At 38.0% G+C, this 72,089-nt stretch overlaps 3 protein-coding genes across 10 annotated transcripts; 2 read left to right on the top strand and 1 right to left on the bottom strand.

Moving 5' to 3' along the window:
• Positions 1 to 18,647: 18,647 nt before the first annotated feature.
• Positions 18,648 to 33,588, top strand: LOC127957302 (arginine/serine-rich coiled-coil protein 2). Of its 8 annotated transcripts, none has more exons than XM_052555768.1 (11): positions 19,241 to 19,365; positions 21,607 to 21,767; positions 23,440 to 23,480; positions 23,772 to 23,851; positions 25,499 to 25,674; positions 25,788 to 25,940; positions 26,032 to 26,148; positions 28,878 to 28,957; positions 29,810 to 30,066; positions 30,517 to 30,606; positions 32,919 to 33,588. In XM_052555768.1, the coding sequence occupies exons 5-11, from the start codon at positions 25,562 to 25,564 to the stop codon at positions 33,105 to 33,107; spliced, it is 999 nt and encodes a 332-aa protein (XP_052411728.1). In that variant the 5' UTR covers positions 19,241 to 19,365; positions 21,607 to 21,767; positions 23,440 to 23,480; positions 23,772 to 23,851; positions 25,499 to 25,561; the 3' UTR covers positions 33,108 to 33,588. The 8 variants fall into 8 exon arrangements, with proteins under 8 accessions (XP_052411724.1, XP_052411723.1, XP_052411728.1 ...); XM_052555766.1 differs by having other exon boundaries at positions 25,477 to 25,674; XM_052555764.1 differs by lacking the exons at positions 21,607 to 21,767; positions 23,772 to 23,851 and adding an exon at positions 18,648 to 18,800 and having other exon boundaries at positions 19,242 to 19,365; positions 29,813 to 30,066.
• Positions 33,589 to 41,978: 8,390 nt separating this feature from the next.
• LOC127957087 (uncharacterized) lies at positions 41,979 to 44,420 on the bottom strand. Its single transcript, XM_052555459.1, has 4 exons — positions 44,078 to 44,420; positions 43,467 to 43,596; positions 43,244 to 43,377; positions 41,979 to 43,149 (listed from the first exon to the last, which is right to left on the bottom strand). Exons 1-4 carry the CDS (start codon positions 44,198 to 44,200, stop codon positions 42,367 to 42,369), a joined length of 1,170 nt encoding a protein of 389 aa, XP_052411419.1. The 5' UTR covers positions 44,201 to 44,420; the 3' UTR covers positions 41,979 to 42,366.
• A 10,554-nt stretch (positions 44,421 to 54,974) lies between these two features.
• LOC127958490 (zinc finger CCHC domain-containing protein 8-like) lies at positions 54,975 to 60,872 on the top strand. Its single transcript, XM_052557371.1, has 14 exons — positions 54,975 to 55,216; positions 55,572 to 55,612; positions 55,705 to 55,779; positions 55,899 to 56,004; positions 56,113 to 56,190; positions 56,276 to 56,379; positions 56,505 to 56,570; positions 56,773 to 56,833; positions 56,958 to 57,085; positions 57,624 to 57,760; positions 58,005 to 58,114; positions 58,784 to 58,870; positions 58,967 to 59,075; positions 59,611 to 60,872. Exons 1-14 carry the CDS (start codon positions 55,034 to 55,036, stop codon positions 60,462 to 60,464), a joined length of 2,139 nt encoding a protein of 712 aa, XP_052413331.1. The 5' UTR covers positions 54,975 to 55,033; the 3' UTR covers positions 60,465 to 60,872.
• Positions 60,873 to 72,089: the final 11,217 nt, after the last annotated feature.

The following is a 72,089-nucleotide window of genomic DNA, read 5'->3' as shown; positions in this document are numbered from 1 at the left end:
TAATTTTCACTTTTCAAAAAAATTTAATCATTTTTAATTTTCAATAAATGCCTCTCTGAGCTGATATGCATTTAGAAAATGGTGAGGAAATGTTTCAGAATGTATCGGGATGGTTGCATCAACAAATAAATCCACAGTCCCTGGGGTTTTGCACTTTTTTTTCAATCATTATTATGCATTGCTTACAAATATTAGCAGAACAGGAATCAGTTTAAAATATTTATCTAAGCAAAGAACAGCCACATGCTCCGCACCATCCTACCTCTGCTCCCTCTTACGAATTTATATCTCCTCCTGATAAAAATCTAATTCCATAATATTATCATTTACTGTTCTTCGGAGGTGGAATTATCTTCCTAAACCCTATCTAAATCCACTGGATCATCTGGATGAAATGAGATAGAGCTGTGTGTCATCAGCAATGGTAGGAGAAACCACTGGCCTGTAGGATGGGTCCCAGTGATGTAATGTATATAAAGAAGAGGAGGGGTCCAAGCACTGATCCCTGAGGAACCCCAGTGACCAGTCAATGTGCCTTAGATACCTCCCCACCCCAGGCCACCCTGAAAGACCTAGTGAGACAGGATACAAACCAGCAAAGTGGAATCCCTGTGATGCCCAGTGATGAGGATGGACAGGAGGTTCTGATGATTCACCATGTCAAAAGATATATCCAGCAAAATAAGAACTGATGATTTGGAATCAGCTTTCGCAATCCACAGGGCCTCAGTGTCTGACAGTAGTGCACTCTCAGTTGAATGGCCACTCCTGAAGTCTGAATGGTTGTGTATAATGATACCTGGTTAAAAACAACTTGTTCTAGTTTTTTTGCTATTAAAGGAAGGAGAAAGAGATGTCTGTAGCTATATGTAAGTGAAGTGTTTAATGTCGGTTTTTTGAGCAGTGGGGTTACCTGGGCCTGCTTAAATGCTGTGGGGAAAGTGACTGTGAGAAGAGATGTGTTTATGATGTGTGTGAGTTGTGGTAAATGTGTAGTTGAGATTGTTTGGAGAAGGTCTGAGGGGATTGGGTCTAGTGGGCATGTTATCTGATGGCTGTATAGGTGAAGTTTGGATACTTCTGTCTCAGTGAGGGGACAGAAGGACAAGGGGGAAGTTTAGGCGTGAATGTGGTTGGTTTGAGTTTACTGTATGTGTGTGTGTGGAGCTGAGAACTGACTACTGATTGTTCTGATTTTTTCTGTGAAGAATGTGTCAAATTCATCAGCTGTTATAGAAGTGGTGGAGGGGGACAGAGTGGGGAATCAAATGTTTTGAAGAGGTTATGTGTGTCTGTAGCACTGTTTATCTTGTTATGAAGATATATGAAGATTTGGTGGTATGGACTTGAGCAGAGAAAGATGAAAGCAAAGACTGATACATACTCAGGTCAGACAGATCTTTTGATTTGCATAATTTTCTCTCTGCGGCCATGAGTTTGCACCAATGCTCATAAAGAACAGTGGATAAGGGGTTAGAAGGAGTAGCCAGTGCTGGCCTGGAGGAGAGAGGACATTGTCTAGACAAGAAGTTAAAGTAGAGCATAAAGTGTCAGTTGCTGCATTAACGTCCAGAAATTAGGAAATGGGTAGGTGAGGGAATGTTGTCTGCACTCTGCAGTATAATTACGTGTGTAAATTAAGTCAAGTTGCCTGATTTGTGAGTGCTTGTAGTGGTAAGGTGTTTGAAATCAAATGAAGCTACAGTAGGAGTGAATGGAAGTCTGCAGCTTGTTTGTCCAGATGAATGTTAAAGTTGCCAAAGACTTAAAGTAGACTTCTATCCTCCACTGTTGGGGAAAGTTACTTTTAAAAGAAATGCATTACGATATTCTGGTACTCACTAAAAAAAAGAAACTAATTATGTAACTTCAGAACTTTTTATTTAAAGTAATGCGTTACGTTACTTTTGCATTACTTTTTAAATCTGGGCAGGATCTGCTTTTTGTTTTTAATATAAAAAGTTGTTCTTTCTTTTACAAATGTAAAAGCCCTTTCTCAACAAAAGTGAAATGAATATGCCTCAGGCTGAAGGAAATGTAAATTCATGTCTGCACAGTAGGGCTGTTCGATTACACAATTATTGGAATTGATCCAATTCCTGGTCCTGGAATCGATGGTAATCTGTTCCAAGAATCGATTCCTCACTGTTGTTTTCGATTCTTGTTTTTTTAAGATTAAAGGAACCTAATCTCACCATGATGACTGCAGAATAGGTAGTATAATGTATTATTCCTATAATATGAGAAAAAATATGACTATTTTAGACGATACGAAAATTGCCTGTGAAATTAGTCATAGCCCAGCTCAGCAGGGACATGCGTTTATTGCATTAATTAGATAAGACATGAAGTGTCTAAAATAAATGTGCACAGTTCAGCTGAATGATGAAGTTTACTTTGTATATTTTGCACAATATTAACAAACTGTACACTGAAACAAAATAACCAGAACATTAATGACTGATAGAGCTCATGGGAATAAGGACAGCAGACCAACCAGCTATTCTAGGAAGGTGCCCAGTTGCCCAGGAGGCCGTTAAATTACCACTACATGGATTTTTATAGGAGCTTTTACAGTAAAGTTCAATAAAGTTTATCGTGGACCCCAGTTTAAAAATGCTTTAACTTTTAGGTTATTCAGTTTAAGTTTGTTTTAGTACTTCAACCTGAAATAAATTTAAGTTATTATTATTATTATTTGTAATGTGTATTTTAAGTAATTAAATTTTTTATTAACTTAGTTTCAGTTAACAATGTTAACTATTCTCTGTGTAATGTATGAAACAGAGAATAAATTACTTGAAGCAATATGTAAATTTTTTAGTAAACACTGTATTGGTTTTAAAGTCAAAAACTAAAAAAATTGTCACTTTAAGAAAATTAATAATGCTTAATTGTATGCTGTATAATATCATTATTATTCAATGGAACACATTGCTAGTTTTGAATCCAATGGTAATTTATTTATGCTCCAAATTGGTAAAAGACATGTTTCATGTTCTCCATTACACAAGATCTTTGTTAATAGGGCAGTTTAAAACTTTCAAAGTGGAATTAAGACTATAAACCTTGATGACGTAACTGTGATTCAGAGCACCCTCTGTAAAAGACCTGTAATGAGAACGCTCTTATCCTGATATCTCTTATCATAATTTTTATTGCTGACATCATGTGAAATTGCAAAATGTGACAAAAACCAGACTTTGCCGAATATAAATTTTTAATCTAATAATGAAATCATACAGAAGAATACAAAGTCTTATGTCATCTTGGTGGTTTGCTGAGTGTGTTAATTAGTAAGATTTTAATTGCTTTGAGCTTCTGGTCGAATTCTGGTAGAATTATTTGGCCTCTTTTGGTTCTCATCAAAATTGGTACATTGTGATGAAGTGTTGCCACCATAGACTGTGGTTGCCAGCCACACTTGCAGCCAGGGCCGGTGCTGAGATTTTCGATGATGCTGGGCTGAGCATACATGAATATTCATGAATTTCCTGTTTCACGTTAAAGCGACTATACATTACATACTAAATATTAGTATATTGTCACTGAAACATAAACGATTTTCAAAAAGGTATGTTTTAGCATAGAATGACATTATGCTTAGATTATTGTTGTTTTTATTACTATTGTTAATATGCAAAATAATTTATAGACTGTGTCATGGTTAGTGATATAATGTATAAATAAAATGTATGATGATTATTCTGTGTCATTCCTAATCGTTTTATCAATCATTAAAAAAATGTTTTTAATAACAAAGTGAAAGCTGAATGCACACATGAACTGTAATATAAACATTCTTAATCTCTGTATTTTTTTATTTATTTACCCAAAAATTATCAATTTAGTACATAAAAGGCACTATATAGTTAAAAAAAATAAATAAATAAATGTAAAAATGTCTTATGTCTTATACTGCATTGTGGTGCACTTGAAAATAATTTTGACTCAAATGTGTATTGGTCAAGTTTTGAAATCCACAACCTTGCAGTACTTTAACAATGTTTTGCTTATTTTCTACAAACTTATAACAATTAAAATGTTTTGTAGTTTAATAACAAATGGCTAAATCAAACCATGCAGTAATTTGTATATTTTCATTTCAAAGATAAGAGTAGATTGCTTTTGCAGAATAATAACTGTGGTGGGGGGGCGTGGTTTAGCAAAGTTTGCAGCGGGAGAGAGGATCAGGAGACGAGCGGTAAGTGAGTGGTTTGGGCAGAAATTATTATCACCTGTTTCTTGTTCTAGTAATTGGCGTGGAGAGGGTATAAAACGTCAGGAGAGACGGAAGCAAGTGAGAGAGAGTGGGACTGCTGACGGGAGTCGAGACCGGAAACCGGAAGCCGGAAAGCGAAAGCACCGAGTGTATGCAGCAAAATAGAAGTCACCATATGGTGTTTGAAAACGTTTGTTTAATTTCTGTTAATAAATATACGTCAGCAGTCCAGCCGACCCCTTGTCCTCTTCCTTACCCATACGAACTCACAACACTGGTGCCGAAACCCGGGAAGGAAGACGGACCGACGCCGCCGCCATGCAAAAACCCGTCCTCCACGCCGCTTGCGGACATCATTTCTTCCCTCGCGGTCCTCCACCGCGAGCAACACCAGGCGCTGCTGGATCTGAGGACCGTCTTGTCCGGAATGTCAGTTGGTGAACCCACCGGCCGCCCCAAAAGCGCCACGCCCTCTCCCATTAATGCAGGCCCCCTTCGAAAGAATTGGTATGGACCTCATCGGGCCATTAGAGCGATCGGCACGAGGACATCGCTTTGCCTTAGTCATAGTTGATTATGCAACACGATATCCTGAAGCAGTGGCCCTCCGCAACATTTCCGCTAAAAGTGTTGCGGATGCCCTGTTTCGTCTTATCTCCCGGGTGGGGGTTCCAAAAGAAATCCTTACTGATCAAGGCACGGCGTTTATGTCACGTACGCTACGCGAACTATACGGATTGTTGGGCATTAAGTCGATTCGAACGAGCGTCTATCACCCACAAACGGATGGCCTGGTCAAACGATTTAATCGCACTCTTAAAGCAATGATCCGTAAGTTCGTTCAGAAAGACGCCAAAAATTGGGATAGGTGGCTAGAGCCCTTGTTATTCGCTGTGCAAGAGGTCCCTCAAGCCTCCATGGGGTTTTCCCCCTTCGAGCTTCTCTATGGATGCAAGCCCCGGGGGGTGCTGGACGTTCTGAGAGAAACTTGGGAGGAGGGGATCTCGATTATGAGGTAATACGGTCCGATAGGAACGGGGCGCATCAGGTTTACCATCTCAATCTCCTTAAAAAATGGAATGAGGCGGAATCAGTGATGTTGGCAACGGTGATTGGGGGGGAGGATGATCTCTGGCCAGAGGCGAATCTCAAACCACAATCCCTCGCCCTGGCTCCAGGTGGAGATCACCTCTCGCCGTGCCAACTCACTGATTTAACGAAGTTACAGGCAGATTTTGCCGATGTCTTTTCGCCCCTACCGGGCCGTACTAACCTAATTCAGCACCATATCGAGACCGAGCAGGGCGTGGTAGTTCGCAGCCGGCCGTATCACTTACCTGAGCACAAGAAAAAAGTAGTTCAGGCTGAATTAGGCGCTATGCTTGACATGGGGGTAATAGAAGAATCCAACAGTAACTGGGCGAGCCCGATAGTTTTAGTTCCGAAAACGGACGGCTCAGTCCGGTTCTGTGTGGATTATCGCAAGGGTGAATGCTGTGTCGAAGTTCGACGCGTATCAAATGCCGCGGGTTGGCGAGTTGCTTGATCGGTTAGGCACGGCTCGCTTTTATTCGACATTGGACTTAACAAAGGGTTATTGGCAGATCCCCTTGTCTCCATTATCCCGAGAAAAAACAGCTTTCACAATGCCGTTTGGTTTACACCAATTTGTTACCCTTCCCTTTGGCTTGTTCGGGGCGCCTGCAACCTTTCAGCGCCTCATGGATAGAATCTTGCGGCCCCATGCGGCATATGCGGCTGCCTACCTGGATGATATCATTATGTTCAGTAATGAATGGCAGCGGCATATGCAGCATCTGAGGGCTGTTCTGAGGTCGCTGAGAGGAGCTTGCCTCACGGCCAACCCAAAGAAGTGTGCGATTGGGCGAGTGGAAGTAAGGTATCTGGGCTTCCACTTGGGGCATGGACAATATCCCCAAATTGATAAGACAGCCGCTATTGCGACCTGCCCACGTCCCAAGACCAAAAAGGAGGTGAGGCAGTTCTTGGGGCTGGCGGGATATTATAGGCGGTTTATTCCTAATTATTCGGACCTCACCAGCCCCTTGACTGACCTCACTAAAAAGGAGGTGCCAGATACGGTCCAGTGTACGGAGCCGTGTCAGCAGGCTTTTACCCAGGTCAAGGCTGCTCTATGTGGCGGGCCGTTATGACACTCTCCTGACTTTTCTCTCCCTTTTCTGTTGCATACAGACGCGTCGGACAGGGGGCTGGGGGCGGTCCTGTCCCAGGAGATAGAGGGGGAGGAACGGCCGGTGCTGTACATTAGCCACAAGCTCTCAAAGAGAGAGGCTAAGTACAGCACCATTGAAAAAGAATGCCTGGCCATCAGGTGGGCTGTCCTCACCCTCCGCTATTATCTCCTGGGACGGGAGTTCACCCTCTGTTCGGACCACGCTCCGCTGCAGTGGCTCCACCGCATGAAGGATACCAACGCGTGGATCACTCATTGGTATCTAGCTCTTCAGCCTTTTAAATTCAAGGTGATCCACAGGCCGGGTGTTCAGATGGCGGTGGCTGACTTCCTCTCCAGGAATGGGGGGGGGGGGGGGGGCTGCAGGCCGGACGGCTCCCCGGCTTGAGTCGGGCGGTGGGGGTATGTGGCAGGGGGGCGTGGTTTAGCAAAGTTTGCAGCGGGAGAGAGGATCAGGAGACGAGTGGTAAGTGAGTGGTTTGGCCAGAAATTATTATCACCTGTTTCTTGTTCTAGTAATTGGCGTGGAGAGGGTATAAAACGCCAGGAGAGACGGAAGCAAGTGAGAGAGAGTGGGACTGCTGACAGGAGTCGAGACCGGAAACCGGTAGCCGGAAAGCGAAAGCACCGAGTGAATGCAGCAAAATAGAAGTCACCATATGGTGTTTAAAAAACGTTTGTTTAATTTCTGTTAATAAATATACGTCAGCAGTCCAGCCAACCCCTTGTCCTCTTCCTTACCCATACGAACTCACAACAATAACTTCAACTGATTCTGTGTTATAAGTTTTATTAACAGATGTGGTCAAGGCATTACATAAATGACATTTACTACACACCTGTATAAATATAAAATACATATTTAAAAAAAAAAAAAAGGTGAAAGCTGCACAAGGGTGTAACAACTTAACAATGTTTCGCTTATTTTCTACAAATTTATAACAATTAAAGTGTTTTGTAGTTTAATAACAAATGGCTAAATCAAACCATGCACTAATTTGTATATTTTCATTTCAAAGATAAGAGTAGATTGCTTTTGCAGAATAATAACTTCAACTGATTCTGTGTTATAAGTTTTATTAACAGATGTGGTGAAGGCATTACGTAAATGACATTTACTACACACCTGTATAAATATAAAATACATATCTTGAAAAAAAAAAAAGGTGAAAGCTACACAAGGGTGTAACAACTTTGTATATGTGTTTAGGGATAGGCCTATACTGATCAACAAAAGCAAGCACATGCTATAGGATTACTGTTGTAAGTAAATTATTAAATACATTTTTAAAATATATTCCTATATGAACAACAAATGGCAAACATATAGATTTAAACACCATGAACAAACTCAATGAAATCAGTCTAAATGTTGGGAGAAGAAACATGCTTCCAAATCAATGGGACCATATTGTTTATACCCACTGCAGAATAAGCCATTCAAGAATGACCCACGTTTTTAATATTAGTAGAATATCCACCAACATGATCTTTTTTACAAAACCCTTTATCCACGAAATATGTTTTATTAGGTTGTGCTTGGTTTGATTACCTTTGTTTATCTTGATTTCAAAAGTGTGGTTTTCAGGAACAAAACGTAGTAAAACTTTAAAAGTGGTTAAATAATACAACATTTGTATCAAATAGTAGGCTATACAAGTTTTTTTATTTTGCATATGATTTGTTTAACTATTACACGGATGAAGTACACACTCTGTTGGTCATCATCCACCATCCCCTGCATCAGATGAAAAACCAAAAGTTAATTCTGAGAACGTTTACCCATGTCTTCATGTATGTGTGCAATAGTGGCCTTAGCTTGAGAAAATGTAAGTCTGCCCCATTAGAAGAGCTTCTGCAAACTAGAAAAAAATAAAAAAATAAAAAACACGGCAGAAGTGAAATTATCCAACGGACAGATATTAATTACAAACAAACAGCTTCTCCACATGACCTGTAGGGTGTCGTGCACTTCCATTTGACACCTCTTTTAAGGAGAAAAAAAAAGTTAAATACTTGTTACTTCATAAGAGCCTTTATATCGTTCTTTATTTCTCACCTTACAGACTTCCATTACAGTAAGCAAGTTTGTGCCATTATATGCTACACAACTTCAAACGACATACTTATCAAATGACACTTTTAATAGCAAAACAGAGGAATATGAGAAAATATTTAACAGCTGTTGGCCCATTTACTTGTAGCTAGGCTACCTCTGGCAAATCAGTGGCTATAATCGTTGAGTTAACATTTAAAACAGGAAACAATTAATAACATTTTGTGCACAATCTAGATCTGTCGCTTTAACGCGAATCAGGAAACTCATGAATATTCATGTTTGCACCGCTCAGCTTCACCGAAAATCTCAGACATCGAATATTTCAGAACACCGGATTAACATAAGGGATAGGTGGGGCTGAAAACCCAGGGCCCAACGTGATTGGCTGTGGAGGGAAGGAAAATTAGACCTAGAAATTATTGGCCATTGGAAGAACCCAAAATTTCCCGGTGTGCCAATTGTGGTAGGCCTAACTCAACGGGCTGCGCATCATCATGAAATCTTATTCTTTACAAGTGTTTATAAGCATTACCCATTTAAACATTCAAAAGAGTTCAAAGCATTCAAAGACAAGACGCTGAAAAAAACTGAGTACTCGTTCAGTGCACATGCAGAGAGCCACGTCTCAATGACAGCAACATCGAACTGAGCTCTCCTTCTCCAGAATGAAAATACAATTTGCAGTTTAAACAAGCAAACAGAAAAAAAACGTGAAAGAGACCACTTAAGCTTTTGCATGCAGTGTTCTGTGCCCATGGTGCATGCAGCGAGAAGCGTCTCAAAGTGCTTGAACACCGAAATTTGCCGCTTTTTGCTCTTGTAATGACAAATACATACAAAATTATGTATAAATACCCGCCTTGGAGAGTATTGTTTATAGATTTCAGCTCTGCTTTCAACACCATCATCCTGGACACCCTTCAAAACAAATTCACACAGCTCTTTGTGCCCATTTCCATCTGTCAGTGGACCACCAGCTTTCTGACAGACAGGCAGCAGCTAGTGAAGCTGGGAAAACTCACATCTAACACCCGCACCATCAGCACTGGAGCTCCTCAGGGCTGCGTTCTCTCCCCACTGCTCTTCTCCTTCTACACAAATAACTGTACCTCTAAAGACCCCTCTGACAAGCTCCTGAAGATTACAGATGACACCATCATCGGCCTCCAATATGGAGACGAGTCTGCTTACACACAGGAGGTTGAGCAGCTGGCTGTCTGGTGCAGTCACAACAACCTGGAGCTGAACACACTTAAAACTGTGGAGATGATCATGAATTTCAGGAGGAACCCCCCTGCACTCCCCCCACTCACCATCATAGACAGCACTGTGGCTGCAGTGGAGTCATTCAAGTTCCTCGGCACCACCATATCTCAGGACCTGAAGTGGGACACTCACATAGACTCCATTGTGAAAAAGGCCCAGTAGAGGTTGTACTTCCTTTGTCAGTTAAAAAATTTCTAAACTTCAAATGTTCAGCAGAAAAGATCATTGGTGTGGACCTGTCCAGTTTTCAGGACTTGTACAACTCCAGAGTGAAGAAACGGGCAGGTAACATCATCAAAGACCCCTCTCACCCCGGACACAACTTGTTTGCACTTCTCCCCTCAGGCAGACACTACAGATCTCTGTGGTGCACTAGAACATCTAGGCATAAAAAAATTTGCCCATGCCATCTCCAGCTTAAACAGCTAACATATTATTCATTATCTGTGTTCTGTAATTAATTTCCATAAATCATTCTACATCTGAAGTTATTGCCTTTCTCAAGTATTTTGGAAATACATATGCATATCTGTTTATTTATACAGTTCTATACAGAGTAAAATTGCACAAATCTGTTCATAAATCAATCTACTATTCCAGATTCATACACATTATTATTATTGCCAAGTCCTACTAATTTATTTTATTTTTTTATTTTGTTCTCAGGTCAGATGTGTATGTATGCATGTATGTATGTACCAGGAGCACCTTAAAAAAAAGGTTGAGACAGGTTCGGATCAAGTTGCTGACCTGCTCATACTTAAAGTCACCATGAAATAAAAAATTTAAATGCATTTTTTTTTTTTTATGGAATACTGCAGTTTATTATAAATAATTTTTCCATGCACTTCTACATTTTTTTCAAATTCATGTGCCCTGTAATCTTAATCAAAAACATGAACCTCCCCTCCCCCTCAAAACGACTCATCTTCTCTTCTTGTCATGAGCTATGGTGCAAGGGAGAAGCTAGTGACGTGAGGGCTAAACGCTGGGGGAAAAACTGAAGCTGATGCTTCACTTTATATAAATCAAGTGCTGACATAAGCCATGGGGGAGTACACTACCCTTAAAAGTTGAAAGGATATTACCACAACATTACTCTTAGGACATGGCAAACTTTTTTTTTTTTTTTTTTTTTTTTTAAGATAATATGACAACCTGATGGAGGACACACTCAGTCATTCAGTCTCTGTCTCAATAAATAAAACATTTCTTCATCCTAGGGTGTCGCCGGTGAATCCAGTGATGAGAAATCCCGCCACAACTAGCTGAAACTGGCATTCAGATCTGCCTCCATTTTGTTAGCAACACCCCAACTTCCAACGATCATGTTCTTGAAATAAATCCTGAGACTTTTTGCCAAGATCACGCAAGAGGTCGCACAAGCCTTTGCAATGCAAGTTAAATATTAATAATAAGATATTACATATAATTTGTTAGTAAAACAAAGTACTACATGTTTTATTTTTGCAAAAATTTGTATATTTATTTTGTACAACATTTGGAACAGCTTTTTATCACTTAATTAGAAGCACCAGAATTTAAATCGTGTCATATGTTATAGGGACTAGTACTGAACAGACATTTAGAAGTTAATTTTAAAATGCAAAGTATTGAAAATACAAATAAACCTCTGTAAAAACTTTTTTTTTTTTTTTTTTACATTTTTACAACACTATAAGTGTGTCCCATCAGGTAATGAAAATTTCTACACACAATTGTGTGCCTTGTCAGAATACCTGCACTTGAGGTCTTTGCACTTGACTACTTGACTTATTTCCTGTATTTGGTTGTTCAAGTGAGAATGAAGACCACAACTGTGTGTCAAACTTTTCATTACCTGGTGGGACACACTGATACACACTTATTTTGTTGCTACAGAAACAGTCAGCATTCTGAGATACGCTTTTTATAACGCTATTTGAGCAAAAGAAACAACATTTATGACACAGTTGTTGTCAGATTTCTTTGGTGATTTCAAATATGAAATTTAATCGTAAGCTTAGTTTGGAGAATTAGATTTTTTCCTCCTACAAAGAGATAGGAGATGCACCTGCATGCCCGAGAGGCGTTTCAAAGATGGCCGCCGAGTGACATGACTTGTTAAAAAGACAAGGTGGCTAGGTGCATCCCAAATCACGTACTTATTCACTATCCAATTACATTTTGTAGTATAAATAGTGTGAGTAGTGTGCTCACACTGAAAATTCCATAAAGAAAAAGTGCACTTTAAAAACCTGGATGATGCACTTAAATAACTGAAAAAAACTAAGTGGGTAATGTTGGACATTTCATGCACTGTAGCAGCTTTAACTACATAGTGAATGGGGAGGGGCTATCAGACTCCGATTATGAATGACAAAAAATAACATTATATAATTCATACACTACATGGTTGAGTACATAGTGCATAAGTACATAGTGTATGAGTGCATAATGTATAGTGCGTCATTTGGGACGCAGCTTTTTGACTTCATTCACCTCAATGGAAAGCATATTTATACCATCTGAATCATTTCCTATTCCCTATATAGCGCACTACGTGCCATTCACCGTACATAAAATACAGATCCTGTGACTAGAGACCAATTTGAGCCACTGCATCAGTGTCTGTTTATAGTGCAGGCGTTGGTACACTTCAGGTTCTAGAGAGCATTTACAGAAGTTGAAGTGCAGTATGATATCATCATAATCGCTGACCCATATTGATGGAAGTGACAGACTGCAAGTTTTAAATGCTTATATCTTGTAAAAGCAAATGTTGTCATTGTTTTTGGAGCACATTAGCTTATAGATAATCTTAAGCATAACATATTCATATCAAAAGCCTAAAAAAAAAATTCCGTTTTGTTTTCATGGGGACGTTAAGGGCATTTTATTGCAACAGTACAGGAAACCTATCACGATGATATCTTTGCATCATTGCTCGCTGCATTCATCCACATGATAGCTGCACATAATGTCAGAGCTGGGGATTTCCTTCTAAAAAATCTAGATCTGAGTATGACGATCACTTTAGAATGGAGAATTTTGCTTTCCTTTTGCTGACACCAAGATTTCCACATGATGATTCATTGTCTTATATTTTGTTTCATAGATGTATGCTGTATTAAGGCCAAATGTATAATCAACAAAAAGATTGTGAACAAAATGCTGTTTCAGCCTAATTAAATTACTAAATTATTAAATTATTTTTTATCATAGGGCTTTGCTTCTTTGCTTCATAACATCCTGGCATGTAGTTAAAAAGGCCACACATTTGGAGAAATACTGATGTGTTTATAAGTTTACTTCACATTTCTTTGGGTAAAATAATTTATCAATTAATTATGCATTCTGTTGCAAAGTGCTTTAAGCCACTGGCTGGAGCTCTCGCTCTCTTATGGGATTTATGGCTCACGGAAATACAATTCTCTGCAGATCCAATCGATATTGTGTCATTGCAATTCCATTCACCAGTGATGGTAAACATCTGCATTCTATCTTTCTAACTAACACAGATGAAACATAAAGTAAATAAATATACAATTATGATATACACATTATTATATGTGTTTTTTATGTGTTATGTGGTAGAATAATAACCAGTGTACACTCTTAAACATAAAGGTGCTGCAAAAGGTTCTTAAAGTGATTCCATAGAATAACCATTTTTGGTTCCACAAAGAACCATTCTGTCAAAGGTTCTTTAAAGAACCATCTCTTTCTAAAAAGTTTTCATAATCTGAACAACCTTCTTTCGACACAAAGAAACTTTTCAGATGTCAAAGGTTCTTTATGGAACCATTTAGACAAAAAGGTTATTCCGTGACATCGTGAAGCACCTTCATTTTCAAGTGTGTTGTAAAACACTACACATTTTACCACAATAGAAAGTTACAAACACTGTAAAAGTTGTGTTAATCTCATACCGTGATACACCTTCTTTTTCTTTCGGCTTTTCCCTTCAGGAGTCGCCACAGCGAATCATCTCTACTGATGATTTGCATGGTTAAATTTGGCAATGTTTTATGCCGGATGCCCTTCCTGACGCAACCCTCTCTATTTATCTGGGCTTGGAACCGGCACAGAAGTCACTGGAATGTGACCCCCATGGCTAGATTCATACTGTGATACATGTATGTCTGAATAGATATTCTGAAAAGCCATGCGTGCATGAATAAATGTCAGTTAATTTGCTAAATATGGTGTGCTGGCTTTATTCATTTACAAGTAAATTTTCCAAATGTTTATGGGTCACTAAATGTTACTATACATTTTTTTTTTTTTATATCCCAGTAACATTGAAATCAGATTTGTAATAGTGCCATGCCAGATATGATTGAATATACTGCTGTAGATCCCTTTTAAAATGAAGGGACCATTTTACTTGTCTCTTTTAAGATAATAAAATTTCTATAAAGACATAATTATTTAGCATTTTGGTTTGGTTTGAATAACAGTCACATGAGCACATTCTCATGTAACGTGAATCATACCCAAAGCCCTAGAATTAATTTATTAACTTTTTCTAACATGTCAGTAATAGTGACAGTTTGTTCTGTTCGTTTTTGACTCACAGTATTAACTTGTACAAATTGAAATATTTTTTGCAGGCTAAAGTAACATGCAAGCACAGCACGCCAATCAACATCTGCTTGTTGACCTTAACATCCTGACACACAATTCACATAAATTTATGCAAATAATGCAAGTCCACATGGTCACACAGAAGGGTCATGACAACGGTGTTACCAAAGAGTGTTCTACAGGCAACAGGGTTAGTTAACGTGTAATACAGTTGTCAATTTCATCATTTAGACTCATAGGCTTTGCCTTATTTTCTTTAACACACCCAACATAGTTGACACTCAGATAAAATACTCCTTGACAACAGTTTATTGTAGATTAAATATTAAAAAACAAATCCATCATGATCCATATCCACCGTGATGTTGGCATGGTATTTTGATAAACCATTATTAGTTGCAGGGGTTTGTTCAGTGATTAATAGGTAGTTTTAATGTTTTAAAACAATAAAAAAATTGTCTTAATTTATAGGAAATTTAATTTAACTCGATTTAAAAACCTTATTTTTCTGAAGTATTTTTATCTTAGAAATTAATACAAATAATGTTGTCTTTAACACTGAACTCAGCAAACACTAACTTCAGATGTGGACAAAGCAAAAACTGTAATTCAAAGGAACATCAAGGCCACTGCAAGCAAAGTTTGAGATAAGTGATAATTGAGATAATAAGTATAAAATGTTATTTTTGTTAACTTGTTAACCTACACCTGGAGCCCGTTTCAATAAGGATGTTCAACAAACTCTGAGTTAAAACTTGAACATTCTAGACTTACTCTAAAATAGGAAACTCTTTTGGGTTCAGAACAGCTGAATTGTGTAAGTTCAGTCAACTCTGAGTAGGTTGACTCTAAATTTAGCGAGTGCACCAGCACCACGAATATGAAATGTCATAATGTTACAGGTGAAAACAGGCAGAACGGTAGATTATTTAACTAATAGGCTATTATTTTCATGGTATCTCACAGGCAAAAAAATATAAAATAATAATAATAATAGTAATTTATCTGCATTTGTCTGATTTTACAAATCATCTACCAATAGGGTAAGAAAAACAAGGCAGCGGATATTTACACTAAGTGGAGTTAATATAGCCTATTTTCTTAGCGATAGATCCTATTTAGAGTAGGCTAAGTGCAAATTGCTTTAGATGCTATTTACTCTTAGTGAAAATCATGATATATTCTATTTACCATTTAGAAGTAGCAGTTCTCTGCAACAGGCTAAATATAAATAATAATTATATGCTGTTCATACTTTATACTAGCAGATACTATTTGCCCCTCAGTATTGTTGTACATTAACAGGATTAATAATAACTTATTGTAAATGGTTATATTTATTACAAATATATACTTTTATCAATATTAAACACATATTAGGCACTTTACTTTCACTTTTAGAACATTTTCTTCATTTTTATTAAAAATAAATTCTAATGTGATAGGAAAAGTGAGAAGAACGCGTGGAGGATGCGTGCAGTTCTGTTTATTAACCACTGCGCCAAAAATGTACGTGTTATAAGAAAAGTGTTATAAGAATGTAACACTAGAGGACATGAAATGTTACAATTACTACCATAATAAATTAATGAAAACGAAAATGATTCATGTTTTAAAACCAAAAACCATTGTTACTATATAGTTAAAGGGATAGTTCACCCAAAAACGACGATTATGTCATTAATGACTCACCCTCCTGTCGTTCCAAACCTGTAAGACCTCCGTTCATCTTCGGAAGATACAAAATACATTTTGGTCCAAAAATAACAAAAACTACCACTTTATTCAGCATTGTCTTCTCTTGAGCGCATTCACAGCAATTTAGTCAGGGCTTAATTTGTGCCGGAACAAGCTGGAACCGGATCCGGCACCTCATTTTGGCGGATCCCCCTCCTCCAGGGGCGGCGTTTCAGTATGACAGAAATATGTGCCATGAAAAACTTTTTAAAAATTCATATCTCTATTATAATTTGTTATTATTATTTTAAATCACAGGGTTTTAGAAATATTTAACCAATGATAAGTATTTAAAGGAGCTTGTAAAACTTCGTAATGCCATTGGATCCTCAAGCTCTCGCGAAACCTCGTCACTTCACGTGCCTCCACTCAGATTGAGTGCCGCGCACAGTCACAGTCAGTCCGCTTATTTGCAAAGCAAGGGTAAACAAATAACTTTGAATAGTACAGCATTTCTTTACTCAAATACTATGTCTATAAAGGCTATTGTTTTTGTGTGTTTGAAGTCTGGAGAAGTAGCTTTTTTTGCCATCTACTTTTGTACGTTTAAAATATCCTGTGCATAAGTGCTTAATCGTTTATATCATGAGATTTTGGCCAAGTGTATTAAACAGCAAAATAATAATAATAAAAAAAGCATTTAAAAAAAAAAAAAAAAAACGTTATATCCTAACCTATAAAAGGTGATAATGGCATATAATGCACTGCACTTTCCTCAGATGCAGACAAAACACAGATCTCCTCATTCGCCGGCCAAAGACCTTGTTAACTCCATTTGAGCTTGTTTTTCATATAGCCTGATGTTAATTAGAAGTGTCTGATACAACAGCAACACTGACGCTGCAGTGTTGTTTAATTATTGATTTGTTCCCCCTATTCTTTTTTATTTTAGTAGAGTGTACCATGAAACTGTTTTATTTGCCAACACCCATCAGACATCTTATTGTTTGTATTTGGTTGCTTAAACTCAACAAACTATGGAAAATAAGTCAGCTTTATACGCACAAGCTTTGGATGTGACTGTGAGGGCACAATCACATAATATAGCCTTTGGAGAGCGTGAGTACCAATGGATTAAAATTCTTTAAAAAACTGTGCAAATTATTATACACAAAAGAACTGAACTTCACATCACTACTGGTGATGCGAAAACCGATGCAACCGGATCTTGACTCGAGAACGAGTCAATCTTTTGTTATCTGGCTCGGCTCGGTGTTCATCTTTAGTTCTCTCTTTACAGCAGTTCATATTCCGGGACATTAGTTTATTTTAACTCAGAGGGAGTGTCAGCCACGTTAAAAAAAGTTCCAAGTTTAAGTCATTTGTGGATTAATGCTTATTGGAGACGTGAACTGTTTCAAACGATTCAGTTCGATTTGGTGAACTGGTTCAAGAAGATCCGGTTACATTGAGTGATTCGTTCCGAATATCACTACACTTGAACTCACTCACAACAGACTTAGAAGAGAAGATAATGATGAATAAATTCGTAATTTTTGTTATTTTTGCACCAAAATGTATTTTCTATGCCTTAACAAATTCTAACTGACCCTCTGATGTCACATGGACTACTTTGATGATGTTTTTTTTACCTTTCTGGACATGGACAGTATACCGTACATAGGTTTTCAATGGAGGGACAGAGAGCTCTTGGACTAAATCTAAAATATCTTAAACTGTGTTCCGAAGATGAACAGAGGTCTTACGGGTTTGGAACGATATGAGGGTTAGTTATTAATGGCATAATTTTAATTTTTGGGTGAACTATCCCCTTAAACCATGGTAACCATAAATTAACCATGGTTTGGCTACACTATAGTTTAACCATTTGTAGTAAAACTGTGAATTGTAGCTAATAACAAACAACAACAGTAATAATAATCATAGAAAAAAAGGGAAAAAAATCAATTTAACTACAAAAAGAAACATGGTTAGGCTAAATTTCTTAAGGCTATTGTGACAATAGTCTACTACAAATATGCCACACATATAACAATCCCATTCAAACCTGATACTCTGTTTCTTAAGGGCTGTAAATACAAGCACAAGGGGACCATAAAAAATACTGAGTAACCATTTTGAGTTGCTGTAATTAAATTTCAGCAAAATGGACTAGCCTGCAGCATAATTTTTTTTTCACTTTCCTTTTTGGTGTGTCTTTGAATTTAGCCCTCAGTAGGTTAATTTTCATTTGCATCAAATTATGTGGCATCATTTCATTCCTAACACATTACCCAGTCCATATCAGTATTGATATCCAGCATGATATATTTTCCCATTGAGATCTGATGTGTTTTCAAAGTGTTCCTTAATTTATTATTATTATTATTATTGTTGTTGTTGTTGTTGTTGTTGTTGATTATTTATTTTTTGATCAATCTATACAATCACTGTGTTAAACACACACCTATTTTAATAAGAATAAACAGACCTTGTTCATATTAGAAAAGCCATTTAGTCTTAGGCATGATGCCTTTCTTGTCCTAAAGAGAATGTACTGCAGCTGCACCGTCGTACGGTCGGGTTTCTTTACCGAAAACCTAGAGTGAGAAGGTCCGGCCGCAAGAGAGCACTGTGCTTTCGCGGCTTTCTGTGCGTTTTAGTAGAAGTAGAAAGAAACATCCGGGTATTGTTCCAATGCAAAAGAAACGAATGATAGAAGGAGGTTCTCGCATTCTGCCACTAACTACGGGGATACGGCGAATTCCTTTCTTTATTCGTTTAACATGGCGGCAAGTACATTTGTTTGATTGTTGTTTTGGGCGAGATTACAGTTGAGAAAAGCATATAATTAATGAAACAGTAATTCATTGGCTACATTCTGTAACTCGGAAAATGGCGGATACCTTTAATCTAAACTAAGTAGAAAATATTGAAGTCTCAAAACGATGCTGTGAACTAAAATGCCACGTTATGTTAAAACCTTAGAGTATCCAAATCTATCTAGATCTAGTATCTAGATACTATAGTATCATGCACATAAACAGGCGGCGATTAACGTTGGCTGGCCAACGTAATTCGTGGCTAATGTGATTCAGTTTACGTTTCTTAGTAACAGTACTCAGGACAACTATCAAATTAAACCAATTGATATGAATATTCATAATAAATTTGTTACTTTTGCATGCTTTTCCTTTAAAATAATCTAGAAGTTGTAATTTATCTCTTATCAGGCAAATGACATGAAATACCACGAGTCCCTGTCCGGAAAATCTCACCCAGATGAAGATCGTCAGCGGAGCTCGAAGCATTGCTCTCGGTCCAGATCACGATCAGTGGACCGAAAGCGCAAGTCAGGTAGACCAGGTTCATTAATACTGACATATCAAAATCATTCTCATTTTAAAAATCACTGCCAAAAAAAAAAAAAAAAGTTTAGTTCAACCAAAAATGAAAATTTTATGTTTATCAGCTTACCCTATAGAATAGATTGTATAAAAACATGGATGTATAACACGAAAATGTATAAAAGGCCCCGTTAGCTTGTATTTTATGTTATGGCCCTGTATAAGCAGTTTTTGTAAAAATAGGCTAACGATTGCACCATAACCCAAGAGGGTCTGGCTGCAGACTTGCATTCTCAGACTTGCACTCTCAGACACTTGCACTTCCTTTAGCGATTTTTTTTTTACTTTTTGTTTGAATTTCCCAACATTTTATAACAGTAGCCAGGTGGCGAAGACAAGAAAAAAATAAACTAAATTACAATTTCACTTCCAATCGCTACTTGCACTCTCTGGTACCTGTGACACTTGCAATCGACACAAATCGTGCATGTTGCCAATGGAGACAAGATTAAACGCAACGCGCAACGTTTCGCGTTAAGCATTTTTCCATATAGAATAAACTATCTACAACTCATTTATATCACTGTCTTTGTCCAGTAAGGCACATTATGTGTTTTATTTATAATGATTTTCTATAGGAGGAAAAAGTTATGTACAATTTAACGCAATGCGTTCTGTACTCGTCTGCTTGCCTGTAGGAGCTGATCCTTTTAAAATCACTTAATGCATTTCATAATGCTCGTTAATATTTGCTGGTCTGTATATACGTTGAGTCAACAACAAGACATATAGGCTATGCCTATATTGCCTATATGCCTATGTCTTTATCATCTTAGTCTGTTATTAGGCCACATTAAACGTTTGCATTGTGTTCATAGCCATCTGCTTGCCTTGTAGTACATTAAATAATAACTATATATCGAATTTGGTCGTTTAATTGAACTTAACGTATACTAATACATTATGCCATATTAAGTTATTGTTTTTTCTACAGGAGGAAAATGCTTAACGAAAGACTTTGTGTATTGCGTTCATATTCTGCTGTTCTGTGCCCACGGATTTGCTGGTCTTGTCTTTTTCTTGCAGGACCCTGTACATTATAGTAGTAGGCCACAGCGTCTTGTCTCCATTGGCAACATGCACGATTTGTGTTGATTGCAAGTGACGTCACAGGGAGCGGAGAGTGCAAGTAGCGATTGCAAGTGACACTGTAATTTAGTTTCTTTTTTCTTGTCTTCACCACCTGGCTACTGTTGTAAAATGTTGAGAGATTCAAACAAAAAGTTATAAATAAATAGAACAAAAAAAATTAAATAATACAAAGACTGCAAGTGATGTCGCTAGCGGAAGCACAAGTGTCTGAGAGTGCAAGTCTGGGAATGCAAGTGACATTGTAATTTAGTTTCTTTTTTTCTTGTCTTCACCACCTGGCTACTGTTGTAACATTTTGAAAGATTCAAACAAAAAGTTATCAATAAATAGAAAAAAAATAAAAATAAAAAAAGACTGCAAGTGACGTCGCTAGCAGAAGCACAAGTGTCTGAGAGTGCAAGTCTGAGAATGCAAGTCTGACAGTGCAAGTGCAAGTCTGCAGCCAGACCCTTCTCCCATAACCTGCGACTCTCTGTCGCACAGTAGAGAAATTACCGTATGGACAGGAGGAGAAGCTCGCAGGCAATCTTTTGCTGTCTATGAGGCTATCGGGAGGACGTGGAGGCATAAAGTCAATGGAGAAGCCTATAGAGAGTCCATAAAAGCAACGGGACAAGATTCGGTGGATGATTCAGATTTCTCTTGGCACAGCGATTAGAAGACTTACAATTGTCAGACAGGTTGCTCACATGACCTCTACGTCATCAAGCTCAGTGTCAGTCTGCGCAGTACGCTCGACCCCCAGGAAGTGCGTGCTCCTAATTGACTTCACTTGACTTCATTGATTCCAATGGGGTCGCTTTGTCCATTTCTTTTACTGTGTATGAGTGTGCAGAGCGAGCCGTCACCATCTTGGCCGCGTGACTCTACAGGACAATCGAAAATGGGCAAAAAGCAACGCCCACCTAGCTCGACGGGAGTGTTAGCAGCAGCAATCCACCTGTCACTCTTGTGACCACGCCCTTAATTATGCAGAACTTTAAGGCTTAATATAATTTAAACGGATGAGTTATAAAAACATTCACCCCCTCCCCCCTCACAGTTGTCATGAAGGGCAAAATATGTACCAGGCTGTAAACATGTTTTTTCTGCTGTAAAGTTGGACATTTTAACTTGGGGAGTCTATGGGATTGACTCCCTTTTGCAGCCAGCCTCCAGCGACCAGTCGATGAATTACAGTTTTAGTCACTTCCGTGTTGGCTTCACGAGAGAGAGCGGGAGGTTGCCACTCGGCTTACCCCCAGGGCATCCAAGATGAAGGTGAATTTGTTTCTTCAGTAGAACACAAACTGAGATTTTTAGCACAAACTGTTGCAGTCTGTCAGTCTTATAATCAATGTAAATGGCAATCACAGCAAAAAATGACTAAGCTTTTTTTTTGGCTAAAATTATTTTAAAAAGTAATTGAGACATTTTGTGTTTCCTTCCATTTATTTCCCTCTAAATGTTTTTTACTTTACCTTGAAAAAGTCTTACATTTACCCATATCAAACCTGCAGAAAGTCTGCATACAATCCATAAAAATAAAATAAAAAAAAGAAACTGAAATAAATCAAGATCCCCCTACCCCCCACTTTATGTACTTTACTTTTTAGTGTTCCTGTAGCTTAATTGGTAGAGCACTGCCTTATCAAGCGCAAGGTTGGGGGTTCGATTCCCCAGGAACACATGATATGTAAAAATTGATAGCCTGAATGCACTGTAAGTCGCTTTGGATAAAAGCGTCTGCTAAATGCATAAAAGTAGGGCTGTGCAAAAAATCGAATGCGATTTTCATGCACATCTCATCAGTAAAAACGCTCCTTTAATTGGAAGTATTATCTCCAGCATGTGTGTTCAGATCAGGTTTGCCAGGTTTTCACAACAAATCCTGCCCTGTTGCTTCTCAAAACTAGTCCAAAACTAATCGCAATTCCAGGAGGTTCCCAGATAAAAAAAAAAATGCTTCCTGGGGTTAAAATATGTTTTGTTTTTTGGCATGGTTGTCTTGGTAAAATTCGCATTTTAGGGGCTAAATATCATGTTATTGGTATTGGGGTTGCTTCAAACCGTGGACATGAAAAACAATCGCAGACTTGGCAACACTGGTTCAGGTGGAGCGGCAGTTACTACACAGAGCCGTAGTCTACCGACAACTAACACAAAATCGCTTTCAAAATCGACAAAGAATCGCCACCGAATTTAAAATCGACTTTGTGTAGATTGTCAGTGAATTACGGCTCGGTGTAGTAAATGCCAAACAATGTTGCCAAGTCTGTGGCTGTTTTTCATGTCCGCGGGTGGAAGCGACCCCAATAGAAATAACGTGATATTTAGCCCCTAAAATGCGAACTTTACCAAGGCAACCATGCCATAAAACTTAAATTTTAACCCCGGAAAGCAATTTTTTTTATCGGGGAACCTCCTGGAAACGCAATTGGGCTAGTTTTGAGAAGCAACTGAGCAGGATTTGTTGTGAAAACCTGGCAACCATGATCTGAACTCACGTGCTGGGAGATATACTTCTAATTACAGGAGCGTCTTTACTGATGAGATGTGCATGAAAATCGCATTCGATTTTTTGCACAGCCCTACATAAAAGTAATGTACCCCACTCTATCTTACATGTGTAACAGTGCTTGCATAGTTAAATTTTTAAATACTAAGATTACAAACTTTACATTTGTTAAAACTTCTGTCTAGATTTTATTTATAAACTAAATATGTAGCCTATGTTCTAAAGAAAATGTAAGGAAGTGTCTGCTCAATTGTGGGGAATATGTGTTGCTTTAAAGTTTTTTTATTTGTATTTTTTATAAATTTTTTGGCCTAATCACAGTATTGTACTTAATAACTGTAACTTTTAAAAATTAAATGCTTTGGTAAATGCTTTTAATATAAATCCTTCAGTGTCCTTCTGACAATAAGTCATTTGTATCTTTTTGTCTTTCAGGAGACAAGAGGCACAGACGAAGCCACAGCAGAAGCAAAGAGGTAACTAATTTTAGTCCATTGATGTCATGTAGACCTAGATTAAACTGGTCACTTCATCAGTAGTTTTACAGCTGGCATTTCTAGTTTTAGTCCATGGTAAGTATGCAGCTTAGACAGAAGGAATGAAATGCCAGACTGAGAAGAAAAGCACTGAGATGTAATCACAAGTGCATGTAATATTAAATTGTATTAATGTGGATTACAGATGGAGAGAAATGTCTGTTTGGGAGCTTTTTTAACGTCCTGTATTTTAGATCATATGATAACATTTCTATAATAAATTATACTCAGCGTGCTAATGCACGAAGAGACACTCTGAACAGAAGACGCTGCTGACAGATAGCAAAATTATATGCCTACTACCTGGACAGGTAACTATCAGTCATTTAAACTTATATGCCTATTTAACGATATGTTTTTCTCACAACCCCAGTTATTGCCTTTTTTATAGACACCAGCAGAATTCCAATAAAAAAAATGATTGGCCATTCCCAATGTGAATGCATGCAGATTTGCACAGTAAAAAACAATCAAAAAAAAAACATTAAATTGCGCGCACTGAAATATTTTTCATATATATTTGTCTGGTCATAAGTGAATTCAAATTCTTAAGGGCATTTTACGCTGTACACATTGAACGCGAGTTTTCGGTTATTTTTTGTGGGAGAGCAGGACAGGTGATAGAATGGGCTCATTCACATGAATCATGCCACTTTGTTATGTACCACCGCATTTTATTCATATTAGATTATTTAATTAAATGTGTGTGTGTGTATGTATATACACACACATATATATATATGTATGTATGTATGTATGTATGTATGTATGTATATATATAGTGTGTGTGTGTGTGTGTGTGTGTGTGTATATACACACTTTACCTATTCTGCCTTACAAAGCCTAAACACAGTGGTGTTTTTATTTTTTTGGATTGTGAAAGCTGCATTAACTTCCACTCGAAAACAAAACTACATTTTATTCTCACTTTTGGTTGGTGGTGTTACTGTGTTTTTCCTTTGTATAGTAGCAGTACTTTTACATTTCTCAAAACAAAATCCACACACTTAATGAAGAAATATTACCTAACCTTAAAAAAAAAAAAAAAAAAGGTAATTTAGCTTTTACTTGCGTGCCTCATGGAATGCAATATTTAAACTGTAATCACCTCAGACATAGGATGTTTTCACACTATAGCACAAGTAAGCATCATTATTTAACATTGAAATTTGAGATTAAGTGGTTTAAACAGCTTTTTTGTATGTATATGTGCCTTTACACATAAGAGGTGGCAAGATGGCAAGAAAAGCTTTATAATATTATGTAAAATGCCCTTTAAAGTCAACATAAAACCAAACCCAGTATACTTTCGTAATGTAAATAATTGTAATGTGAATTTTCTGAGGTAAAATAATAATAAGAATACATTTTATTAATCTTGAATTGACCTGAATGCTAGAAATATATGAAATATGTAGATGTTAATTTACAATATTTTATTTTCTATTTTGAGTCTCTACCTACTGGAAACCAAGATGATGGTTATTTTAAATTCACTCAAGCGCATCTTTACAAATCCATCACGACAAAGCAAAATTTACATTTGTCAGTTAATTACATTTTAAAGAAAGTTTGAGGAGATAAAATATTTGTAGAGTAAGACCAGGAATGTGTAAGTAAATAGGGTTCATTTTGATTTTATGTTGACTTTATGTAGGAGAAAAACAGTGTATACAAGAAAAAAAATGCCAGTGCGAAATCTGTGTACATTTCTCGCAATAAAGATCGCCCATGCTTTTTTTTTTTGGTACTATACTGGGTGTAAATGTGCTGGTTTAGTGCACTCATTTGTGTTAAATGTAAATGTATATGCTGCACTTGAAGGGATTTGGCTTAGGGATTTTTTCATTTGAAAACTGTTTTTCTTGTCAGAATTATTTTGGCAAGTTTGTTCTTAAACTTACTAACTCTTTTTATTGCACTATTTTCCTGAAAGAGACAAATTCTTCTTAAAACAGGCACGGAAGAAGGACTCTGAGAAAGCTCTGAAATGTCAGAGCGGATCAGAGGAGCAGCTGGAGATGTCAGATAAAGGCCGTGACAGGCTGTCTGAAGACATGGAGGAGCGACATCGCCGAAAAGACAAGAAATCCTCCAGACCAAGAAGCCTATCAAGATCACGTTCAAGGGAAAGGTATTTTCATTTGACAAATCGTTTTGATTTAATTTAACATAGGCTAAATTTGGTTGAAACAAGTTAATGTTAAGGTTTAGTGTGCTTAGATGTTAATTAATATTTTACTGAAGACGACATCATAATCGAAACTGGGACAAAAGAAGATCTCGCTCACGAAGCGGTGAAAGGAGATCAAGGAGCCGTGACAAGAAGAGACGGGCAAGGTCTCGATCAAACTCCAGAAGCAAGCACAGACATCGCAGCAGGAGCCGTAGCAAGAGCAGGTCGGATTAAGATTTTGTTCATGATTTTGCATGAAACTCCGTGAAACTGCGAATGTGTACTAAAACTATGAGATGATCCACTTTTATCTAGGGAGAAGAAAAAGAGGTTAGAGAAAGCACGGAAAAAAAGTCGCAGTCGGTCAGCTAGTCCTGTGACCTTCAGGGGCAGAAACACAGCCATGGATGCTCAGGAGGCATTGGCCAGAAGGTAGAGTGCTGTCTTTTTCACCAATGTACAAAAAAACTGTGTGGATTTTGTACACCGTATATAGGGGTGTGTGATATGACTATTTTTGATCGTGGATAAAAATGTCTCCACAATCTGGTTTCAAAGAAATATCGTAGTATCATGCTACAGCTCACATTCAGCTGCAGTTCTGGCAGCGCCATATCAATATACTGTACAACGCCACATATATTCACATCTAATGTTATTTCAGCAGTAAAGTTACTCTCACAGGACACTGCACTTATTCGCAATCACAAAAGTACATAATTTGCATGTGCTTTAAAGCCTTGCCGGTTAAATGTTACATTCACGTGCTGGTCAGACTGGTGCTTTTTCTGAGCCCTGCTTACACCTGAAGCACAGGCACTAAAAAGCCTGTTTAACAGTGTATGATGTAAAATGTAAAAAAAAAAAAAATATATATATATATATATATATATATATATATATATATATATATATATATATATATATATATATATATATATATATATATATATATATTAGTGGTGGGCCGTTATCGGTGTTAACGTGAGACTCTTACCGGGCGATAAAAAAAAAAATATCGCCGATAATCTATTCTCAAAGTTAAGCAAGCTATGATGACTTTCACCTTGATATTTTATATAACCGACTGGCTGAGAACAGCCTAAAAAGATGCTCAGGGCAGTTGACGGCCCACTGCTGGGCAATGTCACGAAAGCTTATCTTTTTTACGTGTTTTTAAGCCTAACCGCTTGTCGATTTAAACATTAAAGCATCCAAAAACAAGATGCGGAAAAGCTAAACAGAGTAGCTGGTAACTCGCGTGCTGTGTTCGGTGCGCACGAGAGAGAGAGAGAGAGCAGAGTATCACGGACAGCGACACTGAACCGAGCTCTCTTCTGCGAAGTTCTCCTCGAAGTCCCTCCTACACCTGAATAAACAAATACAAATCGCTGTTTGAACAAACAAAAGGATGTGAAAGAGCCCAATTGAGTACTCTATTAATCTAGATTAATTTCAAGATCAGAGTGAGATTAATCTAGATTAAAAAAATGAATATGCCCACCACTAATATATATATATATATATATATATATAAAAATCTGAAAATGTCTACATTTAAATAAAGGTCTGGTCCAAGACCATAAACCAAGTGTCATAAATCTGAAAAGTGTTCATACATGAAAAAGAAAGTTGTGACATTTGCCATACTCAGAATTGGTGCTTTGCATATTACCCATCCAAGTGCACACACAGCAGTGAGTAGGGAACACAAAAACACTGTGAACACACACCCAGAGCAGTGGGCAGCCATTTAGCTCCAGCGCCCAGGGAGTAGTTGGGGGTTCAGAGCCTTGCTCAAGGGCACTTCAGCCAGGGATATTGAGGGTGGAAGAGAGCACTGTTCATTCACTCCCCCACCTACAACTACTGCCGGCATTGAGACTCAAACTGGAGTCCTTCAGGTTACAAATCCGACTTTCTAACCATTAGGCCACAGCTGCCCCCCCCCCCCCCCCTTATATAAATGAAAGACTAATACTAGAGCTCTAAGGCAACATGGAACAAGCTTGTTCTCTCTCTTTCACTCTCTCACTCACTCACACACACACACACACTCAAAATGCAGGTGTCTGGGGAATTTTTTCGATTTTGCCAAATAAAATCAGACATAAATCCTCAACAATTTGAAGGAGTAGACATAGCAAACCTCACACAGAAACAGAGAGAGAATTTTATTACATTTATTATATACAAAATATATATCATAAAGTTGTGAAGTTGAAACATCAAGAAAAATGAAGTGAAAATGAAATGAGTCCACATTGAACTGTACTGGATATATGTGGTCATTGCACTTTCTTTTAACTAGAATTCATCCAATTTGCACGTAAGTAATTGTGCAGAAATTGAAAAAAACTACCAAATATCCACAAAACCACAGCATAAATGCATGGTTGAGGAGTAAATAAAAAGATATATAGTTTATTGCATACAAATTGTACATTTCCTTATGCAATTGATCTGTAAAAGTTTGGGGTCTATCTGACCCCAATGAATGTAAATGTAAACCCTATTTAAGGGACGATTAAGGGCTAACGTGCATAAACGACAAAACGCAAAGAGAAAAATCACTCCCTATTCTTGTATAAAGAGCTTTAATAGAGTTGCTTTAGGAATCAGTCTATATCAGGGGTAGGCAATGTCGGCCCTGAAGTGCCGATGTCCTGCAGACCTTGGAGAAAAAAAAGAAGAAAAAAAAACTTGTCTACAGTCTAGGTATTAGGTAATCCCAAAGATCGTGATTGGCTTGTTCAGATGTGTTTGATTTAGTGTTAAGAGTTAAACTCTGCAGGACAGCGGCACTCCGAGACTGACGTTGCCTATCCCTGGTCTATATAGTGTTTCATTTTTATATTTCTTCATTCAATTTATTGAATGCTCCTGCTAAATGCACCTTTTGTACCTGAAAATAAAGCATTGTTTGTTTTATTTGTATGTGTAGTCGTAATGTGCACTTGTACTTTGTAGTTATTTTTTAATAACGCACATCCCTAGTTTCAGTGTTATTTTGACAGAGCCTGCAGCCCTAATCAAGCTCTTTTAGAACGCTTCAAAACTACCCATTATGAAAACCACCTAAAAGTATCTACTTGATTTGTGAGGTGTACATTTCCTTGTTATCTTCATGTTCACTAAATATATTTTCCTCACATACTTAGGTTGGAGAGAGCAAAGAAGCTTCAAGAACAGAAGGAAAAAGAGTTGTTGGAAAAACGGCAACAACAAGAGAAGGCAGCAGGCAAGTAACTGCTGCAAATCATATGCCTATTGGTGCAGTGGACAGGGCTCCAGACTCATTCTTCCCACTGGTGGCTCTTTTGTTACTAACTTTCTCAGTTGGTCGCATGAGTTCACAATTTGATTTGGTTGTTTTGTTTTTTTTTTGCTACAACATTGGATTAATCAATGCATTCTGATTAACTTTTATCATAGTTTATAGTTATATTTTATCATAGTTTATAGTTATATATTAAATGAAAGAGGTCAACATTCAGCGTGTTCTTTTTCATTAGTAGTAGTATTTGTGATTTGAATTTTGTGAACAGGCATTTCTATTTTGCTATGTTATAAGCCATGGGCTTCGGATGCTTTTGCTTTTGAGTTTGCGATCATGTTGTCACATTTTACAACAAAAGATAATTGTCTGTTTTGCTAACATCTATACCTCTCACTTTTTAAGACTAAAACAAAAGATGGATTCATTGTTGTTGTTATTATTAATTAAAAAGCACGACAACAATAAAATGGTAAGATACAATGACAAACAAGCTTACAAAATGTTTAATAACAAAAATGAATAAGATGATGCATGGCATACACCACATGATGTATTATATACAGAATAATAAATTACAGAACGTTTAGCAAACACTGAGGAATCATATAAAAATGAAAGCGAGCTTGCATTATGCTCTTTAGTTCCACATATACGACAGGAATGGAAGCGCTTATGAGTTAAAAAAATGTGGTGGTTGTGCCACTGTGACCGCTCACAAAACTTAGTCACACAGGCAGAGAAAATGGTCACAAAATCTGGAGCCCTGGCTGCAACAGACGTCCATTTGATATGTTGTTGGTTGTTTCCTAACAGCAGCAGCTCCACTGTTGTGCGATACAACCACTGCAGCACCCAGTTCAAGCCTGAACGTTGCAGCACTGCTGGCCTCTGGCACACAGGTCACTCCTCAGATTGCAATGGCTGCTCAGATGGCAGCACTTCACGCCAAAACGCTGGCAGAGACTGGCATTGCTGTGCCAAGCTACTACAATCCCTCAGCGGTGAACCCAATGAAGTTTGCAGAGCAGGAAAAGAAGAGGAAAAAGTTGTGGCAGGGGAAAAAAGATGGGGTAAGGCACTGTATAGATTATTAATATAAGGTTGCTGACAGTTGGCATGATACCACTTATATTGTTTGCAATGATTGTTCTGTTTATTATAAGTTTATGTAATATACAATTCATTTTTCTATTTGCTGTATATATTCCTCAACTTCTGAGTATATGGTAGCCCATAAAACAGTTTATAGGAAAGTAATTAAATTGTAATTAATTAGTGATTACTTTTTTATGCCATTTTTGAATTTTCTTAATTTTTTTGTATAACTTTCAAAAGATACCAAAAAACAGTCCAATAAATCATAGTTGCTCTTAGACACTGAAAGAAATATTTATTACTCATTTTGACATTGATAAATGATTTGCTTTTGCATAGTACTTAGTGCCTCTAGTAACACTTCTTTTCATCTTTAAAATTTTATGTCTTGAGGTGTTCAGGATTAATATATGTTTATGTTGTAGGACAAGTCACAAACAGCTGAGCTTTGGGAGAAGCTGAATTTTGGTAATAAAGACCAAAATGTGAAATTTCGCAAATTAATGGGCATCAAAGTAAGTGTTATACTTTATTAAATATTTGTTTATTTCTTTTTATTCAGGATGTTCTTAATCTGTGAACTGGAGAAATTTTAAATGTTTATTTTAATAATATATTATTATAATATATTTAATAATTTTATTATATAAATGTTGTATTACTTGAATATTTTAAACTTTGTCATGTTTATTAGTTTTAATTAGCACTGGGCAAGTTGACGTGTTATCGCGTTAACGCATTAATTGATTAACTCCGATAATTATATTGCGCGTTAACATAGTTTTTATTATGAAAGTCCATTGCTCATTGGTTCTGAGTACACATACAGACAAATCATGGGTCACACACAGGAGGGGATGCTCCCGATGCTAAGCATCAGCATTCAGAACCACTGTCCACTGTTATTTTTAATAGAAAAAAATACAACGAGGTCATAATCATGACTTTATAAGTAGGAAGTTTCAGATAGCACGTCAAGACCGCAGAGAAGCGCTTGCTCAGCACAGTGGAGTTCATTGTTAACTCGTATTGGACGCGGTAAAACATGGCCCTCTCACAATATATTTCCCTCTCACATCTATCGCTTTTGACACTCAGAAATATTCACGCAGTCATGCACCACGTATCAAAAGATCTACTTTTCAGCACAATTAGCACTCATACATGTATAACTGAACCGCGCTCTTGCCCACCTCTTCCAACCGAGCCAGAGACTGCTAAACAGAGCGATCACACTAGTCAAATGAACCAGGCTTTGGGTGTTAAGATTGCCTAGTGTGAGCACACCCAAATTTTTCTCCCTCATCCCGCACACACGAGTCTCTACCCACCCATCAAGTTTTGTCCTGCACTAGACTCTGCTGCGATGGTTCCCGCGTGAAGGTCTCTAACAGGAAGGGTGCCTGTTATGATCGAGGCTCTGGACTCATAAGTGGACAAGGAGACTCATGGCCTGAGAAGTCATGGCCTAAGAATTGGACAAAACCATTGAATCCTTTAAGCTGGATAGAACTAAGCATAAGTTGTTTTTCTATAACCGACTAAAATATTTTCTATGAAAACGATAATGTCCTGGCAATGACAAATAGCTTGTTTTATATTTAAATACATGAAAGTTAAAATTTACACTAAATATTTAAACTGCTACTATGTGAAAGGAATACTGCTTTAAAAAAGCACCTTTTAAAGTGTTTCCAAACAAAATGTTATAGCACTTTAGTGTTGTCAAAAGTACCGACTGTGATACCATTCGGTACTGAAAACATCATTTCCCACTAAGATTTGAGTGCTGTTGTGCAGATTCTTAAACAGCACTGATTGGTCATTGTTTTCACATGCTCAACACATTTGTGATTGGCTTCAGTGCTCATCTCTTCATGCTCTTCACCAAGTGCTCACACAGAGAGAGAGAGAGTGAGAGTGAGAGTGTTGGAGATTGCGAATATGTAAACTTGTTGTCAACGCTTCCCTGCTATTTTTATAAATAAAATAGCCTAGATACTAGAACGCTACATTATATTCCTCAGCAATGAGGTGGTAAAATCAATGTTTTTGAAGTAATCGTTTGTAGAAAGAGATGCAGCTTGCATATGCAACTGTCACCTTTCTCTCTTTCGATCAATAATTAATTGAACCAGTGCTACAATTCATTCAAATTAATGCGATTTTGTCTGATGTCTGATTTGAAATGGGCAGAATGCTAGAGCGAATGTGCCGTAACTGATGAAAAAACTAATTTTTACCCATTCGTCAAATATTGTACTGCAAAGAGCAATCCTAGTTTTAACTTGTCTATAACTTAGCAAATGACCATGGAATAAGTGGAATAATCAATGGCTTTCCATGCATTAAAGGATTTTAAATGCACTTTTTGGAGGCAAGCAACCACCCTCTGCCTTTGTGTCCGCGTTGTGCATTCAAAATCCTTTAATGCATGGCAAGCTGTTTATTATCCCTTACGTATTTCAGTTAGTTACCAAGGCAACACTTCTAATTTTGTTTTAGTTTGTCATCAATTTCTGAATTTCTATTTTATGAAAGTGACATGACATTCAGCCAAGTATGGTGACCCATTCTCGGAATTCGTGCTCTGAATTTAACCCATCCAAAGTGCACACACACAGCTGTGAACACACACCATGAACATACACTCGGAGCAGTGGGCAGCCATTTATGCTGTCGGCGCCCGGGGACCGTTGGGTTTTCGGTTCCTTGCTCAAGGGCACCTCAGTCGTGGTATTGAATCGTGGTATTATTTTAGCTTTACTTCAACTAACAAAAAGTTTTCAAGTTTAAGTTAAGGATAACCCTGTTGTGTTCACTGTAGGGTGAAGAAGAAGGTAGTTCATCAGGAGCTGGTAACGAAGAAGGTCTTAAAACCTTGCAACAGCAGGAAGAGATGTTCCGAAATTTGGACGTCCAGTATGAGATGGCCCGTTCACAAACACACACGCAGAGGGGAATGGGCCTAGGTTTCTCCTCTTCATTTTCTTCAAGGGGCATGGATGCTGTCTGAACATTCTGTATTTGTGCTTCTCATTTTTGTACATTCTGTCTGATGTTACCACTGTAAAGCTGATTTTTATGTGTTTGTAGAGAATACTGGTGCATTAGCCTGCATGTATGATTCATCAGGTCTGTCATTTTATTCATTTTGGAAATTCACATGTAAATACAGTTGATTGCTCAAACATGTATAGTTGCTTGGTCTCTGAAGATTGCATTTAATATTGTAAAGCTTTTGTTTGGATTTTGGGAGGGGAATGTGATTGTATATTTGACTGTTTGTATTGATACTGTCTGAAGTTAGCGATTCCTGATATATCAATGACCAATTGGTACCAGGGGCTATGATATATTGTGCTTCACAGCTTTTTGTGAAATAATTACTACATATATCAAGGACACAAATTAATATGACAGACTGTCATCAGTTTGAGTTGGGGGGAAAAAACACTGCAATTTCACAGAACAATAAAATTATTTAACATACAAAATACATTTCATCATTCATGAAGATCATACATTTTTGAATCATTATCCTTATACCAAAAGAAATTGTAGGGGAAAAATTTCCTAGTCCTTGTATTAGTTTATTGTATGTTACTGCAATACTTCAGATTATGTGGTTCTTAATAAATGTTAAGTCTAGGATGAGCTACTTCTCATTAAACTAATTGAGAAAATTAGCCAATTAGAAACAGCTGTAGTGTGTTCCAGCAGAATGTTAACTGCTCACTGTACTTAAAGTTTTTGTGGGACCACTAAGGAGTCCCTGTATGGAAGCAGTCCTAAATTTTACATTCTGGCTGATGTAAAGTTAAAAATAAATGTAGGTAAACATACATGGGCTATACTTTCTTTGTACACTTAGTACAGTTTACCATAGTATACCATTTCTTTATAAATAAGACAGAAGCATACGTTGAGTCGTGCAAAGCAAAAAAACAACACTTCTTCTGGAGACTGATCTGATATAGAGCACATGAAGCTACGCAGAAACCTGGCCTGCATTTCCCAAAAGCATTGTAACTCTTAAGTTGATCGTTCCTCCATTGGTTTCCATGGGTCTACGACCTACCTAAGCTGCTTATGCTTTTGGGAAACACAGCCCTGGTTGGCAGGTTTAATTTAATGAACCTTGAAGCACCTGTACATAATTCTAGGAGATCTTCCATTAGGAATGTGAACACACTGGAGGCTATGATTGATAGAAGGCCTTGAGCTGAGTGGAGTTGATGACCATGCCCGAGTTGAAAGGGGTGGAGATCCACAGGTACCACTAATCATGGCAAAGTTGGTATTGAAAGACCATGGTCGATGTAGAAAGACAAGGGACCCTGATGAAGCCAGAAGGCTGGAGGACCATGGTGGAGTCAAAGGACTGGAGATCTACATAAAAATGAAGGGTTGCGGGACAGAGGCAGATTTTTGCCCTCAAAGGGCCAAGGTTGGGCCAAATAGTCATAGACTGAAACCCTGAGACCATGGTGGCAATGGCGGACAAGGAGACTCATGGCCTGAGAAGTAATGGCCTAAGAATTGGACAAAACCATTGAATCCTTTAAGCTGGATAGAACTAATGAGGGGAATGGGTTAGGGAACTGGACAGAACCAGGGGATCACCTACAGTATACTGGAAGGAACCAGCAGAGGAGGAGAGGTCAGGGAACTGGATAGAACCAGACAGTAATTCATGCTGAATTGGGACCAGTGGGCAGAGTAGGAAGGTCTATGGCTCCAGACGAGACCAGAGAATCTAGATAGCCGTTCAGGCTCCAAACAAAAACTAAATCATTAAATAACCTGGAGAAGTTTGAAAATGACTAAGAAGTTATAAATTACATCACTAACAGTGATAAAGAGGTTTACTAGAAAATGTGGACATTCTTATACATGGTGTCGCAATAAAAATATCTCCCTAAATGCCAGCAAGCCTAAGAAGATGATCATTCATGATGGGAGGAAGCAGGTGAGGAACTAGGGTCCTCTGATGAACAATGGTTTAAAAGAAGACCAGCTTCAAATACCTTGAGGTCCACCTCACAGAAGGTCTTTGCTAGACAACGCACACACACACCAACGCTTGGCCAGTGTCAAGGTCTCCAACAGGGTGCTGAGAACTTTCTACATTGTGGCTGTGGAGTCTCTACCCACAAGGAGCATCATCAGCTGACTTGAGAGTCACCATGGGACTGAAAGGTGCTGTCCAGAGTGATGAGGACAGCAGAAAAGGTCATCAGGACCTCTCTTCCCTGGATCACAGATATTTACAATCAGCGATGCAGGGCCAGACTTTAAACACACCAGACATAGACTTTTCACAGTTCTTCCTTCAGGGAAGCTTTACCAAATCTTATATTCTATTTGATTAAATTTTACTCTTTTCTGTAGAAAGTGTTACACACTATCGTATTTGTGCTTTTTTGTCAATTATTCCTTTTCTGCTCTAAAAGAATCCAGGAAACAGAGACCTCAAGTCATAGAAATGTCAGCCTTGGTGGGATAGATCCAAACCATAAAATGTTAGCTTATCAAGAATTACAAAGTTATAAGCCATTTAAATGGCCTTGTCACTCATTTGATGATTTGGGCCCATACAACATTTTATCTTACCACTAAGAGTTCTCCTAAATGACAGTAAAATATTTTAGCAGATAGTTTTGTCTTGAAATCTATTCACAAAGCTGCTGAGGCAAACTTTTACTAAGGAATAGAGAGAAATCTCGAGCTAAGAGCAAGGTTGACCTCGTTGCTATGGATGATGTCAGCATGGTTACTAACTCGGCAAACAGTGATTGGCCGCTGTCTCTGTCGGAGATTTATTCATATAAATATTTTAGAGTAAGGATAAAGGTTTAAAAAATAAAAATGTTGCTGCATTCAAATAAAGATTTTAAAATGCAACCTAAGTGTCATTAATTAAACAAGTATGTGTTCAGTTAATTGTCACCCTTTTATATGTATGCTTCTCATTATTAGTGTAGAATAATAAAGGCTGATAAGTCATTAAGACATGCAAACGTAAAATAAATCCAAACTGGGTGCAAGAACATCTGCTACTTCTTGCCCAACTGGTTAATCAAAATAAGGGCATAATCAAAGGAAAATTTAGAGTTGGGATAACCTTCAAAACCGAAGGTAATGCCTTTATAAAAGCTCATTATCATCAAATATTTTTAAAATGTTTATGTTCCGAGGCAGATTGCAGACAACAGCCATTTTAGGATAGTTTGTGACTTGGTCTTAGTGACTTAGGAGTCCTCTTCGCTACTCAGAATGTTTCACAGATTTAGGAGCTAGTTTAAGTGCTAAAATGCTTTATGAAATACTTTTAGAAAAAAAAAAAAAGGAGTTCTAAATGTAGAACTGACGCCTATTATTTTAAAGATGTTCTCCTAAATCGGTGTTATGAGCTACTTTTAGTCTTGAAATGTTTTGTGAATAAAGGCCCAGGGGCAGGAGGAGTAGGAGACTTTTATAAAGAAGCTAAAAGCAACTTTTAGTAAAAGCTAAGACTGATTCTTAAGTGTTGTCTGAGGTGATACTTAAGTGTTGCAAACTAAGAACTGCAATGATCCATCCATCCATCCATCATCTTCCGCTTAATCCGGGGCCGGGTCGCGGGGGCAACAGTCTAAGCAGAGACACCCAGACTTCCCTCTCCCTAGCCACCTCTTCCAGCTTTTCCGGCGGGACCCCGAGGCGTTCCCAGGCCAGCCGGGAGACATAGTCCCTCCAGCATGTCCTAGGTCTTCCCCGGGGCCTCCTCCCGGTGAGACGTGCCTGGAACACCTCCCTGGGAAGGCATCCAGGAGGCATCCGAAATAGATGCCCGAGCCACCTCAGCTGGCTCCTCTCGATGTGGAGGAGCAACGGCTCTACTCTGAGCTCCTCCCGAGTGACCGAGCTTCTCACCCTATCTCTAAGGGAGCGCCCAGCCACCCGACGGAGAAAGCTCATTTCGGCCGCCTGTATCCGGGATCTTGTCCTTTCGGTCATGACCCACAGCTCATGACCATAGGTGAGAGTAGGAACGTAGATTGACCGGTAAATCGAGAGCTTTGCCTTACAGCTCAGCTCCTTCTTCACCACGACAGACCGGTACAGCGACCGCATTACCGGTCGCTGTACCGATCCGTCTGTCAATCTCAATTTCCATCCTTCCCTCACTCGTGAACAAGACCCCAAGATACCTGAACTCCTCCACTTGAGGCAGGAACTCTCCACCAACCTGAAGTGGGCAATCCACCCTTTTCCGACTGAGAACCATGGCCTCGGACTTGGAGGTGCTGATTCTCATCACAACCGCTTCACACTCGGCTGCAAACCGTCCCAGTGCACGCTGAAGGTCCTGGTCTGAGGAGGCCAACACGACAACATCATCTGCAAAAAGCAGCGAAGAAATCGCATGGTCCCCAAACCAGACACTCTCTGGCCCTTGGCTGCGCCTAGAAATTCTGTCCATAAAAATTATGAACAGAACCGGTGACAAAGGGCAGCCCTGCCGGAGTCCAACATGCACTGGGAACAGGTCTGACTTACTGCCGGCAATGCGAACCAAGCTCTTGCTCCGGTCGTATAGGGACCAAACAGCCCTAAGTGCCACAAGTCATCCAGGCCCAATAGGACTCCTTCTTCAGCTTGACGGCATCCCTTACTTCCGGTGTCCACCACCGGGTTCGGGGATTGCCGCTTCGACAGGCACCGGAGACCTTACGGCCACAGCTCCGAGCAGCCGCAGTGACAATGGAGGTGGAGAACATGGTCCACTCGGACTCAATATCTCCAGACTCCCTCGGGATCTGGTCGAAGCTCTGCCGGAGGTGGGAGTTGAAGATCTCTCTGACCGGGGGCTCGGCCAAACGTTCCCAACAGACCCTCACAGTATGCTTGGGTCTGCCGAGTCTGTCCAGCTTCCTCCCCCGCCATCGGATCCAACTCACCACAAGGTGGTGATCAGTTGACAGCTCTGCCACTCTCTTCACCCGAGTGTCCAAGACATATGGCCGAAGGTCTGATGACACGACCACAAAGTCGATCATCGACCTCCGGCCTAGGGTGTCCTGGTGCCACGTGCACTGATGGACACCCTTATGCTTGAACATGGTGTTCGTTATGGACAAACCGTGGTTAGCACAGAAATCCAATAACAGAACACCGCTCGGGTTCAGGTCAGGGGGGCCGTTCCTCCCAATCACGCCCCTCCAGGTGTCACTGTCACTGCCCACGTGAGCATTGAAGTCCCCCAGTAGAACGACGGAGTCTCCAGTCGGAGCACTTTCCAGCACCCCTCTCAGAGACTTCTAAAGGGTCGGGTAGTCCGCACTGCCGTTCGGCCCGTAGGCACAAACGACAGTGAGAGACCTATCCCCGACTCGAAGGCGCAGAGAAGCGACCCTCTCGTTCACCGGGGTGAACCCCAACACATGGCGGCTGAGCTGGGGGGCTATAAGCAAACCCACTCCAGCCCTCCGCCTCTCACCATGGGCAACTCCAGAGTGGTAGAGAGTCCAGCCTCTCTCAAGAAGTGTGGTTCCAGAGCCCAAGATGTGCGTGGAGGTGAGCCCGACTATCTCTAGTCGGTACCTCTTGACCTCCCGCACAAGCTCAGGCTCCTTCCCCGCCAACGAGGTGACATTCCACGTCCCTAAAGCCAGATTCCGTGTCCAGAGATCGGGTCGTCGGGGGTCTTGCCTTCGACTGTCGCCCGATCCTCTATGCACAGGCCCCTTACGCAGGTGGTGAGCCCACAGGAGGGCGGACCCACGTCACTCCTTCGGGCTGAGCCCGGCCGGGCCCCATGGGGGAAGGCCCGGCCACCAGGCACTCGCATACGAGCCCCAACCCCGGGCCTGGCTCATACTGCAGTGATGTCAACCCAAAATGGCTGTCCTTGACCTATGAAATAGCCAATCGTGAGCCTGCTCATGTGAAGTCACAGCAGCACAATACTAATCATTTAATATAACTACAATACAACTATTTAATTAAAACAATTAAATATTTTTGTATTTAAATGTATTTTTTAAATACTTTGCAATGAACAAAATGATCACAATTTGGTAGGTTGGGTTCCTATTGTATTTTGAGTGAAATGTGGGTTCATAAAAAAAAAAAAAAAAAGTTTAATTACAAAAAAGTTTAATTACAACTTTAATTTCTGCAGTTAGAGCATTAATTTGTATTCTGGAAGAAGTCATTAAATTTCTTGTTCAGCTACAAAAATATTTAACTATCTTGACAAGCAAGTTTTGTATCAATTTATCAACTCCATATTATTGTAATATATAACTCCAATATGTCATATCTTCATTGGAAAGGGTGTGTCTCCTCCTTTTTGCTGCCATCTTGTTACTCCTATCTAGGTTAGGAGACATCTCCAGCTCTCTTAAATAACTAAGGAGCTGAGACCTAGTATTTATACTTAGAAACCTTTATGAATCACTCTTATTATTAAGTCTAGGGATAAGAGTAAAATTACGTTATTCTTAGAATTTTGACACACTTAAGAAAAAAACTTTTGCTTTTTTGGGCCCTGGGGCCTTATGAATAAAACTTTTAAGAAATGCTCTTAAGAATAGTCTTAAGCTTTGACTTAAGTGTCAAAAAATACTTAGTAAAGAGTAGGACCTTTCTAAGAGTAGGAGACTTTTATAAAGCAGCTAAAAGCAACTTATAGTAGAGTATAAGACTGGGCCCGTGTCCATAAAGATTCTAAGAATCCTCTAAGAAAACTCTTAATTTAGCTTAAAAACTTTTATGTAGGAGTCTTAGCTTAAGAGCAATTCAGGACCCATCTGAGAGCAACTCTGAGTTAGGAAAAGACAAAAACTTTCATCTTAGTGAGGAGGCGGGGTTGACCCGGTTGCTATGTATGACACAATCTTTAGAAGACTGTGATTGGTTGGTTTGTGCAAGAAGGAACAAAAAGAGTGATTTTATGTATAGGGTCTATTCTAATTCTCACTTTGAATTTACATGCGTAATTTTTCCTATTTGACCATTCTCACACACACACACCTATACACACACACATTAAATGTGTATATAAATCCTTTTTTTATTTACCATGCTTTTCATTTCCTGTAAAGTATTTGATTAGCTTAGAATGATAAAAAATGTTGCACTCTTTCCAATTACAGTGATTGCTGTGGTTTGAATGTTGGTTTTAATGTATCAAACATGGAATCAAAACCAAGAAGGGTGAGAAAGCCAAACTGGACAGAGGGACAGTGTTTTCTGTTAGCCCAGTTAGTGGATGAACACAAGGCCATTCTTAAAGGAAAATTCGGGCCGGGTGTCATAGCAAGGGACAAGAAGCAGACATAGGAGCTTATAGCACAAATTATTAATGGTTCATTCCCCCTGCTTGTGCGCACCTATAAGCCTGCTATATTCATAAATGCAGTTTTTTGAGCCTGCAAAGGTTGGAATGTCTAGTGGAAACGAAATGAACTCCGGCACAATAAGATGTTCTGAAAGTGCTGTAATTGTTTTTGTGATAACTCTGCGTACAGAAGGTTGTGACAGACCCAAAGCATCACTATTGAATTGTTGCATTTTCCCAGTTGCCAAATATCATAATGTAGTGAATTTCTGGTGCTCTGGCATTTCTGCACTGTCGGAGATGTTAGCACGTCTCTAAATAAGATTAGTCACAAACGTGATCCCTGCACGATCAAATCTATATTGTCATCCATTGTCTGCAACACATTTCTTCTGCCTCTTCGTTTTTATGCCATTTCTCCTCTGCTAAAGAAACTATTAAGCCTCTTAAAAGTGTCCTCGTCTGTGCTCCTAACAAGTTTGAAAAAACTTGCAAACTTTAAATATTTCACATTCTTTTGAAACTCCAGTGTTTAGTTGATCCTGGGAAGCACTCGTCGTTACAGTTGTAAACACTAGGCTTTCTCCTTTGGTGAGAAGGTTGGGTGCCACAGCATCAAAAATGCGACATACACATCTTGCAGAAATCCTGTAGAATTAAATCAATCTGATGATGACTTCGACACTGCTGAAGTGTTTCCACTTTGTGTCCCATATGCATCAGACGTTTAGCCAACAGTCTGTTGGTGTGGGCTAATTGAAAGCATTAACTGCAGGATGAAACCTATTAAAATGTACTTAGAATGGCCTTATAATTTAATTAATAAAATTTGTAATCATAAGGATGCCCTCCATGAAATCCTTTATGAATCATGTATGTCTCCTCATTTACAGCAATGATGCCTACATGGGTGCCATCGATGGTTCCAACAACTCCAGGGAAACCCGCAATCCTCAAAAAATCTGCCGTTTAGTTTGAAGGTCAGTTGGGTAGTCAATGAACTGCCTTACTATGTCTGGTGTGGTTAGTGCATCAACAGTGGACCCTGCTAACTGTGGACTGTGATGGCCCTAAGTCATCACTGGGGCATTGCTGCGTTTTTCCAGTATCCAAGAAACACAGAGTCATTATAACTTTCCTTTCTGCAGTTAAAACATTGTTTCTTACAGTGGGAGAATTATTTCAGTGCCGCTTTATACATAAGGCCCCATGTCTTTAATAATGACTGCCCAATTAAAATAAGACAATTTTATTGGTCTCTTTAAAAAAAAAAAATAATAATAATAATATAACATTTCTTTAAAGAGACATTTAAATATGCACATTACATTTTAAAAAATACATAGCAACAAATTGTCTACACGAGCCATTTGTGATTGGATCCAGGTGAATATGTATTCTATTTGTATTATTATTTATGTTATACAAGTGAATTGCAAACAAAATCTAATTTTGAAATATTTTTTTATGTTCAGGTGCGTTTTATTTTTCAGTGATGAGAACAGTACGTGGTGCTTTGCTGCCCTCTTGTGTTTGGATTAAAACTTTTAGCCTGAATATTTTCATTTACATTTAATTCAGATTCCTCTCAACCTCTCAAATTCACAGTGTGATTGCATTAAACATTCTTTACAGTATGCAAAATATTTACATATTCATCATTTTTTAATAGGTTGGCCTAAAACCTTGAGATTGCTGTCTTTTTATTCCTTTAAGGACAAAATAATGCACATGTCAACTGCTAGCTGTGGAAAGGACATAAACATTTGACTTTTCCTTTTAGGACAAAATACTGCATATGTCAACTGCTAGCTGTGGAAAGGACATAAACATTTGACTTTTAAAGAAACTATTTATTTGGAATCATTAGTGTTTTAAGGCTATAAACCTACAAAATTGCGACCAAATGATATGTAATGTACATGTAACCTACATCGAAGTATACTTATTTGCATATAAGACTGGAATACAAGACATGAGCTACTCCTGTGATAAGATTGTGATTAGCAAATTCTAGAATAAGTAATAAAATGGGGTATTCGCTGTGTCTTTTCCAGTTTTCTGCCTCGTCACTCAGACCCATCCAGTGTGCAAGAAGATTTCGCATTGCCTCTGGGAAAAGTTCAGTAGCCAGCTCCTCTGGAGGTGGCAGGTTTGTAATGTGCTCAATGTGTTGGGCCTTAAAACCTTCAACCCGGTGGCTAATGGTGCTGTTGGCTGCATTGAACTGCTGGCCAAGCCAACCTGCCACAGCCCTCAGCAGACTGCTTGAGTAGATGGAGTAGCTCTGAAAATGAGTCTGAAACAGGGCCATCACAGTTTCCATCAGTTTTTCCTCATCTGTCATCCCAGTAATGCAGTATTCAACACAGTCCAGGACCTTTGTGGCAGTATTTAAATGTTCTGCTTCAATACTTGTAAATAACTTCACTTTTTCCCCTAGGCTTTGAAGTTTCTGTGCAAGTAAATTAGACTGGCTTAAGTTTGTTTGCTCTGAGGAACAGTAGTCATGGTCTGAAGATGATGAAATATCTGACTGATCTGTTGATATAGGAAAGAAGTTTGTTTCTACTTCGCCAGACCGACGATAGGCTTGGTATGATGAACATGTTATATTATTTTCCAAAATTGTTTGTGCCTCTTGATCATTTTGGGGTTGAACATCCTGGGCACCAAGATGATAGGTCATGTTTAAGTTGTTGTCATTTATTCGAGATTTCCATAGATCCTTATGAACACAATTATTGAAAACAAACAATTCATTAGAATTTTTTTAAATATAAGGACATGATAAAAATTATAAAACAACAAATTCAAATTACCTGAAACGACTCCATAACTGAGAGCTGATCTTGTTTGCTATACAGTTCAAATGCCACTCGAAAAACTCCATGAACACTGTAGAACCACAGACTGTTGTTGGCATAAGGGAGTCGCAGTCCTTGGAATCTGTAGTCTAGAGATCAAGAAGATAAATATGAACCTCTAGCCCTTTAATTAACCCCTAATGAAAATTGACCAGGTCAAAATAAAATAACCACATACCTGATGGGAAAACTAGTTTGGTTGCCAATCCTCGCTTAGCAAATTTTGCATGGTATCTGGACTGGTTTTCACTGCGAACATTAGTGTCTGAGAACAGATCAGCTCCAAGAAAGAGAGGTACCATCTGATCCTAAAAAAAATGAATGAACATATTAACTGAAATTTATTTAATTTGAAGAATTATCTGACCATAAATTAACCATGTTTATACACTAATAAATTCAATAACCTTATTTTTTGAAGAATTGTCAGGTTGTACAAATACACTACAAAAAGGAACTCTAAACTTTATATAAAATGATTAGGAAAACAGCTTGATTATGAACAATAATAAGCTACACATTATTTAAAGAGACATTGATACACATTAATAGATGCGATTAATGTATTAATAATTAGAAAAAAAAAAAAAAAAAAGGAACTAAGCTTATTATTGGCTAGACCTTGCTGTGGGTTGAAGCTGGTCTCCCATCCTGAACCTGGAGTCCCAACTCTACCAGCTTGCTAAAAATGTATTTATGCTGTTTTTAGCTGTTTTTCTTTAAGCGTGTTATAAAAACATAAGTTAAAAACATTGTATCATGGTACTTTTTTGTTACTGGTACACCTACCACGTTTGTGCTTGGTTTGGTAACATTAAACGAGTTGTTGTTTGTAAGATACAAGAATCGGATCCTCCTTTTACCACACTCCCAATATGACATGTTGATGAGAGAAATTCCTCCAGATGCCATGATGCTGCAAAGACAGGACAGTCTCCCAAAGAGCAACAAATATGTTAAAATACCGAACAAATTACGCGTTTTTACTGCAAACGCCCTGCATGCCAGGTATCTTCTTCAGCGTGGCCAAAAAAGAAAACTACAACCGCCAACTCTAACTTAACAACCGTAAACAGACTGCTTTATCTTCATCTTCTGCTGCTTCTTCTTCTTCTGTTGCTACTGTTTCTTCTTCTTCTTCTTCTGCTTCTTCTTCTTCTTCTTCTTCTTCTTCTTCTTTCGTTTTTTGGCGAATTGCATTCTCAGTGCATACCGCCACCTACCTTTGCTGTTATGCAGTCATGATTTCTTATGATCAGTTTTTCCTTTTTCCTTTTTCTTTTTTTTTCATTCTCACTTGCCTCTCCCTCACATATTAATCCTTATATATAATTATTTGATGCTCCATCTCATTCCATCTCCCATATCCGATCTGGCGCTGTGTGTTCAGCTCCTCCAGACCAGCCTATGAAATCTGGACTAGACCAAAGCATATTTATATTAAATCCTTTCACTTAAACCTGTAGTATATATGTATTCTATTAACATTCTGTATCCTACTCTATCTCTATTAAAATCATAACCTAACAGATATGCTAAATCCTTATTAACCTTCCCTCTTTCATTTAAATATGATATCAACTCCTTCCTTTCCTCATCATACCTTTTACAATCGTATATCACGTTCTACTGTTTCTTTCTCCCCACAATTCTCACATAAACCAGTCTCATGACCTCCAATTATAAAGAGCGATGCGTTCAGTCTTGAGTGTCCAAGTCTCCTCCTAGTCATTATAACCTCTTCTTTCCTATTTCTACCATTTATACATTTCTTACCTAAGATTTTTTAAATATTATATAAATGCCGCCCCTTACTATCTGTATTCCAGTTTTCCTGCCACTCTTTAATAATATTTTCCTTAATAATAGATTTCATTTCGCATTTACTTAATTAAACATTAAAATCTATTTCTTCCCTTTTTAAAGCATTTTTTGCTAATTCATCAGCAGATTCATTACCAGCTACTCCTGCATGCGCTGGCACCCAGCAGAATCCAACTTCTATTCCTATCCTTTTTATTCTCCATAATAATGAAAATATTTAAAACATCAAAAATCTTCTCTAACAGTACAATAAGTAAACAGTGATGTTAAGACGGAAGCAGAGAGCATATACTCTGTCCGGTTTTACCTCCTCTACCCATGTTAATCCTATTATATAATAGCGACCATTTCCACAGTATATATTGACAATTTAGATGTTAATCGTTTAGATATTGATATTTTAAACTCTGGAATATACACTCCTATAATCCCTGTTCTTGGATCTTTAGATCCATCAGTATAGATGTGCATACTTGCATAGAATCTTTCCTGTATGTACTTATTAACATGGTACTTAATCATACCCATTTCCTCCCATTCTTGTTTCTTATCTAATATTCCTAAATCAATTTTAACCTCAGAAACAATCCATTTCGGAACCTCTCCCCATACCGGTGACATACTACATTCCCTATTAGCAATCTGATATTTCTCTGCTAACTGTTTTATCTTCCATCCATATCCTCTTTCGTTACTTAAGTATTCCCAACAATTATTTAAAACATCTTTAGCTATACTTTCTCCAGTGTAACTCTTTAAAGATGTCCAAAATACCAAAGACAATTTAACTCTCCGTAATTTCAATGGCATTTCATTCGCTTCTACTAATAATGCATTGACTGGAGTTGTTTTAACTGCTCCTAAGCATATTCTAATAGCTCTATATTGAATTCTATCTAGCTTTTTTAACAATGATTCTGACGCTGACCCATAAATCATGCATCCATAATCAACTGTCGATCTTATCAAGGCTTGATAAATTATCATCATTGAGTCTCTTTCTGCTCCCCATTCTTTCCCAGCTATTGCCCTCATCACATTTAAAACCTTCCTGCATTTTTTATCTATTTCCTCAATATGTTTTTTCCAGGTATATCTCCCACATTCCTAAATATTTAAAACTTTTGACTTGTTCTAAAGGCTTTCCATATAATAATATGAATAATAATTGAATATCCTTAAAATCTTCCTTTTTCCTACTGAATATCATATAACTTGATTTACTAGTTGACATTTTAAAACTCCATTCCATACTCCATTCTTCCACCTTTTTAATAGCTGTCTGTATACCTGAAATCACTTGCTTTGTATTTCGCCCTCTTTTCCAAATAGCCCCGTCATCAGCATATAATGCACATCCCACACCAAATCCTACATTGTCAAAGATATCATTAATCATAATATTAAAAAGAATTGGACTTATAACACTCCCTTGAGGAATACCATTTTCTGCCTTATAAATTAATGACTGACACATTCCCACTTGAACAACAAATGTTCTTTCAAACAAAAATTGAGTTAACCAATTATACATATCTCCATCTATTCCTTTCTTTGATGCTTTGATTAATAGCCCTTCTCTCCATACCGTGTCATATGCTTTTTCTATATCAAAATACACTACTGCCATGATTTCTTTCATAGCTATTGTCTTCTCTACTTCATTACTAACCTTGATTAATGCATCCATAGTTGATCTTTTACCTCTAAATCCACATTGATACTTACTAAATTTACCCTTTTTCTCTAGTTCATATGTTAACCTCTGAACTATAATCTTTTCCATTAATTTACATAGATTTGAAGTCAGAGCAATTGGTAGATAACTTCCTGGGTTTGTTGAATTTTTTCCTGGCTTTACAATAGGGATTACTACAGCTTTCTTCCATATTTTTGGCATAATTCCTTCCATCCATATTTTATTATATAACTCAAGTATCTTTAACAATATACTATCTGACAAATGCTTTATCATTTTATAACTTACCCTATCCACCCCGGGAGCGGTATTGGCACATTTTTGTAATGCAACCTTTAGTTCTGTTAGTGTAAACTCTATATCCATACAGCTACTATTGCTATTTCTTTTCCTCATTATATCTGGATTTTTGTCTAAAATATCCTTTTTCCTTAGCTCATATTGTTCTCCCAATTCTATTCTATGTGCTCTTTCTAAAACCTTACCTAACGTGTTTGCTTTATCTATATCTATTACTGCAACTTTATCTTCTTCAATTAAAACTGGTATAAGAGCCGACTTCTTTCCTTTCCCACTCATATTCCTTAACATATTCCATATTTTATCCATAGGAGTATCTTTTCCTATGGTAGAACAAAATTCTCTGCATCCTTCTCTCTTCGCATTCTTAATTATTCTTCTTGTTTTAGCTCTTGCTTTCTTATATTCTATCAAATTTCTCATAGTCATATTTTCCCTGAGTTGTTTAAATGCTTTATTTCTTTCTTTAATTGCATTACTGCATTCATCCTTCCACCATGGAATATTTCTGTTTTTCTGACCTGCTATCCTTTGTGGTATAAATAATGTTGCAGCTTCCATTATTAGATTTGTAACTGAATCACAAAAAGTTTCTACTGTATCTTCATCCAGTCTTTATTATCTTCACAATGCTTACTAAAGGAATTCCAATCTGCCTTCTCATACAACCATTTATTTTGTAGTACACATTCTGGATTATTATTTACATTTATTTTACACATAATTGGAAAGTGATCACTCCCAACTGTGTTCTGGCTAATTACTTTCCATTCACATAAATCAGCCATACCATTTGAAATTAATGTTAAATCTATACTTGATACCGTATTCTCTGTTAAATTATACCTAGTTCCTTCTCCTGTGTTTAAACATACTAATGATCTATCATCCATGAGCTGTTCAATTACTTCCCCATTATAATCTATATTTTTACTTCCCCTTTGCCAATTATGTGCATTAAAATCACCACACCATAATTCCTTTGTCTCTTTCCTAATCTTTTCAAACCACTTTATTGAAATCTTCTTACACGGGTTATAAAAATTATATATTACAATTGATTCTTCTTTAAAATATATTTCAACTACAGCACATTCCATATCTTTAACCTCACTTAATTCCCTATAAATATTTCCTTCTTTTATAAAAGTTACCACCCCTCCCCCTTGTTTCCCAACCCTATCCTTTCGAACAGATTTATATCCTGGTAATACAAATTGCAGATTTGGCTTGAGCCAAGACTCTTGAACACAAATTACACTTGGTTTATGTTCCAAATCGAGTACATATTTTTTAAATTCTTGACCATTTGCCACAAGGCTCCTTGCGTTCCATTGCATTATATTTATCACCATTGATCTACTCCGATCCCTGTGAACCTTCTACTATTGTTGCTTTAGATAGAATTTCATGTATTGTGCTTACAGAAATCCCAGATATCCCTAGAAATTCTGATGCAGCTTCAAGGATTGTTTTAATCTTTGCCGATCTGCTTGGCAGCATAGCAGTAACATTAATTACCTTAACAATAAAGGCTAGAAAGTTCTCTTTAGTCATTATTAAAGTATTTTCTTTTATATCACACTGTTGTTCTAATTCTTTAGTTTGAACCTTTCTCTTGTCTCTTGTTTCTTGGTTGAGGTTATCCCTCATCTCAGCCGTTCTATCATCCTTACCTTTACAGACCTTCACTGCTTCCGCATAAGTGACTTTATGCTCAGTCTTGTATTTTTGGACTTCTCTTGCTTTTATTTGTACCTCACATCCTCCATTTTAATCCATTCACATTTATCATAATCATGCTCTCATCCACATTTTGCGCATCTTACCTTCCCCCGACACACTGCAGCCACATGTCTTATTCGTTGGCATTTAAAACATCTAAATGGCATTGGTACAAACACTCTTACAGGGTAACTCATGTATCCCATTTGTACTTTTTCAGGCATTTTCCCTTCAAATGTCAACAAGACACTCAAACTTTCCTGTCGATGTCCTTCTATCGTCTTATACAGTCTTCTCACATTAATAATATTACCTCCTCTTATACTTTCATGCATTTCGTCAGTGGATATATATGTTGGTATTCCATATATTACACCTTTTCCCCCCTTTTCTACTCCAACCTCTTTAGTTGTGACCTTTTCTCCATTAATTTATTTTATCTTGAGTAGTTTGTTTTTCTGCCCAATATCTTTCACTATGATCAAAACTCTCCCTTGCCCCAAACACTTAGCCAAAACAACTGCCCCAATTATTTTATCAATCGCCTTGGATAGTCCCATAGGGCTTGGGCGCCAAGTTGCATTCTGGGACGTGGCGGCCATGCTGCCAGCTTCGCGAATGTAAACATACAGCCAGTTGAACGAGAAGAGCAGAGTTGGTAGAAAGAAAAAAAAGATTTCAAAATCGCGAAAAGGTTGTGGGATTTATAGGGATACGCTAAATAGGGATGCCAGGGACCGGTATGTGGACAAAATCGGCTCTATTAACGGTTTGGATCCATATGAAATTCCCAACAAATAGTGGAGTACCGACGGAGACTTTTTGCCGCACGATTGCATTACAGATATCTTCGGCTACCTTGTTTGTTTTGTGAGCGCCTACACTTCAGAATAGTTCCGAAGCTACAAGTCAAGTCTCATGTACAGTTCACAAATGGATGGGTTCAGGAGCTGTGAATCATAGAAACGGAACAGCGGCAAAACAGTATACAGTAATCCGGTAAGCTGTGCTCTAACGTTACCTAGCTGCTAGTTTAGTAACCATTAGTGCTAACAACCATTCACACACGGACTTTTAACAATGTGTTTTAAAAGTGTAGTTAGTAGCTATCCACCCTCCCGTTTTTCCGGGGTTCTCACGTATTTGAGCTCTTTCCCCGCTGTCTTCCTTTTTTAGTATTTTCCTGTAAAATATCCCCTTAGCCCTTCCATCAGACCTGTCAAGTCTCTGTGCTGTTGTCCTGTTGCTACTCCTTGCCCTTCCAGCAAAACAGATGTTTTCAAAGCATCGTTTTGCTTACTTGAAAGCAACCTTAGCGTGATGTTGGGCTTTTTAAAGATAGCGTGGTTGTTGTGAGAGCACGATTTCACGCCAATCTGTAACTAAAGTCACGTTAGACCTAGCTTCACAAATCGCTTAACGTTAGTTAATGCAGCAGTTTTATAGTACGAATTTTTGCTGTCAGCAGAGGGATAGCAATAAAAAGATGAATGTTGAAATTTCCCGTATTTTGGATGAGTAACTCGAGAAATTTCCCTTATTTTCAATGTTGACTTAAGCTATATAAATTAATATTCAGATGTTATGGTCTCCGTAGTCCCGCCTCCAAGCAGGAAAGCGGTGTAAAGTTAATCCATTTTCATTTTATTTTCCCCATGGCTATTATGTGTTGCGCTATTACACCCCAAAATACAGCAACAGTTGAAAATGGTTAAAATAGATTTTTAATTCATCAAATTAAGACACACGGATGAGAGGGAGTTTGTCTAAACACTGCGCAGTAGTCCGAGTGGCAGTAAAGGAAGCATTCAACGTGGCGGCCACGCCAAGTAATGACGTCACGACGCCCAAGCCCTATTGGATGTAGATGTGTTCCTGTACTCTTTTCAAATGACAGCATAACTTAGTGTCCATTTTGTTCTCTTATTATTTCTTGGTTTTCTTTTGTCTTTGTTTTATCCTGCATTGATTCTATCATATCTTCGCTATCCTCATGATCCTTAGATTTCTTACGTTTAGCATTCTTTTTTTTATTACTTTTCCCCGAATATATCTCCGTAAATCCTTCCCTGTCCTCCACTATCGATTCCTCAGAATCTTCCTCCATGACTGCACAACAGCAACACCAGCCTCTCCTTTTCACCACTTGTATTATTTCTCTTCAAGAAAAATCTTCAAAACCACAAGCGAACCTCGCAGCACCGATCTGTTCCTAGCTCTTACTACCGCATTCTCTGCTTCTTCTGCTTCTTCTTCTTCTTCTTGGCGTTTAATGGCAGATTGCATACAACTTTTATGTGCATTACTGCCACCTACTGATCAAGACCATAATCTTCACTAAATTCTATTATAATCCAGTGTCCTTTAAATAATTTGAGATGATAGTTTCCTCCTGTCTATTTCTACTTGTTACTCTGTGCTTACCATTAAAAAGTATTTGAATGCTATAAAACGATCTACCTGTTCTTTCTTCCCAATATTTCTGCCATCTATTCTTCACATGTTGCTTGATTAAACACTTTATTTCACTCTTACCATAGTTTATCTGCATACATATGTCTACTTTCTTTGTTACTTCCTTTGTATATTAGTCTGCCAACTCATTTCCTTTTACTCCCACATGCGCTGGTACCCAACAGAAAGCTACATTAATTCCCATCATCTGGATACTATATATTGTTTGAAGAATCGCAATCATTATATCTGCTCTGCTCTCTGAATGACATGTTTTAATTGTTATTAAAGATGAACTTAAATCAGAACATATGAGTGTCCGCATTGGCTTATTTTCCTCCACCCATTGCAATGCCAGTAAAATTGCAATCATTTCACCAGTGTGCACTGACAAATTATCTGTGATTCTTTTACTGACTTTGTCATTAAATTCTGGTATACTGATATTGATGCATCAGAAAATATATGATCATAACCATAATCATTTTCATGAATGTATTTGTGTTATCTGAACATTTGATTTTAACTTATCCTTATTTTCCTCACTTAACAATGTCATATCCATCGTAGGTTGAGATATTAACCACAGAGGGATTGTTGACCATAGTCTCGCATAGCCAGACCTTCAGACTAACAGCTGAAGGTCTGGAATCTATGGCAGCTTTCATTGGCCAACGTTTCGGGGTGTGGAAATGTCGCCACAATAACAGACCATTGTGTAAAACACTCAGATGTATTTGAAAGATTCTATCCCGCAAACTTTAAATATTTCAGATACTTTTAAATATCCAGAATTTAGTTGATCCTGATAAGCGCTCGTTGTCGAAGATGTAAACTCAATTACTTTCTTCTTTAGTGAGGTGGTTTGGCAAAACAACATTTTTGTGTGACAGTTGTCCAGAAGACAATCATTGACACCCTTAACAAGGAGGGAAAGCCACAAACATTCATTGCCAAAGAAGCTGGCTGTTCAAAGAGTGCCGTATCCAAGCATGTTAACAGAAAGCTGAGTGGAAGGAAAAAGTGTGGAAGAAAAGCATGCACAACCAACCGAGAGAACCGCAGCCTTATGAGGACTGTCAAGCAAAATCGATTCAAGAATCTAGTGAACTTCACAAGGAATGGATTGAGGCTGGGGTCAAGGCATCAGGAGCCACCACACACAGACGAACAAGGAATTTGGTTACAGTTGTCGTATTCCTCTTGTTAAGCCACTCTTAAGGGTTAAGGAGAAGAAGAGTTGGACTGTTGCCCAGTGGTCCAAAGTCCTCTTTTCAGATGAGAGCAAGTTTTGTATTTAATTTGGAAACAAAGGTCCTAGAGTCTGGAAAACCAAGTTGCTTGAAGTCCAGTGTTAAGTTTCCAAAGTCTGTGATGATTTGGGGTGCAATGTCATCTGCTGGTGTTGGTCTATTGTGTTTTTTGAAAACCAAAGTCACTGCACACGTTTAGAAATAAATTTTGGAGAGCTTGATGCTTCCTTCTGCTGACCAGCTTTAAGAAGATGCTGATTTCATTTTCCAGCAGGATTTGGCACCTTCCCACGCAATTTTAGACACCACCTTATTTTCTTCTGCTCTCTTAAGTTTTGCTAAATAACAACAGAATTCTCTTAAATATTTATTAATTTCAAACTTTAACAGCTCCCACTGACTATATGAATCTAACACTAAATTACTAGTCCAGTACTGTTCAATCAATAAAGTAATATTCTTCTTAACATCTTCAAAAAGGAGAAGACAATTGTGACAGAGCCATAAGCGTAACCAATGCAGTCTTGAGCTGGAAAGATAATTTAATAGTTAATCTCACAAAGAGTCTTCTGTTTTTTCGAGTCGTTCATTAATCACGTGACAGACCCATAAGCTTGGACCTATGCAGTCTTAGTTGGAAAGACTTTATTACCTTTGTTACAACATTCACCATCATGACAGAAATTCACACATTTATAAACTGTAAGAACTAAAAAGCTACAATTTGAGACCAGAAACGCAGTAACTGTTAGAGTAAACAATAATTATAATGATGATGATGATGATGATGACTATATGCACCCATTTGTATATATTTGGCTGTAGAGGTCACATCACTTTATACAGTCTATTTTTTATTTTTTATTAAACAATACAAACATTAAGGCATTACACTTGTCATAAAGACAAAAAATATATAAAACAATATACACACAGATCTGTTGCCAGGGTATCTCCTTTTATACAGTCTATGGTCAAAAGCTTATGGGCTGTCACGTGATGAAGGAACGACTCAAACCTGATGACTCGATAGATTAACTAATCAATTTTCTTTCTAGCTCAGACTGCATAGGTTAAAGCTTATGGGGCTGTCACGTGATGAAAGAATGTTAGGGAAGTAACATGTAACATATTAAGTATTTGTTGATAGAAATGAACTAAATGACTCGAAAAAAGATTTGTTCATTTTGCTGAACAAGACTCAAAGGTGTGTGTATATATATATATATATATATATATGTGTGTGTGTGTGTGTGTGTATGTATATAATTAAATCCTGTTTACAAGCTGAGTTTCTTTCAGAAATGACATGACAGCCTTGATTATATATTGTGAGCCAGGCGGACTCAATAATTGTTTTTAGCTCAATCAAGTCAAGGCAATTTCAACTTGTTCGTGGAATGAAATGTCATGCATCTCAGGACCACGGTGCTACATAAATACAGACATACAACAATTAAGTAAAATAGTATAAACCTATACAAAACCAACATACTTTCAAATTTTGAGTATAAATATACTATATATAAATGTTTGTCTATACTTAAACTAAAAAAAAACTAACTATACAAATGCTTCACATAATACTGTACATGTGCAAAAAGAAACATCGTAAGTCAAGCAGCTCGCTGGGGAACAGTGCAAGATGATGCATGAGCATGTAAACATACACATACATTATTATGTACTCACAGCAGTGTGTGTGAAAAGTGTTAACGTGTGTTAATACAGGTGGTTTGTACAGGCCCACTCACCTGTGTTTAGCACACTTCGAATTGCACAAAAATAAGAGTTTCAGATAGTTTTTCTGTGATGTGGTAACCACATTATTCTATTATTTGATGCTCTTTGTAGTTCTCTCCTTTTTTCAATATATTTCCTACATATCAAGAGTACATGATTTCCACTTTATGTATACATAATCCTGTCTGGTGTTTTCCTGTTACTATTTAACCTTGTGAGCCCTGTTCTCAGCCTTGTTAAAATGGTTTCCTACTGTCACCTCAGATTACTGCACTTTTTAACAATCACTTCTTTCTGACTGCTATATTAACGTATTCCTTTTTTCTCGACCCCATATATCCTGCTACATTTTATTAATATTATCTTTAATGATAACTTTAATTTCCGATTTACTAGGTGGTATTTTTATATCTATATTTTCTGTCTAAACGGTTCGTTTTGATGATTTATCCACTTTTTAATTTCCCTTAGTACCCACATGCGCTGAATATATATTTTTTAGAGTTAGTCTAAAAATTACTCGATTTATTGCATCTAAAAGACCTTGCCCACATAAAGATTTCCCACTCTGGATACTTATCAAAGATGACATGTTCTGTACATCTTATGTAGCGTTTGTTAGCATGTTTAAATATGTATTACTTCCTGTCTGTGGTCTCCTAGCCAATCAACAGCCCTGCGTCAGCGCGTTGTAAGATTTGCCCTTTGAACTGTAGTACGCGACGCGCATTGTGGTAATCATCAAACATGGCTGCGGTGGAGTTTGGAGATAGCGAATTATTTGATCAGTTCGAAGAGAACGCGCCAGAGCGCGATCGTATGATAGAAGAAGTTGTTGATGAAGAGAGTGAGGGTTCAGATCGACTGCGGGAGCTTCGGCAGACATTAGAAGTGTGCGAAGACACAATAGAGCGTTTGAACGCAGAGAATATCCTTATAGCATATCATCCAATGAACTCATCCAATTGTGCTATTTTTGAATGTTTTTAAAGAATACTGAAACTACAGTCTTACACATTCTGTAAGTGACAGGCATCAGGAAAAAGACTGAATGTGTAGTATTTAGAAAGCTGTCGCTGAGAGGATTAATTAAGTTCTAGTGTAATTCGTTTCTAATGTCCTTAATTATAATGATATTCATATAAACAGCAAAAACTGACTGATTATATGGTTGCCAATATATTTTATCCCTATTGATTGACTACAATTTGATTTTATTCATTGATTGTTGTCTGTCGCTGTCTTTATACTGAGTCAAAATATGTACCTTAATGATGATCCACATGAGGAACTGAAGAGAAAGTTAAACATATTAAGTCGTCCTACGTGAGTAAAGAATGAACTTATTTCAGAATACAGTTAAACTTGGCATTCATTTAGAGTCGTTTATTAATCGATTATGCTAATTTTTATTCTAGCGGTATGAAAATTGAAGATTCCAAAATCGATGGGCCCCTATGTCAAATTAACTATGGAAACAACATCATTTCCAAGTAGGTGTTTTGTGCATCACCCTTAATTTTAATGTTTCATGCTATCAGTTTTTCCAGAACAGCGGTTTTATTGAGAGATGCACTTGTGTGTGTGTGTGTGTGTGTGTGTGTGTGTTTAGGCAGTGTCGGAAAGAAATGGAGGACTTCATCTACAGTCTTGTACAGAAGAGACTACAAGAGTGTAAAAATGCTCCAGAAGGCTCTGCTCTCCATGTAAAGCCACATGTATGTCTTTAATGCCACTGGACATTTTGTACAATAGTCTTCACTTATAATCAAAATTGCTGTTTATTTTTTGTTTGTTTGTTTTTTTTTTTGTTTTTTTTTTTGCAGCATTCAAGTTTCGTTATGGAGGAAAGCTACAAAGTGAAGACTTCCAGTGACTTCAAGCATATTAAAAAGGCTTTCAGTGTAAGTTCTACATAGCTCACATTATTCATATTCGGTGGCTAATTAACCACAAATAAAACAAGTGTTTCTTGTTTTTGGATCTTAGATGATAGGAAGTGTTTTATACTTCACCAACTTCTGTGTTGATAAACTTGGCCAACCGCTGCTGAATGAAAACCCCCAGCTGACTGATGGATGGGAAGTTCCCAAGTATCCTAAACATTTAAGGAAGCTGTGCACTTACACTTGCTGTGATCTTATTAATTTAAACCGTGCTTTTAGTCTATTTGAATCATGTCTTTATACATCACTGCTCCTGAATCATTTTTGCAAAGATACCAGCAGATCTTTGGCCAAATCATTGCCCTTGAGGGCCAAGAAGTGCAGATAAAGGAGAAAAGGTATGACAAGATTTTACAATAGTATAATTTGGATATTGATATGTATGTTATTATAAGACTCATGTCTTTACAAGACTTGCTTTTACAGTCAGTAGTGCTATTTTTATAACTGCATTGCTTTTAAAGATTGATTAATTCCTGTTTGGTATTTCATTTGCTTTTCTGCTTGAGGAAGTGAAATCATCTTGTGTTGTCCTTACAGACCGAGACCATGCTGTTTTAACTGCTGTTCTGAGGACCATCAACTGCGAGACTGTCCAGAGGTGTTTCTCTTTGCGTATAGACAAAGTTTCTGTTACTATTAGATTAATAGTTATAATTACATTATTATGTTTTGAAGATCATTTAAGAATGCAAGTATAAATCAAACTTTGTTCACACTTTAAGCCCAAAGATATGACTCGTATCAATGAAAAGAGGAAAGAGTTTTCACAGAACAGCAATCAGAGCAACCAGCGCTACCATGCAGAAGAGGTCGACGAGCGATTTGCAAAGTACAAGCCAGGAATATTGAGGTCAGCCATTTTATTAAGTGTCATTGTGCGAAAAAGACAAAAATGTCAGTCCAAACCTGTAAAGGTCACAGTATGTCCTTAACAAACGAATAGGTGTAACTTCTGCAGCTTTGCATTTATTGCATTCAATGGTTGGTTCATCCAAAAATGAAAATTATGTCATCATTTACTCCAAAATCATTTAATTCCAAACTCAGTCTCTGTTTTCATCTTCAAAACACAAATTAAGGTAATTTTAATGATATCCCACATCATGTTTTGTCTTGCCAACTTTACCAGGCTAGCTTTAACTGAATCATTAAAATATTTTATACCACCCTATGGTGTGTGCATTTAAAAACTAAAATGACTAAAATGTAAACATTTAAAATTTAAAAATTTAAAATTTAAATTTTGTGTGATGTAATTTAAGCTTAAAATAATTGCATTTTGTCTTTCCACACACATTTTCCCTCCAGATATTTTAATATGGAAATTTAAGTGTTGTTTGTCTGAAAATCAAGTCAAATGAAATGTAATTTGTATTGTCTTCGTATAGTCAAGAGCTCCTTGATGCGCTTGGGATTAATACAAAGACCCTTCCTCCATTCATCTATCGCATGAGGGAGCTCGGCTACCCACCTGGTTGGTTGAAAGAGGCAGAAATGGAAAATTCAGGCCTGATGCTCTATGATGGTAAGGTTGAGTTTTATATTTTATTATGGCCAGTCATCAGTCAGGTTAAAGCCCTTAATTATAATAGTGAAAATGTAGGAAAATTATTACTAAGAAAATTTTCTTACATAAGGGGTTTGTTGTAGATGGCCAAATGTTCTATCATAAGGACCTGATCATTACCTGTCATGTGCATAATTAATGAAGGATAGTTTGTTTTAAATAGAGCTAAACTGCCATTGACTCTCTTAATTTTCTTCACAAGGATCAAATGATGAAGATGAAAACAACCACAGCCAAAAGGTATCTTACGATGTCTCAAAGCTGGTTGACTTTCCTGGCTTCAATGTGTCTGCAGCCCCCAATGTGAGAGATGTAAGTGTACATACACATTTATTGGACACAAAACAATGCATGGATTAAGTGAGCACTGCTGCATTGAGGAGGAATATAATGGAAAGAATTTGATGTTTAAAGTTTGGTTTTATTTGTAATGTTCACATTTGTTACTGTAATAATTTCAGTTTTTGAGGTCAAAGTCTTCAGCTTTATTTGAAATGAATGTTTTAACTGCATTGATGGTTTAACCACTGGGTTGATGTTAAGAAACAAAGACAGAGTTACATAATAATAATCATCCATTAGTAATGAATGATGTAGACTGTAAAGAATTCATAAAGAAGATCCCCTGCAATAATGATTCTTCCAAACACACAAAGTGTGGTACCGCAATACAACTTGGTATGGTGATGCTTCAGCAAAATTTGAACAAAACAAAGATATCAACACAGTCCTACCACTGACATATTCCTCAGGAAATTTATAATAGTTAATTTACAGTCTGACCATCTACAAAATCAGGTTTGTATGGTTATATATTATTCACCTGCATGTTTATGTGAGTATGCCTGCAATTAAAGATGATCTTATACATGATTAATACATACTGATGTAAATCTTTATTTCCCACTATCTAGGTTTCTGTTTTATTTAAATTAAATGTATTTAGATCTAATGTGTGTTTTTTTTGGGGGGTGGGGGCAGGATTACCGGTCTTTCGGTTCTATTCCAATGCAGCCTCAGCATTGGAAGCAAAATTTTGCTGCTTTTTTAAGCAGTAACTTTCCAACGGTAAAAACATCTCTTAAAAACGTATTTCTAATTTATTACCTTTATCCTTATTTCCCAAATTATTTATGACCTTGTGCAACGATATGTGCTCCTCAGAGCTCCGGCTGCAGTAAGAGGCGTCACGAGTCTGAATCCACACCCCAGAAGACAAAGAAACGGAGATCCAATTCAGAAAACCAGGAATCAGATATGGAGATAGAATCAGGTACACAACTTAAACGTTACTAGATTCTGTTGGTTTTATGATTGCAGTTTGTTCTAAAATGCATAAACTTACAGCTGACCAACCGTGAAGTGCTCTAATGCTTCACGCAGCTTGTGTTGCCACCCCTTTTATTCTGCTGTAGCTCACTATGTGACTTACAATTTTACAGTTTGTAATGTATTCATATCAGAAGATACTACACCAATACTAGTAATGCTCTGAAATTATTATTTTTTTTTTTGTTGACGATTGTGTTGCCAAATTGATTTTGATTTATTGAATGATAAATATACTACTAATGATGTTTAGTGAAGAAATGTTCACACATCAACTAAAAAAAGCATAGGCTTAAAGATCTTTGTTGATAAAAATTAAGATCTATTAAGAAGACGTCACCATCTGAGATGTTAATAAAATGTTAAAGGATCGTTCAATGATTTTGCCCTCCAAAAAAAATATTTTCATTTACATTTTGTGCATCACTAAAAACAAATTATCATGAAAAAATATGATAAAATTTTTTGTCCTCCTACAGATCATGACACGTCTCAAATAAGATCTGATGGTTTCCAGTTCCACCCACCACTTCCTCCTGGCTGTTCATCCTATGGCATTGCTCCACCTCTGCCACTAGGAACTCCTCCATCCACTCCTCCAATCCCGAAGGGAACTCCACCCCCAACTCCACCTACAAATTATTCTCCGTCCACTCAAGCCAGAGGGTTGACTGAGGGGGAAGAGTCAGAGGATGGGCTGACTCTGGAGGAACTGGAAGAGCAGCAAAGGCTTCTTTGGGAAGCCCTTGAAAAGGCAGATACTGCAACCAACAGTGATTCTGAAGCTGGAGCTTCTGAGACCCCCATCCCAAGTTCCCCTAGTGTCGTCACTTCACTTAAACTTGACTCGGAGGAAGATGGAGAAAAGATGGAGAACTTGAGTCTTGCCTATGAAATCAAAAGTACACCAACATCACCTGTTGAACCAGTAACGAATGCATCTGAGGATGAGAGGATAGATGAGACAGCCAGTGATGGACAGGAAAACCCTTCAATTAATGAAAACGTGATCAATTTGCAAGCAGAGTTGGGTGACATTATTGTTCTGGATGAAGTTTATGAGGAAAACGCAAATCATGATGCAACAAATGGAACTTCAGACACTCCTCAGATAAGCACACCGGAGTCAAATGCGCAAGTTGCCGACGACATGGAGGAACCTGTGGTAAATAAAGTAACTTTTGTTCCACATCGTAGCAGATTTGCTGCAGGAATAATTCCTTTTGAGGACACACCTGAGTTTACAGAGGTTGCTGAAGCAACAGGGGTTTATCTGAAGATTCGAGATTTACTGAAAGGCTCCCCAAGAAATCAGGCGAAGAACAAGAAATAATCAAAGTCGTCTGTTTTATACTGCCCACCTGTGGACTTAATTTTTTTTTTCTCTCTTAACACACAGTCCTTTTGTATGTAGTTTTACTTTGGTGCTTTGGATCTTTTTACTGCTATTGTGTGATTTTTTAAAAAAAAATAATAATAATTACATTTGGTTTGTACCTGAATATTAACTGACTGGGTACTTGTTCTGTGTGTAGATGGGTTTTTGTTTTTGTTCTTGTTCCATTTTCTGTAATTACAAATGTTACTCCTACATCTCATGCCATGCTGATCTGTATGCCTGCCATAGCTCATCTGTGTAATTTATTCTGAATATCTTTCAGCATAAATTTCTTAAAAATTCTTACTGAATTAAAAGTTTTAACTTGACCTTGGTAGTAAAATTAAATCCCTGCTCTTAACATATTTTTTCACAGTTCTATTATTAATGCATTTCTTTGCTGCTTATGCTCTACAAATTCTACCTCATTTTTATTTATTTTTGTCTTTTTTTTAATAAGTTTGTTGCCAACAGCGTATTACTTTATTTTACCTGTTGCAAATGTTGTGTTATAGCCAGGAATGTCCCATATTTAGACATTCCGGGCTATTTTAGACCACTTAATTTTTTTACTTTAAAACAAATTAAAAGGCATGTTTACAATAGTACATTTAAAGTGAAAAATATTTGAATTGATATTCTTTGCTTTTTAAAATATCAGTTGTTAATATGTTAATATTTAGTTTATTTTATTCATTTCTTTTTTGCAGGATGGGTGAAGGGGTAATTGGTTTTTCAATTATTGTCAACATGGATACTTTTGACTTGTAAAATGTGTGCATACCATATATCAGCAGGGGGAAAATAGCTTGAAATATTTTAGAGATCTTTGAAAATAATTAACTAAACACTAGTCTCAACCTCAAATGGCACACATAGTCCACTCAATGGGTCTCATTCATGAAGCATTCGTAAATATACGAGTGATTTGCGCGTAAAGAGAACTTCCCGAAAACTCTTCTCCTGATTCACAAAAACTTCGTAAACGTCAGATGTGATAGTGAAATGTGTGTGTGTATTAATGAATTCCAATCAGTCGTAAATGGGACGCGCGTGCACGCTCACTATCAATTACCATAAATCCCTCCTATTAAATCCGACTGACAACTATATAAGTTCATCATATTATGACACCAAACGAAGGATTTCAACATGTCTTCTCAAAAGCTACTGAAAAACAAACATTTCTCAGCTGCAGAAATTGAAGTTTTATTATCAGAAGTTCATTCAAAACGCCATTTAATTTTCAAGCGTACATATTGGCGTATCAGGTCCTAAAAAAGCAAGTTTGGCAGCATATTACAGATCCTATTACTGGCTCTCATAATAAAAGTTAAAAGAAAAACCGTATGTAATTAATATATATAATATTTTTTTTCAAAATGCTGTGTAAATATGTACCCGATTAAGGTGAATTAAAATGCAGCCGTATTAATGAGCAAAACGTTCAGACGTTAAACGCACTATTTACGCGTGGCTGGGAGCAGGTGTAGATTTCTTTCGTAACTAACATTTGGAAAATACGAACGTTTTAATGAATCCGAAAATTTACGCCAAAACCACTTTACACGCGATTTACACAAAAATTCGTTCTGCTCGTGTTTAATGAATGAGACCCAGTGATTGTATATTGCACATTCCATAAAAACTGGCAGTCATTTTTGATCTAGTAAGCTGTGATCTGATTAGCCAGTTTCATACAACTTCAGAGTATTTTTTAAACAAAATCAGGCACTCTAAAACCTAAGGAAATAAAATCAGGCACTCTAAAACCTAAGGAAACAAAATCAGGCACTCTAAAACCTAAGAAAAAAAAAATTAAGAATCAGTATAACTGGGGTAAGTTCAGCCCTGACAAAACGTTGCAAAACATTTTTTAAACGGAAAGGGTGGTCCATTAAACACCCTGTTCTGATGATGCAAGAGTTGCAACTATGGCAGCTGAGAAGGCCATTCTTGAAATCAGTATAAATACGTGTTTAATAGGCTTCAGCAAAATACACTCTATGTTACAGTCACTGACCATGCATTATTGAATAAAAGAGAACATCCCAATCGAGTGAAGGGATTTGTGGAATCTGTGGTTCCTAATTATTGTGATCCAACATTTGCCTTGCATTTCAGAATAAAAAGACAAAAATGTCAGGATAATCCACTTCTTACCTCCGAGACTGTTATGATCTTATGACCTTATTCTTTTTATTGTGAGTATTAGGCTTATTATTTTTGCTGATCACTGTTGTTGTGCTATGATATTGTAATATTTACCATTAAATAATCGGAGAAGTATTGAAAAGTTTATGAAAGTGTCACTCCACAATATAATAGCAAAATATATAAATATGTATAGTATTTGTTACGTTAATCTGTGTCTAGCAGACCTTCCCAAAGAAAGGATATGGACCAGGAGACATTACAATTACTAATATTAAGACAGACTTAAAGTAGTTACAGATCTATAGTCTATAGATCTATAAGCTCTTATTATTTCAGTTATTTTGCCTTTAATGTAAATAAATTTGTTCTAGGCAGACATCCTCCAGCTTGGCTCATTGCCGCAAAGGCATTACCACTAAGCAGGGGCTGCAGGGCCTTAATGCTGACTTTCCAGCTGGCACATGAATGACCTTCAATACTGAAATATAGTTGAAATAATGACGATTATTGTTTTAACATTGAAACAATACTGAAAAAAATGTTTAATGCTAAAGTTGAAAAAGGTTAAGGGGTCATATGTTGTGATTTAAAATTTTCCTTTCTCTTTGGATTGTTACAAGCTCTTGCAAAAAGAAGATCTGTAAAGTTGCAAAGACTAATGTTGCAAATCCAAAGAGATATTCTTAATAAGATATTCTTGGGGCAGCGTCTGTTGTTTAAAAAATGTGCTATATAAATAAAGTTGCTTGCTTGCTAAAAGTTAAGAGTCAACCACTCCTACCTAAAACGACTCATTCTAACACGCCCCCACATGTCTACGTCCCAATGTGGGAAGATTTGTTAAACACCGCCCAAATGTTCGCGCAAAGAAAGATGACATAACTTTTATTCTCACTGTTGCCGCTGCCGCCATGTTGTGGAGACACTGTGTGTTTCGTTGTGAAACAAAACTACTTTGTTTGGTCTTCCAAAATAGGACACAACTAGAAATCAGTGTCTAAGTTGTATTTGCAAAACCATTCCAGAACAGTTCAACCCAAATATTCAGATGTATGCAGCACATTTTATGGAGGATGAGGACTGTTTCTTGAACCAGTAGCCTACAATGCTTCTGTGCACAAAGGCTGTTTCTATAGACGAGTTTCCTGAGTGAAATAGGCGGGCCGCTAATATCCTTTCACTCTGCCAACGACTTCCGGTTGTGTCTGCCAAGAACTTCCGGTTAGCGAGTTAGCATCTTTTACTGTCTTTTCGGGACATACCCATGCCTTGGCTTCAGGACAACCATGGAGTCGCCATGGCCCGAAATCAAGACTAGAGGGGCTTATGGAGCGCACCTGTAAATCTCCTAGGTCGCTGTGATTTTGCCAAGTAATACATGGTCCTGGAACAACATATTTTGATCATCCTGGGTCAACATTATTGTCCAAAAATATAGACTTAACCCAATCCCTAGCCCTAAACCTAACCCAAACATAATTTATTCTTAAAATCAGTGGGAAATGATAGCTGGTTAACAATGGTGTAGAAGCACCTAACCCTGATTTTAAGCCTAAAACAGATACTTCATGAAAAGTTATATCTCAATTCTGATTGGTTGATTCGAATGTTGTTCCAGGATCAACAAAGATGTTGATCCAGGAACATGTTGTACTTGGTGAAATCATGCTCACCAAGTCTCCTACTTGCTTAACCGATGCTCACCATTAGCAGAGTCGATTTCAATGACAGAGAACGTAAGTCAGCAGCTGAAGCGGTTCAAAGGGCGGCTCTTTGAGGCCCCTAAGAACCATGGATAGGTCCCATGTGAGGATCGTGAAGGGTCAAGGAGGGTTGTTTCCTACTTACAGACTGCCCGTACATAGTCACCTTTATTTAAATAGAGCTTTAAACAAAACAGATTGTGTCAAAGCAACTGAACAACATTAATTAGGAAAACAGTGTGTCAATAATGCAAAATGACAGTTAAAGGCAGTTCATTATTGTATTCTGTGATGTCATCATGCAGCTCAATTCAGTTTAAATAGTATCTATTTAGATTCAAGATGAATGGCGTGCTCAATCCCTTTTAAATTTGATTTGGGTGCCCTTCGGTCCAAGGTAGAACATCTTAAGAGGCAGTGTAGAGAAAAAGAAATCTCTGATAGCCGAGGCACTCCATAATTAAAATGTCTTTATTGCAAAAAATGACATGTCCTAAATGGACAACTTTAAAATGCCCACGCGTAGCGGCATGTGGCCTTCTTCATGAAGAATCCAGCAGTTCAATTCCAGGCTGCAGCAAAGTCAGATTGTGCAGAAGAATCGTTTCATATAGATTTTAAAATATTGCTTATGACTTATAAAGCACTGAATGGTTTAGCACCTCAGTATTTGAATGAGCTCCTTTTACATTATAATCCTCTACGTCCGCTACGTTCTCAAAATTCAGGCAATTTGATAATACCTATTATATCAAAATCAACTGCGGGCGGCAGATCCTTTTCCTATTTGGCACCTAAGCTCTGGAATAACCTACCTAACATTGTTCAGGAGGCAGACACACTCTTGCAGTTTAAATCTAGATTAAAGACCCATCTCTTTAACCTGGCTTACACATAACATACTAATATGCTTTTAATATCCAAATCCGTTAAATGCTGCATTAATTAGGTAAACCGGAACCGGGAACACTTCCAATACCACCCAATGTACTTGCTACATCATTAGAAGAATGGCATCTATGCTAATATTAGCCTGTTTCTCTCTTATTCCGAGGTCACCGTAGCCACCAGTCTGTATCCAGATCAGATCGTCACTGCAGTCACCCGGATCCAGTATGTATCCAGACCAGATGGTGGATCAGCACCTAGAAAGGACCTCTACATCCCTGAAAGACAGCGGAGACCAGGACAACTAGAGCCCCAGATACAGATCCCCTGTCTCAGATGACCACCAGGACAAGACCACAGGAAACTGATGATTCTTCAGTACAATCTGACTTTGCTGCAGCCTGGAATTGAACTACTGGTTTCATCTGGTCAGAGGAGAAGTGGCCCCCCAACTGAGCCTTGTTTCTCCCAAGTTTTTTTTCTCCATTCTATCACCGAGTTTCGGTTCATTGCCGCTGTCGCCTCTGGCTTGCTTAGTTGGGGACACTTCATCTACAGCGATATTGTTGACTTGATATAATGCACAGACACTATTTAAACTGAACAGAGATGACATCACTGAATTCAATGAAGAACTGCCTTTAACTGTCATTTTGCATTATTGACACACTGTTTTCCTAATGAATGTTGTTTAGTTGCTTTGACGCAATGTATTTTATTTAAAGCGCTATATAAATAAAGGTGACTTGACTTGACTTGACTTGTTTCCTGTGGTCTTGTCCCATTGGTCGTCTGAGACAAGGTCTTTACAGGGGATCTTTATCTGGGGCTCATCTAGATGTCCTGGTTTCTGCTGTCTTTCAGGGCTGTAGAGGGCCTTTCAAGGGGCTGATCCACCATCTGGGCTGGATAGGTACTGGATCTGGGTGACTGCAGTGACCATCTGATCTGACCATCTGATCTGAATACACTGGATCTAGTGGCCAGGGTGACCTCGGAATAAGAGAGAAACAGGCTAATATTAGCATAGATGGCATTATTCTAATGATGTATTGTTACATCGGGTGTTATGGACAGTGTTCCCGGTTTTGGTTTACCTAATTAATGCAACCTAAAAATCCTTTAACTAATTTGGATATTAGAAGTGTATTAGTGTGTAATGTGTAAGCCAGGTTAAAGAGATGGGTCTTTAATCTAGATTTGAACTGCAAGAGTGTTACTGCCTTCCGAACAATGTTAGGTAGGTTATTCCAGAGTTTGGGCACTACATAGGAAAAGGATCTGCCTCCCGCAGTTTACTTTAATATTCTAGGTATTATCAAGTTGCCAGAGTTTTGAGAATGTAGCGGACGTGAATAACTATAATGTAACAGGAGTTCATTAAAATACCGAGGTGCTAAACCATTTAGGGCTTTGTAAGTAATAAGCCAGATTTTAAAATCTAGACCTGGTTCTAGTAAGAACTCTAGCTTCTGCATTTTGGACTAACTGGAGTTTGTTTATTAAGCGTGCAGAACAACCACACAATAAAGCATTAAAATAATCTAAACTTGAGGTCATAAATGCATGGATTAACATTTCTGCATTTGACATTGAGAGCATAGGTTGTAATATAGATATATCTAACACCTAGGTTCCTAACTGATGACGAAGAATTGACAGAGCAGCCATTAAGTCTTAGACAGCATTCTAGGTTATAACATGCATTGCATGTTACATGGCATGTTTCGCTAGGCCGCGAAAAAATATAGAGCTGAGTATCATCAGCATAGCAGGCTACATGTGCATAAGAAGCTTTGATAGCAACAACATAGACTTTAAGGGTAGAGAGAGTATGGTCCCTATCCATTAAGTCTTGGAGGAAGGACAATATCTCAGATTTGTCACAAGTGAATGGGCCTTCACCACAGGCTGTGAGCCAGGTAGTGAAAACCGACCACTTAACGCTATAGAGGCACCTTGTGGATGGAGCTCTAGCCTGTAATATTGTATTCATGATGCTTTCTGGGAGGACTACCAACTTCTGTCAAGAGGCCATACATGGAGAGCCTATAGCTCTGGGGAGCCATATCATTCTGTTTACTTGAGATAGGAGTTACCTTCTCAAGGGAATCAGCCATGGCTTTGCTAGTGACAGCTGTGACAGGTCCGAGAGCCACGATTGGCCCCTCTACAGAGGGTCTACCAGGAGGACCTTGTGAGCACCTTCCCTGATTCATCTGATGACCTGGGGGATCAGAGCGACTGGCGGGAAAAGAATAAAGGAGGAGACTGGGCCAGTTGTCTGCAAGAGCATCCTTGACTTTTGAAAAATAGATTGGGCAATGAGAGTTGTCTTCAGAGGCAAAGAGGTAAATCTTTGCCCTCCCAAAGACGTCCCAAATCCCTTGAACAGTCTGGGGGTGAAGCCTCCATTCCTCTGAGGGGAGGTAGCTCCGGGACAACATGTCCACCCCTGTGTCCAGAATGTCCTGCACATGCGCTGCCCTCAACGAGAGCATGTGGTGCTGGGCACACTCTAGGATGCTTTTCACTAGAGTGTATAGGGGATTCAAGAAGAGCCTGCCTTTGCAATTTATGAAGGACACCACTGTCATGTTGTCCGACCAGAACTAGGACATAGTTAAAACATTGAGAGCTCGACATAAAGCCAGAATTTTCAGGTGGATGTTATGGAGCACACTTTCTGCACTCATCCAGAGGCCAAAGGTTGACCTCGTCTACCTCGTCTTGGCAGCATCTGTGAAGATGACTTTCCATGGGCAAACTATCCCCACCGCCACCCCATATAGTACCAGCCAGGGTTCATCCAAGGGGCCAGGGTTGCACTGCATCAAGGCCTGGCTCACCTTGATCATGTGGTGACCATGCTGCCAGGCACAGGGCGGAATTTGATGTTTTAGCCAAAACCGCAGCAGCCGCATGTAGAGCTGCAGAGCTGGCAATGCTGAGCTCATGACACCTAGCATCTTTTGAAACCTCTTGAGCGGCTGAGCAGTTCCTGGCGTAAAGGTTTCTGTGAGCTGCCGAATGGCAAGAGCACGCTCCGGTGAGACTATGGACCTCATATGGGTCGAGTTGATAATTGTCCCCAGGAACGTGATACACTGGCTTGGGGACAATGAGCTCTTGGAAAAATCCCAAACACTTGAGGTGGTTGAGGAGGAGGGATCTCAGAGCCAACAGCTCCGCCTCCGACTGGGCTAAAATGAGCCAGTCATTTAAATAGTTCAGTATACGAACTCCCATCTGTCTCACAAGGGAGAGAGCCACATCTATGCACTTGATAAAACTGCGGGGAGCCAGGGACAGCACAAACAGAAGAACCGTGTATTGATATGCCACTACCTCGAAGGCAAATCTCAAGAAGCACCTGTGATGATGGGTTTTCTGGATGTGAAAGTAAGCATCTTTTAAATCCAGGGAAGATAACCAGTTCCCTGGGTGTATTTATGTGAGGATCTGCTTCAAAGTGATCATTCTGAATGAGCACTTTATCAGGGCCTGTTTCAGATAGTCTAAGATCGAGGATGGGTCTGAGACCGCTATCCTTTTTGGGGATGAGGAAGTACCAGCTGTAGAAGTCTGACCTGCTCTGTGCTGCGGGGATCACTTCTATGGCCCTTTTCGCCAGCATTGATTTTACCTCTTTTACCTTCTAATTGCAGTACGTAACCTTGTTTTACAATTTTCATCACTCTGGGGATGGCCTGCCAGGCCTTGGCCCATGTGGCGAGGTGTTGTATCAGTCGGGCACTGAGTCACTGTAAGGAACTGTGGTGCCCGTAAATAGTGGAAGAGGAAATTTGCCCTGTTTTTGAGTATGTTTGTGTTTATTGAATCCGCTATAACAATATATATATATATATATATATATATATATATATATATATATACATATATTGTTTTGTTTTTTTTCAAATAAAATAAAGAATTTTTTTAAGAATGATTTTAGAATTTGACAATGAACACATTGAAGCTTTACATGTCTTGAAATAATAATTTCTAAACATTAAACATTGACTGTCAGTCTTTATTCACCTGTTTCTCGTTGTTTCTCATTCAAATGAAACAACCTATCACGCTCCTTAAGGTCACAAAACGCTGGACTTTTGGTAGTTCCTAGGATAGCAAAGTCATCTAAAGGAGGTTGATCTTTTTCGCATTTGGCTCCCAAACTCTGGAATAGCCTTCCTGATAATGTTCGGGGTTCAGACACACTCTCTCTGTTTAAATCTAGATTAAAAACACATCTCTTACGCCAAGCATTCAAATAATGCATCTCATAATTTGTGACTGCAGTTGTATCTGATCAAATGCACATTTTTATTCTTTATCTTGGGTTAAACTAATTAATTTTACTTTGTTGGAAAAGCAGCTACGCTGATGATGTCTCTATTTGTTTCTCTGTTTTGCCACGGGATGTAACTAGGATTTACACAAGCTACAGTCTGGATCCAGAACACCTGAGAAAAGATGATGCCAACCCCTCAGAGGACCTCAGATGATGCGGACCCTGAAACAACATACAGAACTATCAAATATTGCTACTTACTATGCAATCACATTATAATTGCTGTTAATGGTGTTCGTCTTTTGTTTTGTTTTTTTGTTTTTTTAATTCCTGTCATTTGCACATCAATCAATCAATCAATCACCTTTATTTATATAGTGCTTTAAACAAAATACATTGCGTCAAAGCATTGAACAACATTAATTTGGAAAACAGTGTCTCAATAATGCAAAATGATAGTTAAAGGCAGTTCATTATTGAATTCAGTTATGTCATCTCTGTCCAGTTTAAATAGTGTCTGTGCATTTATTTGTTATAAGTCAATGATATCACTGTAGATGAAGTGACCCCAACTAAGCAAGCCAGAGGCGACAGCGTCAAGGAACCAAAACTCCATCAGTGACAGAATGGAGAAAAAAACCTTGGGAGAAACCAGGTTCATTTGGGGGGCCAGTTCTCCTCTGACCAGACGAAACCAGTAGTTCAATTCCGGCTGCAGCAAAGTCAGATTGTGCAGAAGAATCATCTGTTTCCTGTGGTCTTGTCCTGGTGATCCTCTGAGACAAGGTCTTTACAGGGGATCTGTATCTGGAGCTCTAGTTGTCCTGGTCTCCGCTGTCTTTCAGTTGTCTTTTTGTAGAGGTCCTCTCTAGGTGCTGATCCACCATCATGTCTGGATACATACTGGATCCGGGTGACTGCAGTGACCCTCTGATCTGGATACAGACTAGATCTGGTGGCCACGGTGACCTCGGAACAAGAGAGAAAAAGACAAATATTAGCGTAGATGCCATTCTTCTAATGATGTAGCAAGTACATAGGGTGTTATGTGAAGTGTTTCCGGTTCCGGTTTACCTAATTAATGCAGCCTAAAAATCCTTTAACGGATTTGGATATTAAAAGCATATTAGTATGTTATGTGTAAGCCAGGTTAAAGAGATGGGTCTTTAATCTAGATTTAAACTGCAAGAGTGTGTCTGCCTCTCGAACAATGTTAGGTAGGTTATTCCAGAGTTTAGGTGCCAAATAGGAAAAGGATCTGCTGCCCGCAGTTGATTTTGATATTCTAGGTATTATCAAATTGCCTGAGTTTTGAGAACGTAGCGGACGTAGAGGAGTATAATGTAAAAGGAGCTCATTCAAATACTGAGGTGCTAAACCATTCAGGGCTTTATAAGTAATAAGCAATATTTTAAAATCTATACGATGTTTGATATGGAGCCAGTGCAGCGATGACAGGACCGGGCTAATATGGTCATACTTCCTGGTTCTAGTAAGAACTCTTGCTGCTGCATTTTGGACTAGCTGTAGTTTGTTTACTAAGCGTGCAGAACAACCACCCAATAAAGCATTGCAATAATCTAACCTTGAAGTCATAAATGCATGGATTAACATTTCTGCATTTGACATTGAGAGCATAGGCCGTAATTTAGATATATTTTTGAGATGGAAAAATGCAATTTTACAAATGCTAGAAACGTGGCTTTCTAAGGAAAGATTGCGATTAAATAGCACACCTAGGTTCCTAACTGATGACGAAGAATTGACAGAGCAACCATCAAGTCTTAGACAGTGTTCTAGGTTATAACAAGCAGAGTTTTTAGGTCCTATAATTAACACCTCTGTTTTTTCTGAATTTAGCAGTAAGAATTTACCCGTCATCCAATTTTTTATATCGACTATGCATTCCATTAGTTTTTCAAATTGGTGTGTTTCATCAGGCCGCGAAGAAATATAGAGCTGAGTATCATCAGCATAACAGTGAAAGCTAACACCATGTTTCCTGATGATATCTCCCAAGGGTAACATATAAAGCGTGAAGAGTAGCGGCCCTAGTACTGAGCCTTGAGGTATTCCATACTGCACTTGTGATCGATATGATACATCTTCATTCACTGCTACGAACTGATGGCGGTCATATAAGTACGATTTAAACCATGCTAATGCAGTTCCACCGATGCCAACAAAGTGTTCAAGTCTATGCAAAAGAATGCTGTGGTCAATTGTGTCAAACGCAGCACTAAGATCCAATAAAACTAATAGAGAGATACACCCACGATCAGATGATAAGAGCAGATCATTTGTAACTCTAAGAAGAGGAGTCTCGGTACTATGATACGGTCTAAATCCTGACTGGAAATCCTCACATATACCATTTTTGTCTAAGAAGGAATATAATTGTGAGGATACCACCTTTTCTAGTATCTTGGACAGAAAAGGGAGATTCGAGATTGGTCTATAATTAACTAGTTCTTTGGGGTCAAGTTGTGGTTTTTTTTTTTATGAGAGGCTTAATAACAAGGTTTTGGGGACATATCC

The sequence above is a fragment of the Carassius gibelio genome, chromosome B5 (assembly GCF_023724105.1).
Source record: "Carassius gibelio isolate Cgi1373 ecotype wild population from Czech Republic chromosome B5, carGib1.2-hapl.c, whole genome shotgun sequence".
Taxonomy (NCBI): Eukaryota; Metazoa; Chordata; class Actinopteri; order Cypriniformes; family Cyprinidae; genus Carassius; species Carassius gibelio.
This window is presented reverse-complemented; position numbering and strand designations above follow the sequence as displayed.

Excerpts from the sequence above, each read along its gene's own strand:
- LOC127957302 (XM_052555763.1), top strand. Across the intron at positions 30,067-30,516 it reads GGCAGGGGAAAAAAGATGGG|GACAAGTCACAAACAGCTGA; the intron begins GTAAGGCACTGT and ends TTTATGTTGTAG. Across the intron at positions 30,607-32,918 it reads GCAAATTAATGGGCATCAAA|GGTGAAGAAGAAGGTAGTTC; the intron begins GTAAGTGTTATA and ends TGTTCACTGTAG.
- LOC127957087 (XM_052555459.1), bottom strand. The coding sequence starts at position 44,200 with ATGGCATCTGGAGGAATTTCTCTCATCAACATGTCATATTGGGAGTGT. Across the intron at positions 43,378-43,466 it reads CAAACTAGTTTTCCCATCAG|ACTACAGATTCCAAGGACTG; the intron begins GTATGTGGTTAT and ends CTTGATCTCTAG. Across the intron at positions 43,150-43,243 it reads CAGTTATGGAGTCGTTTCAG|GATCTATGGAAATCTCGAAT; the intron begins GTAATTTGAATT and ends TGTGTTCATAAG.
- LOC127958490 (XM_052557371.1), top strand. The coding sequence starts at position 55,034 with ATGGCTGCGGTGGAGTTTGGAGATAGCGAATTATTTGATCAGTTCGAA. Across the intron at positions 55,780-55,898 it reads GGAAACAACATCATTTCCAA|GCAGTGTCGGAAAGAAATGG; the intron begins GTAGGTGTTTTG and ends GTGTGTGTTTAG. Across the intron at positions 56,380-56,504 it reads GATGGATGGGAAGTTCCCAA|ATACCAGCAGATCTTTGGCC; the intron begins GTATCCTAAACA and ends ATTTTTGCAAAG.